The sequence below is a fragment of the Apium graveolens genome, chromosome 2 (genome assembly GCF_009905375.1).
Source record: "Apium graveolens cultivar Ventura chromosome 2, ASM990537v1, whole genome shotgun sequence".
Taxonomy (NCBI): Eukaryota; Viridiplantae; Streptophyta; class Magnoliopsida; order Apiales; family Apiaceae; genus Apium; species Apium graveolens.
In genome coordinates, this window is record NC_133648.1 from 23,013,678 (window position 1) to 23,085,766 (window position 72,089).

At 34.2% G+C, this 72,089-nt stretch overlaps 1 long non-coding RNA gene, 2 other non-coding genes and 2 pseudogenes across 3 annotated transcripts; 2 read left to right on the top strand and 3 right to left on the bottom strand.

The window, feature by feature from the left end:
• Window positions 1-13,166: 13,166 nt before the first annotated feature.
• Window positions 13,167-14,716, bottom strand: LOC141705863 (uncharacterized). The gene is made up of 3 exons (XR_012568513.1): window positions 14,633-14,716; window positions 14,022-14,148; window positions 13,167-13,495 (listed from the first exon to the last, which is right to left on the bottom strand). It is a non-coding gene; the product is annotated as an uncharacterized LOC141705863 (long non-coding RNA).
• TRNAQ-UUG (transfer RNA glutamine (anticodon UUG)) lies at window positions 14,362-14,433 on the bottom strand. Its single transcript has one exon. It is a non-coding gene; the product is annotated as a tRNA-Gln (tRNA).
• Window positions 14,717-32,297: 17,581 nt separating the features above from the next.
• Window positions 32,298-35,223, top strand: LOC141705864 (DNA-(apurinic or apyrimidinic site) endonuclease, chloroplastic-like; annotated as a pseudogene).
• Window positions 35,224-40,501: 5,278 nt separating this feature from the next.
• LOC141707115 (UDP-glycosyltransferase 85A8-like) lies at window positions 40,502-44,156 on the top strand (annotated as a pseudogene).
• Window positions 44,157-52,461: 8,305 nt separating this feature from the next.
• On the bottom strand, window positions 52,462-52,568 carry LOC141709995 (small nucleolar RNA R71). The gene has a single exon (XR_012570540.1). It is a non-coding gene; the product is annotated as a small nucleolar RNA R71 (small nucleolar RNA).
• Between the last annotated feature and the right edge of the window lie 19,521 nt (window positions 52,569-72,089).

Here is a 72,089-nt window from a genome sequence, read left to right on the forward strand (position 1 = left end):
CTCCACCGGTATCCACCAAGAAAACGATGTAATGAAGGAGGAGGAGATGGAGAGAATTAGGGTTTTGTAAATCTTTTTGGTTGAGGCAAAAATAGAGTTTATAATAGTATATTTATAGGCAAAATTTCCAGCTGAAAATTTTCCCATAAAATATTATTATTATTAACCCTTTATTATTCTCACTAATAATTAAAACACATTTTAATTATTAATCCTTTTTCTAAACTCTTTAGAAATAATTCTCTCACTAATTTAATTTCTAAAAATTAAATTCTTAATTAATAATATTAAGAACCTTTTCTTAATTAATTTATAATCAATTAAATCTCATTTAATCAATTATTAAATTTGCCAATTAATTATTTATTTCATAAATAAATAATGATCATCCATTATTAATTAATTCCTCCACCATTAAATCATTCTCTTTTATGGTGTGACCATGTAGGTTCAATATTAAGCCGGTAGTAGAAATAAATATAAATAAAACTATTTTATCATTATTTATATAAATTCTCTAATTCATTAAATATGATTAATTAATTAATCATATTTATTCTACATCGTGAGAGATACTTCTCAGCATATCGCGACTATCCGGATAATACGAATTCACTGCTTAGAATACCAAGAATCTATTCAGTGAGTAGTTACCGTACAATCAATTTCTTCTACCCTGCAATGTCACGATTAAATACAAGGCATGGAACTTGTGTCAAGCCTATCTTATTTAATCATTTGCTTTCCCATTCACTATGCTTAGTTCTATTTAATGTAAATTAGAAACTTCTTTCTAATTTCATTCACTCTGGCCAGAGATTCCTGAACTAGCATATGCTGAACATTTTCTTCCTTCACTGGAAGGGGTAGATCCTTTATTGATCATACATTATCTTCGTGTACAAATTCCTATACCCAGTAGAGCCCTTATAATTGTCCCTGTAGACTAAGAACTAAACCAAAGCATAGTTCAGTGTACACAGGATGACTATGATGACCTCAAGTCTAAGGATACTTGTACAACTATCACTATGTGAACAACTGCTGACACGTGAGTGAACTCCATCAGTTGTTCAGCTGTGTGAGTCATGTTCAGTGAACTTATTCTATAATAAGCACTTACATACTAGCTATAATGTCACCACACAAATGTCTATGAGAACAGACATCCTTCATAATGAAGCAAACATAGTATGTACTGATCTTTGCGGATTATTAATTACCAGTTAGTAATCCTACGACCAAGAACTATTTAAGTTTAGAGTTATAATCTTTTAGGTCTCATTATTATGATCTCATCATAATCCATAAAAAGCTTTACTCTAAACTGTGGTATATCTTATTTAAATACTTAAATAGATAAAGCCCGCAATAAAACCAAAACAAGTCTTTTATTAATATCAATGAAATCAAAACAGATTATATAAAATTTATTCCTAAATCATCATACATGATTGGACTTATGACACATCTCTTTTAATCTCCCAATTATACTAAAACCAATCACTCTAGTATCTATACCCATCTTGTCTTTATGATGATCAAACTGACTTTAAGAAAGTGGCTTTGTGAGTAGGTCTGCTACGTTGTTTTGTGTGTCAACTCTCTTGACGTCTCCTCTTTCAATACAATACAAGAAATATTACCGCGCCCCCATTAACCTTTTTGTAGACACATGGTTCATCTATATTTTTGATAAAACCAAGCTCTTTGATTGTCTCATCAAAATAGATGGAAAGAAAACCCTCTTACTGGGTCATATAAACTTCCTCTTCAAGTTTCCCATTGAGGACGGCCGTTTTCACGTCCATTTTCCAGATCTCATAGTCGTAGTAAGCAGCAATCACAAGCAAAATCCGAATTAATTTTAACAGGGCTACAGGAAAAAAAGTTTCATCAAAGTCAATCTCTTGCCTTTGCCTGAATCCTTTTGCCACGAGCCTGGCCTTATAGGTCTCCACCTGCCCATCTGCTCCAATCTTTATTTTGTATACCCACTTGCACCCAATAGGCTTAACACCTTCAGGCGCCTCAACCAGAGTCCATACTTGGTTGGTATACATAGATTCCATTTCGGATTTCATGGCACTATGCCATTTCTCTGAGTAAACACTACTCATAGCCTCATATAGGTCACAGGGTCGTCATCATCAATGATTGACAACTCATTGTCATTCTCAATGACAAGGCCATAATACCCCTCAAGTTGGCGAGACACTCTCCCTGTCCTACGAATGGGCTGTTCCATAGAAGGTTGTTCAGTCTGAACAGGTGTTTCCACTTAATCCGTAGTAGTTTGTGCTTCTTGAACTTCATCAAGTTCAATTTTGCTCCCACTATTTCCTTCAAGGATAAACTCCTTTTCCAAGAAGGTAGCATGTCTGGAGACAAACACCCGATGATCGGTGTAAAAGTAATACCCCAAAGTCTCTTTAGGATATCCCACAAAATTATATTTTACGGATCGAGATTTCAGCTTATCTGGGTCAACTTTCTTGACATAAGCTGGACATCCCCAAATCTTAACGTATTTAAGACTCGGTTTCCTTTCTTTCCATATCTCATATGGTGTTTGAGGAACAGATTTGGAAGGCACTTTATTCAGTAAATATGCTGAGGTTTCCAATGCATAACCCCATAGGAATACTGGAAGATTCGCATAGCTCATCATGGACCGAACCATGTCTAACAAAGTTCGATTTCTCCTTTCAGATACCCCATTTAACTGTGGAGTATATGGAGGAGTCCACTGGGAGACTATACCATTTTCTTTGAGATGATCTAGAAACTCTCCATTCAAGTATTCACCACCTCGATCTGATCGAAGAGTTATAATACTCTGTTTGGTTTGTTTCTCCACTTCATGTTTATATTCTTTGAACTTTTCAAAGGCTTCAGACTTGTGTTTCATCAAATACACATATCCGAATCTAGATCTATCATCTATGAAAGTAATGAAGTACGAAAATCCACCCATGGCTTGCGTAGACATTGGTCCACATACATCTGTGTGTACCAATCTTAGCAAATCTGCAGCCCTCTCTCCATGTCCACTAAATGGAGATTTGGTCATTTTACCCAATAGACAAGACTCGCATGTAGGATATGAATCAAAATCAAAGGGGTCAAGTAACCCTTCCTTGTGCAATATCCGCAGTCTATTTTCACTAATATGACCTAGCCTACAGTGCCATAAATAGGTCAGATTTTCATCATCTTGTTTTCTTTTATTAGTTTGTTCAATCTGAAGTAAATCATGCTCTACGTCACATACATACAGACCATTATTTAAAATGCCACGTCCAAAAGGAACATTATCTCTAAGGATAGAACATTCATTATTCTTAATAATAAATGAAAAACCATCCACATCCAACATAGGAATAGAAACAATATTCCTCACAATAGAGGGAATGTAATAACAATTATTCAAAATAATAGTCTTGCCCGTAGGCATTTGTAAACTAAATGATCCTACAGATATGGCCGCAACCCTTGCTCCATTACCCATACATAGAATCACCTCATCTTTTTCAAGAGTCCTACTTCCCTTTAGTCCTTGCAAAGAATTGCAAATATGAGAACCACAGACAGTATCTAATACCCAAGTAGAAATTTGACCTAGTGACATATTAACTTCGATCATGAACATGCCTGAATCAGAAGTGGTAGTCTCACTACCCTTCTTCTTCAATTCTGCAAGGTAAACCTTGCAGTTCCTCTTCCAGTGCCCCACCTTGTTACAGTGAAAGCAAACAGCTTTGCTCTTGGGGTCTTCAGCTTTTGGTGGAACCGGCTTTTTCTCACCTACTTTCTTCTTCTTGGAAGGGTTCTTCTTCATTTTCTTAGGAATGGAACCTTCACCAATTAGAAGAACAGAACTCTTCTTAGGGGGAAATTCGATTCCGCAGTCTTCACCTTGTTGTGGAGTTCAGGCAGGCTGACATCCAGCTTATTCATCTGAAAGTTCACAACAAACTGCGAGAACGAACTCGGAAGTGATTGCAAGACCAAGTCTTGGCTCAGCTCCCCATCCATGATAAAACTAAGTTGTCCAAGAAGTTCAATCAAATTGATCATCTTAAGTACATGGTCATTCACAGATGATTCCTCAGACATCCTACAACCGAACAGTTCCTTCGATATCTCATATCGAGCTGTCCTCCCTGCCACATCATACAACTCTTGTAGATGCATAAGGATAGTGTGAGCATCCATATGCTCATGTTGCTTTTGTAGATCAATGTTCATGGAAGCTATCATGATGCATTGAGCAACATTTGCATCATCTATTCACTTACGATACACAACATGTTCATCATTATGTGTATCGCTAGCAGGTTTAGTAGGCTTAGGCGAGTCAAGCACAGATTCCAGCTTCTCAACCCTGAGAACAATTCTCATGTTTCGAAGCCAGTCAGCAAAATTAGGACCAGTCAACTTGTGAGCATCTAGTATACTCCGGAGTGATAGTGCAGAAGACATAACGAATATAGTAAATCTGTAAATGATGAACACATAACAACACTTAGCAAATATTCAATTTCATTTCAAAACACTATATGAATCAGGTCTTAATTCATAAGTGTCTCCCACTAGTTTATCTAATTTATTCAACCCCCTAAGTGAAAATTAAGCATTCATAATGCTAGTGGGAATTGAGATCCTACATTCCATCACACAACCTCGGCTATGGCACGAAACGTCATGTGATGTTCAATAGGCAGACAATTCTTGTCAATTACATCTTATGTTATTCCCTAATATAACTTTAGCCTCTTGAATAATTGAGTCACGGCTGTGGCACGACAAACTCAATATTCTAAGTCAAGCCTAACCCAACATTTCGTACAATTGAATCAGTCTCCAACGGCCCACGGCTGTGGCACGTACCGACCTTTAGATTCTAATTCAATGTACACATCTCTATGTAATAGACAAGTATTTCTTATTTCGAAATCAAAGCCCTCGGTTGTAGCACGAAACGATAATGATTTAAAAATAAGAACCACTTTCTACCATGTTGGAAGGCTATGACCGACACAAGCCCGTTGTGTCATTGGCCAATTACTACTTGATATTATTTAATTTTAGAGGGATTATATTACGTTACAATCATAATTATATTATAAAGAGATTCTTCCTTTTAAATTAAATATTTCAAATTAATAATCAATAATCAGATGATTCCCAGATCAGGTGGAGCATTGTCAAGAGGCGTCACTTAATAACCCTTTCTTACAGATAGAAATCTGTTGTTGACAGAATCATCCTTTCTCTCAATATTGAAAATTCATATTCAATTACGTGTTTCATAAACACAAGAATCTCATGATCGTATTCATAATATTTATTGTTAAGGAAAGAAACGATTCCTATTCTAGATTTTCTAGAGCACGCCTTATATTGATTTAAGTTCACCTAAATCTATCATCGCATGGTAAACATAGGCATATATCTCATATATAAAATTAAATAAACAAGTAAATGTAAAGTGCAATAAAGTAAATGTGTTTGGTTATGGCCCCATCCTATGTGATCTTTATCAAGCTCATGATAAAGATCAAGGTCAATCTAATATGGTGATGGAAATAAATACAACTACTTATTACATAAGTCTTCTTCTTTGTTTAGACTTCTTGTATGCCTCATCTTCTTCTTTGTATCACCTCCATTGGATAGCCTTCTTGAGTCTTCAATTACATTACATGATTGAAAGTAAAATTAATCTAATGAACTTACAAGAATAACTCGAGTTACATTCGAGATTTATGATTATAAAGATTGACGACATGCAAGTCGTATTTAAAACCAAAACCAAAACCATTACACTAAGGTCGAAAGGCCATAACCATCCACCATGCTCATACAACACATAAAAGCATGTTAAAACACATAATCTGATCTTAACATATCATATTATCCATGATCTAATCATAAAAAGAAAATATGACAAAAATCAGAAAAATCAGAATCAAATCAGAAAAACAAGAATCACTGTTTTGTTTAGACGCTCGTTTACCTATGGAATAGGGTATTCGTTTGCGTAAATCGGACACCAGACCCAGATTTTAGCAAATCTGCAGCAGTCAATTCAGAATCCGTATCTAATATGATTCTCATAATTAGAACAAACATAAATCATATATATATCAGTATATATACAGATTACATAATCATCTTATGATTATACAACTCACATGAATATCATATATTCAAAACCATACATATATAAGCATATTATATCAACATCAAATCATGGCGAATCACGTACATGCTCATATATCAAAAACAGTTAAACACATAAATGAATTAAAAACTTTTCGCAAGTACCTCTGATGCCATTGAGGGGTTTTTAGCACATAAACGCAGCGAAAACGTAAATTTAAATCTAAAAAAAAACCGAAACCCTCCGCAGGATCCATGCAAAAAATAATATTTAATTCGTAGTTCAGTATGTTTACTTTATGAAGCTTTACGTTAATGGAAAGATGGAGGTCTTTAATAGCGATCCAAAAACGATGAACGGAGATCCTTAGCAGCTGCTCCTCAAGTGTGAAACACTCCACCGGTATCCACCAAGAAAACGATGTAATGAAGGAGGAGGAGATGGAAAGAATTAGGGTTTTGTAAATCTTTTTGGTTGAGGCAAAAATAGGGTTTATAATAGTATATTTATAGGCAAAATTTTCACCTGAAAATTTTTCCATAAAATATTATTATTATTAACCCTTTATTATTCTCACTAATAATTGAAACACCTTTTAATTATTAATCCTTTTTCTAAACTCTTTAGAAATAATTCTCTCACTAATTTAATTTTCAAAAATTAAATTTTTAATTAATAATATTAAGAACCTTTTCTTAATTAATTTATAATCAATTAAATCTCATTTAATCAATTATTAAATTGCCAATTAATTATTTATTTCATAAATAAATAATTATCAGCCATTATTAATTAATTCCTCCACCATTAAATCATTCTCTTTTATGGTGTGACCCTGTAGGTTCAATAGTAAGCCGGTAGTAGAAATAAATAATAAAACTATTTTATCATTATTTATATAAATTCTCTAATTCATTAAATATGATTAATTAATTAATCATATTTATTCTACATCGTGAGAGATACTTCTCAGCATATCGCGACTATCCGGATAATACGAATTCACTGCTTAGAATACCAAGAACCTATTCAGTGAGTAGTTACCGTACAATCAATTCCTTCTACCCTGCAATGTCACGATTAAATACAAGGCATGGAACTTGTGTCAAGCCTATCTTATTTAATCACTTGCTTTCCCATTCACTATGCTTAGTTATATTTAATGTAAATTAGAAACTCCTTTCTAATTTCATTCACTCTGGCCAGAGATTCCTGAACTAGCATAAGTGGATCAGCATTGAACATTCGCTTCCTTCACTGGAAGGAGTAGATCCTTTATTGATCATACACTATCTTCGTGTACAAATTCCTATACCCAGTAGAGCCCTTATAATTGTCCCTGGAGACTAAGAACTAAACCAAAGCATAGCCCTTATAATTGTCCCTGGAGACTAAGAACTAAACCAAAGCATAGTTCAGTGTACACAAGATGACTATGATGACCTCAAGTCTAAGGATACTTGTACAACTATCACTATGTGAACAACTGCTGACACGTGAGTTAACTCTATCAGTTGTTCAGCTGTGTGAGTCATGTTCAGTGAACTTATTCTATAATAAGCACTTACATGCTAGCTATAGTGTCACCACACAAATGTCTATGAGAACAGACATCCTTCATAATGAAGCAAGCATAGTATGTACCGATCTTTGCGGATTATTAATTAGCAGTTAGTAATCCTACGACCAGGAACTATTTAAGTTTAGAGTTATCATCTTTTAGGTCTCATTATTATGATCTCATCACAATCCATAAAAAGCTTTACTCTAAACTGTGGTATATCTTATTTAAACACTTAAATAGATAAAGCCTGCAATAAAACCAAAACAAGTCTTTTATTAATATCAATGAAATCAAAACAGATTACATAAAAGTTATTCCTAAATTATCATACATGATTGGACTTAGGACACATCTCTTTCAGTAGCTAGGGGTTATGTTCAACAACAAGGGATTGATTATAAGGAGGTCTTTGCTCCTATTACGAGAATGGAAATGATACGTTTAATTTTGGATTTGGCAGCGAAACATGGATGGGAAGTGCATCATATGGACATCAAATCAGCTTTCTTGAATGGAGAGATACAAGAAAAGGTATACGTGCTGCAACCTGAAGGGTATGAAAAGGAGAATCAGAAGCAAAAGTTTTATCGATTGCTAAAAGCTTTATATGGGCTCAAACAGGCGCCACGGGCCTGGTATGCACGTTTGAATAAGTATTTGGAGGGCTTGGACTTTGAAAAATGCCCATACGAGCATGCAATATATACTAAAAGGGAAGGTCACGAATTTCTGATAATTGGGGTATATGTAGATGACCTGTTAATCACAGGTTCAACTGTCAAAAACATTCTGAAGTTCCAGGATCAAATGTTGCTAGAGTTTGACATGAGTGATTTAGGAAAACTCTCATACTATCTTGGAATTGAAGTAAAACAGAGGCGGGGGATCATAGAGTTACGACAGACTGGATACGTAAAACGACTATTGGAAAAGGCTGGGATGCTGAGTTGCAATCCAACACGCCATCCAATGGAGGCTAAAGTTCAATTGAGCAGAGATACAACTGGGAAGGCTGTTGATTCAACGATGTTTAAAAGTCTGGTAGGAGGTCTCAGGTACTTGGTATACACGAGACCAGACATATCCTACGCAGTGGGAATGGTGAGTCGGTTCATGGAATGGCCAACAGTGCATCATTTAAATGCAGTTAAGCGAATTCTGCGATACATAAGTGGCACACTGGAGTTTGGTCTAACTTATGCAGAAAACTCAGGGAATCATTTGTTGTGTGGATACTCAGACAGCGATCTTGGAGGAAATATAGATGATCGGAAGAGTACGAGTGGCATGGGTTTTTACTTGAGTGAAAGTTTAATAACCTGGATGTCTCAGAAGCAACGATGCGTTGCACTCTCCTCATGCGAGGCGGAGTTTATGGCTGCCACGTCCGCAGCTTGTCAAGGAATATGGCTCAAAAATCTATTAAACAAGATCATGGATGTAAATGTTGGTCATGTGGTACTTCATATTGATAATCGATCAGCAATAGATCTAGCCAAAAATCCGGTGTTTCACGGAAGGAGTAAGCACATAGACTTGCGATTTCACTTTATCAGGGAATGTGTGGAGAATGAACTGATTGTCATTCGATATGTTGGAACCGGAGAGCAACGAGCAGATATTTTGACTAAAGCATTGACGACTGCGCGATTTGAGAAGATGAGGGAGCTGCTGGGAGTGAAAAAGTTAAAATAAATATGTTTAGATTAAGGGGGCATGTTGGAGTTTTTAATCTAAACATAGTTAGTATTTTTAATTAGCTACATTTTAGTCATTATCGTCAGTTTGTCCTGGTAATATGGCAGCAGAGTCATTTTAGGAGATTTGATTTGGTATCAAATGTGTGGAGTGAAATAAGGAGTCTGTTAGTTGTAGTGTGCGAGATTTTAGCATCCATTTGGGACTAAGACTCGCTTATATATTTTGCATTGCATCTTGTTTCTTTGTATCTCTTTATATGAAAGTTCTGCAGTTTTTCTCTATCATATAATTTGTTCATCTCTCAAGTATATCTTATTTGTATTAAAGGGCTGTTTTGCTGGTCAGATTCATCATGGGATATGTTAAAGCCGATGGAGGGAATCCAGGAAACTCTCAGAGATCACATATGGCAGGAACTCGGAGAGCATTTTCAGAGGATGAACTGGTTGTGCTTTTGAGGGGCCTAAATGTTCGAAAGGAAGAGCCTGATGTGCGTGACGATGACAAGACAGTATTCTTGACATTTTCAGGCGGAAGCGTCATAAACCACCTCCTAGATTATCCCAGTACCTCTGATCGACCACCAAGTCGCTGACCCTATTTGCTTTCCATATGAACAACCACAAATGTTTTCATGTATCATAAACAATCCCCTTTTTTCTACTCAAATTTTGAGGCATAAATAGTGTTCGGAATGATAGTAAGCATAGTGTTTGAGAGGAGGCTCAAAAAATTTAGCGATGAACTTGGTAGGAGGAGATTACAAACTTGCAGAAAAAATAAAAGCTATGAGTTTGACGGGGGACGGAGAGAAAAAGTGTGATATACATACACACACAGATATATATATATATATATATATATATAGAGAGAGAGAGAGAGAGAGAGAGAGAGAGAGAAAGAAAGAGAGGGAGGGAGGGAGGGAGAGAGAGAGGGAGGGAGGAGAGAGAGTTTAAGATATGAATTATAACTGAGAATAACAACATTAGTGATATATAGGAGTAATTTGTATAACGCTTCTTATTTATGACTAAAATAAACCAACGGCTAGGATCACGACCCTTTGATACTTTCACGCGGATCGTCAATATGGACCGCATGATATGCAATTTTAGCGAAAGAATCACATAAGATGCAAAAGCGATCCGCGCAAAATAATTAGACTAATAGAAGCCTACCACACGGATACCCAATTGGATCACACGATATAACTTTCAACCAATGACTTAGATAAGAGGTTAACACGATCCGTGCGAAATGATTTTGACCAATATAAACCGCATGATATGCACTTTAATTGAACCACTCATATATTATATGATGATTTTGACTAATATTTTTTATTCATAAGATTATTCTAGATATGTACTAAATCAATTCTGAACAAATAATGAGTATTGATATCTAATATGTCTAAGATTTATCTTGCAATGAATTATTTGGTGATATATTTAATTTTTAATTTTGTAATTTAAATAGTCTTGATAAATATGATACGAGTTATATAATGAATTATATTTCACACATTTAATGAACATAACATGACGAAAACCTATATTAAAAATGTAATAAAATATATAACACATTGATTTTTTATTTAATTATTTTTATTCGATATTCTGAATTAAATTCTATATGTCAAGTCTAATTGTTATTAAAAAAAATCGGTTTAATCTTAATTACATGTTTTTTATTTGAAAAAAGGAAGGATTTATAATAATGTTCTTTTATATTATATTATAGTAGTGTAATTGTTAAAGTTTGCCACCTTGTCTAGTCTATCTAGAAGCTTGTTGATTACTCGAAATAATTCGAAGAAATGTTTAAAAGTATACCGGGATATAATTATGCAATGCAATCGTAATTTGGCAAAATATTATTTTGATCTCAAAGCTAAAACTGTTAACATATATATAACAATTTACCGGAGACGAAGGAGAGTCTGCGTTTCTTTTATTATTGTTTAACATCACTTATATAAAATTGTTATTATATAATATAACTTACAACCCGATGCACGAGCTTTTTTAATTTATACTATAATTATTATAATATTATAACATTTTTATGTAATATTTTTTAATAGTAATTTTAGTAATGTTTTAATCATGTTAATTAGTTTTTATAGTAAAATTAATATTTATAATTTATATCGACTGATACTATATCTCTAAAAGATTATAATCTTAGTAATATAAAATTAATACTTATTAACAATAATAATAATTCTTTGATTAATTACATGTATTGATTAGAACAACCGATACAAATTCTAAATTCTAAATTTTAATATTGTTATTGTGACAATTCGAACCTTAGGCTTTTGGTAGACTAGCCTAAATAGAAAATATTTTTAATATTGTTGTTGAGATTATTCAATAATAACAATTCTAATACTTCTTTAATTGATTGCATGTATTTTTTAGAACTAACAATACATATTCTAAATTTTAATAGCATTTTGTGAGGATTGCTTGTTTTTTTTATAGAACAGATTAAAAAGAGAATATTCTTTATTATGGATCTAACTGCTCTTATATTGATATAACGGATATCTAACGGTTGACATTTTTTTGATGGTTTAACCAAACAAAGATCAATTATACCCTGTTTTGCTTATTATAGGTTCGTACATACAGTATATACTTATTATCGTTTAGTACAGATTAGCAGGCTTGTGCTTTTAGAAGTTGATTGTAATAGAATACTACTTGAATTCATGTTTTATCATGGTATCGGAATTTGTGTTGGGAAGGGATCTCGAGTTAGAATCCCCCAACTTCCATTTAAATAATTTATTTTTTTACTCATTGATTCAATCTACTTTATGCAATATTGTAAAAACCGATAATCAGACTTAATCGGTGGACGCGCTCTTTAGAGGTTACTCGGGTAATTAGGGATTGACTGGAATGATTAATTGGGTTATTGATTAAAACTAATTTAATATAATTTAAATATATAACTACATCATATATTTAACTATTTTATCATTTTTTATACATATAATTTATTATACATTTCACAAATATATCTAAAATATGAAGCATTATTAAAGTAAAAACAATTTTGAATTGGGGTCGATTTGAGAGCAAAAATTAAGAAAGTTCATGATTTAACCTGTCAAAATAATAATTATGTATATGAGATAACATTTTTCTTAATTTTTAATTCAATTTTGTACTTATTTAAAAAAATCTGCTATTTTTCTACATATTTTTCAATTTTTTACTAACTTAGGCCGATTGTTATTCGACTAATATGATATATGCCGATTCTTGACTGATATTTGTAAAAGAAGATTTTGATTCGATTATAGCATAATCGAGTCGATTAGGCATCGTCTAGAGATTAATTGACGATATACAACTGATTGCATGCCCTACAATCGTATAAGAGTGTTAAATAATATAATGTAAGATCCGTTTAAGACCTTCCTCTACCTCCCTATGGTAGCTTGAACAAATGAGTCACCAACAAGTTTTTTTTTATCCATTTACTATGGGCCTTGATCAAGGTACTTCAGAAACTGAAAATTAATTAAGAAGGTACTAGAATTTGCTTAAAAAATATCCTACAGAAATCTCTGCAAAAATCCAAAGGGGAATGTATCTCTCTTTTATCCTTCCAGAAGAATTTTTAACATCTAGTTCCACTTGTATATGTGGTCCTGTCTCTAAGCCCAGTATTTGCGAAATATGAAGTACCTCATATATATCAGTATGACTAGGCTCAACGCTCCATAGTCTTAATTTAGGGACCCCCATCAACATTCAAATTGACTTGTAAGAGTAACAGCCTGGGGACATACTAATTTGATAACATTTTCATTTTTCATCAAATAAGTGAGTAACAATGAAGCATTGTATAGCATATTTACTGTGGAAAGAAGTTGGAACACAGGAATGGTATCATGCTTACCGTTATCTTTCTTCTTTAGTTCTATAATGTTCAAAAATCAACACTCTGCCAACGGTAGACAGCTAAGAGGGAACTGTTACATAAACTTCTTTCCAATGCAGACTCCAAAGAAATAAAAAGAAGTCGGGAGAATGGGGGGTCTGCAAGACAAAAGATCCTACCTCAGTTAAAAGAAATTATGCTTTAATGGATTGGCACTGCGAAGATCACAAGGAGAAGTCCGATGTTGTATCTCTCATAAAAAAAAATCTCCAGATACAAACCGGTATTCATAATCTACACGGAAAAAGGGTTTAGCTATTATCAAACCCATCAATTCTTCATTGATCACAAACCTTAATACCAAATTTCTTCAGTTTCGATTTGTTTTCAGTTCAAATGTATGTACTGCTTTCTCAGCTTCTTCTTAACCACGTAAACAACACAACCGCGCAAATTTTAAGAATCTTTTAGCTCTATGGACGAATGAATTTGTTAATTTGTACGGTCACTGCATGTACAGCCACTGAATTACATAGATCCAACACGAAACTCCAAGAATCAATTATACATTACACTAACACAAATAGTTAGTATAACACTCTCTGACTAACTGGCCATACAAAGCACTCACTTCCAAAACTAAAAATTACCACATGTTCAATGGTATGATGGGTACAGTAGTACCTGGTAGGTAGACGCAAGCTGTAAACATTTCACAATGAATGTCAGACACCAACTTGCCTTCTACTTCATGATTATCAGATATGGAAACTCACCTCTCCCTCTATAAAAACCCCCTCTCCGTCACCACCTGAAAAGATCATGTTGTTCCATGAAATCACATTGATGCAAATCTATCTAATATTTTATCTAGATAAACCAAAACCATAAAAAAAACATTCCTAATGAGTGCAATTATATTATTTTAATAATATAATGAATAAAATTCGTAACATGAGGCTAGTTTCTGAACACTTAAAAAAAGGATAGTCTCTTTTAAAAAGATTAGCAAAAACAATGTAGAAGGTCCCACCGGGAGTCGAACCCAGGTCGCTGGATTCAAAGTCCAGAGTGCTAACCACTACACCATGGAACCATATGTGGTTACTTCTATATTTAGGACCACCTATATGCATATAGGTAGACCTAAGATGAATTCATCAATTTTGGAAGAACATGGAATAGAGAAAAGGCATCCCCAACCCCCAAAAACCAGTGTGATTACAAAAATTCTTTTGAAAAGAGACAACAAAAACCAGTAGTGTCAAACTAAAAGCTGCTTGATGAAAATTTACCTTACTGGGGATCACATGGGGAGTTTTAGATGGTCGTCCAACAAGGTCATTCCGCATTACATATGTTTCCAATGTGGCCCTGTGTATTTAGTTCAACAACATTCACAAATCAACTATTCAACTAAAACAGAAGATTTATACAAAAAAAACCCTAATTTCAGTTAAAAGTTTAATGCAGGCAGCCACAGAGGATAACAACAAAAATAATTAAAAACTGCGAAATTCGGGACCAAGATTAAATTAATTTTTATCAGAGGTACGTGCTTGTCACACATAACAAGCTAATACTATAAGCACGCACGGATATAATTTATATCGAGCTACGCCACCTAAAATGACATTCGTTAAGGAATGAACATTATGACCTACATGCAAAGGTTGAAGAAGAAGGCATGTTTCCACAAATACTAAATCTCTCCAAATGTATTGCTATTTATGCATATGCCAGCTGTCCTCACTTTCAGGCAACTCAATTTACAACCCAAGAAAAAAACAATTTTAAAGTCAGAAACTTGATCATGTTGTCAGTGCTTGCACCAATCATCCCCTTCCATGGTAATATAAACGTTCATTGGATGTTTATGTCAGACAAAATCGTAGAACTACATGAATTATGATCAAACTTAACCGTTTGATAAAAGAAACCAACCCTTAAAACTCCAAGGGGGTTTACAATATCTTCCAAAACTTGCCTAGTTTTTCCTAAAATTTTATATTTTTACATAAATTTCGAATGAGGCGTGCTTGGTATATGTTTGATTGGGTTTGTTGAAATTGTAAGGGGCAACTGAATTGAAGCAAGTATGTAATGTACATGAAGTAAATAAAAGTGTGAAAGATGAACATACATAACAAACACACACAAGAAAGACTGAGTGATGATTAAAAAGACTGAGTGAGCCTTTTAAAGTTTGTAGCTTTACAACGCCCATATCACTGTTTTTTGTGTTTTGATGATTTTATTTGGTTTTGGGTGAAAGCTTGTAAACACACTCAGTCACAAGATACGATTGATAGGGCTTTGCAAAAAAAAAGTGGTTCGGGCAGCCCGTTAGATTGAGATTATTTCTCTCCCCTCAAAATAATTACTCTTTCGGCACATTTTAAGACTATTTTAAAATATAATTATTTATATTTATTTTAATATTTTTTTAAAAAAAATAAAAATAAAAAATTCAAATTTTCATTAAAAAAATTGAAATTTAAAAAAATAAAATATAAAACTATACTTTATAATAGTCTTAAAATATATGTCAAGTATGAAAAAAATGTAAAAATATGAGTAAGGCGGATGGAGTAGTATTTATTTTTAATTTGCTTCCCTCAAATATTGGGTCAAATATATTAGTGAAATTATCTAAAATACTACTATTTTTTAAGTTTATTTTCTATTTCATAATATTTTGATTTGAAAAAATACGGTTTATAATAGAAATAAATCAAATATATATTTGTTTACGTTTTATGAAGAATTACCGAAACTCCTTGGTTTGTCTCATATAGGCAAGAATATGATATTTCAATTTTGGTTGCCTCTATGCTTCTTCAGCTTGGACATCTTCCCGTGGTGTCACATTATTCTCCCATATGCGTATGCGTGGTCTTGCTGTCAGCATTTTCTTTCCCCAGCTGATTTTTCAATGTCGTCAAGGTCCAAAAATATCAGGTTTCAAGCCTTTTATTTGCAGTGCATGAGATTTTTGTAAAGACTCTTGTCGTTGATTGCTCACAAGAGTCATGTTTGTGTTTGTAGAATGAGAAAAAAAAGTACTCAAAATTGTTGACTGATTTAAGAATTCATCCTTGTAATTTGTCAAAGGAGGTTTCGATCACCGACCGAGAACCGGGACTAGGGTAAGTCAGTTCTTGTTCTAATATCATTACTAGGCGGTTTACTGTTGTGTAAGACATACCTTAATATAATAAGGATAAGTTAAATTGACAATGCTAAAATTAAGTTGACTTGTAATTATTATGTAATATGTAATTGTATTCTTTGAATTTGTAAAAATGTTGAAGAATACTAAAATTTAATATTTTTCAGTAAATAACCAATAAGCTAAGAAATAAGTCTATAAAAGAAAATCAAGTCTGATCATGTCTCAGAATGAAGATACATAGCTTGGAGAAGAATAATATTGTAGATTGAAAAATGTTCCAAGCCAGATGTCGAGAAGTCACAGATTAAGAAATATCGAGAAGTATATCGGGAACTGCTTAAACTTATCGAGAAGCCAATTTGACTTGTAGAGAAGTCAGCTTGTCTATAGAGAAGTGGAGATATCGACAAGTCAAAATACATGTAGAGGGGTGGAGATATCGACAAGTCAAAATATATGTAGAGAAGTGGAGATATCGACAATTCAAATGCATGTAGAGATATGGAGATGTCGACAAGTCAAATGCAGGTAGAGATATGGAGATGTCGACAAGTCAAATACATGCAGAGAAATGGAGATTTCGACAAGTCAAATACATGCAGAGAAATGGAGATTTCAACAAGGCTTTTTGTACTTGCAAGATCTTGTTAACAACTTCGATTATAGGATGCATCTATCATGAAGATTTCAGATTATCAATCAACAAACCATTTTATCATTAAAATGGAAAGTCTACAAATGAAGCTTGAAAAGTGAAAAATCAAGGGCCAAGATGAACTAGACAAAGAAGTGTAGCAGACCTGGAAGATTATATGCAGATATGCAGCATTTGAAATATAAATAGACAAAAGGGATTTAAAAAATATGTTAGTCTATTTTAGTGCAAATCCTATAAACTGTGCATGTTGATTTATAAACATGTCACAGGTCATTTGTTCCTGTGGTAACTAAATAGTCTAGATTTTCTTGTATTCTATAAAATAGAAGCTAAGTTCTTTAATATAAAAAATTTAAATTTGTAGCACAACCCTATTAATTTTTAATAAAGATCAAGTGAGTTTTGATAATTGTTTTTTGTGTTATTTACAGTTAATAGATTATCACTACAAAATACTTTAGTTGTTGAGTTCAAGTTAGCCAAAACATTAAACTAAACTTGATTTATTGAAAATAATTCACAAAATTTTTAAGTGAAAAATCAAGAAACACACATTCAGTTAAAAGTTAAGGATCAGATGTACTATCAGATGTACTAGCACAAAATCGTCTCTTCTTACTCTCTCTCTCTCCATCTTCTCTCTTGGTGGCTAGGATTTTAGTAAAAATCTTCAGTTAAAAATCATTCACAAGAGATATTATTTTGAGAGTAAAAAAATAAATTATAGCTCTGAACTAATTATGAGTTATTATTAATTGAAAATTCATATTTGTATAATAATTAGGTAACACTTAATCATTTAACAACTGAATTTCCTAATTAATAATAGTAAATTCGAATACCATTATTTATCTAATTATTTTAGTCATTCTTAATTTATATTATAAATAATTCAAATTATTTTAGTTTAATTTCCAATTTAAAATAAATAATCCTTCAAACATTTTTGTGTGTGACCCTGTAAGTTATTATTACGTTGGCAGCGAATTTTAAGTCTTATTTAAAATCGTAAACAATGAGCGGCATCTAGTAACACAACATTGATACCTAAGTAATAATAATTGGATCGGTGATCGATTAAACTTTTCGAGAATAATGTACAATGTAATATAATCCCTTTAACCATATATTATAGATTAAACTAGAGACATGTAATGTGTCATCCTCATCATAGTTTAATCCAGATTTTCTTGATTAATGAATAGACTATCACATGAAATCAACATTTGAGCGCGACCACACATTTCATAGTCTATCTCACACAAGAGGCCAATAATATCACTTCTAAAATTTGGAGGGTTAAATCATTTCTAGATCATTCATATATCTGATACGATTCATAATATACCCTAAATACACTTTTATCATTATCCAGTCAAATATAACTTTTAATGTAATTAAAATACATTAATTCTCATATAAAAATATAATAATTTCAAGTCTAAGGATCATTACATCATTATCACAGTGAGAATTATTTATGACACAACAGACATGTAGAATCTCATATTGGGTATGTCCAGCACCATGTACATTTACATCTGCATGCATTTTTGACTTTAGTATCACTATACCTATGATCAATGAGATGTGATCATCAGTCAACAAACACACCAGTCTTAATGCATTATTATTGTCCCTTAATAATAATACTCGGCTAAGGACCTTTAGGAATACTGATACTATTCTTAGAATCTTATTTCTAAGTCACGTACTTAGAGATATAAATTTCATATCATATTCCAAGGATATTTATTAATCTAACATTTATATTGCAGTAATTAAAACATAATAAATTATAAAGGGAATAGTCGATAGAACATAAACATTACTAATCCAAATATCTTAAACTAAAACATTATAGTATTATCTCTAAGGAATAAACACTAACATTATGTTAGAAAAATTTAGGACTTACCCCAACCCTATGCCTAATATGAGAAGTCTTGCTAATACTAGTACAGCTATGGCTCATGATCCTGTAGAAGTACAAAAATAGGACAACCCACAGGGGCCTTCCACAGCTAAAACCACTTCTTCAAAATCTTTAGATGCTAGTAAGCCGACTGCTTTATTCTCTCAAAAGGGTGAAGTTAGTAAAAAGAAGAGAAAGCATGTAAAACTGAGTGTGATCAATGAGAGTGGGGAGAACACTAGTGAGGGTTACCTAGTCAAAAAAACCTCGAAAGAAGAAGATATAGTTGACCACTCATTTGGCCACTTTTATATCTTCTCAAAAGATGTAAATTTGAATAAGAGAAGAAAACAAACTTTGGTGGTACCTTCTCAATAATGTGTTACTATTGAACAAAGCATTCTCCCAAATTCACCCTGTACAGAGTCTGCACCCCTTCTTGAGCACTCTCAAGAAGATGAAAGAAGTCATGAGGTTAGCACACACTTAGAGAGCACATCACTTGAAACTTCCTCTTCTACTCAGGGGGATTTGCCAAAACTCACTACTGAGATCACTACTCTTATCTCTAAAAATTTCTTTTTCATGGCTTGAATCAACTTCTCAGGCCTTGCCAATATTAAATGACACAATTCTTGAAATTGTGATCACCACCCAGAACCCACATTTAGATGGTGAGAGGCTACATGCTGAGATAAGGCATTGATGACACCATCACAAGCATATGGGTTTCATCAGTTTTACTGAAAACCTTGTGCATGTTACTGCACCTTCATGTGCCAATGAGCCTTCACCGATCATAAGGTTTAAGGGTACTACTCCTGAGGGGGAGCTATTCAACACCTCTCCATTTCAACTGGAGGGTTCTCTAGGAGGATCAACTTGTTGCCCAGTGAAGATATAATTATTTAAGGGGGGTTGGATACAAGTGTATAAATGCTTCGAACAAGTAATAAAATATAACAGCTTTTTATATTTCTGATAAAAACTGTTACAAAATCCTCTCAAGAAATACTGATATTCTTGAGAGCTGCTAGGTCGAATGATACTCGAGATCGATACACTAAGTGATGACCTAAACTGTGTTTATATACTACACAGCTACAACAAATCAATCTAAGATATGCATGATCAAAAGCTAACTGAAACTGATACATATCTTCAACTGAATAGATAAAGTCCTATAACTCAGACGTAAAAGATATTTGCTCCACATTACAAGGAACATAACAAATCCTTTAAGCAGACTGTCTTCAAATCCTGATGACATTCAAATGTCGATGACATGCCAAATCCTAACGACACATCAGTTCCTGATGACACCCGAACAGCCAGATCCCGAGCTTCTTTTGATCATTGAGAATTCAATATGTAACACAACTCCCCTCAAAATCCTAGCTGAGATTGATTTCACAATTGAAGCTACAAGTATAATTGTCAATGATCCAATCACTGGGGAGGCAAGACATCAAACACCTTCAAGGGCTAGTTCTTTGCAAGAAGGACAAGGGTTTGAGGTCATGGTACATAAAAGTAACCTGGCAAACTCCCCTCCAATTCCAATGGAGTTTCACTCTCAGGGTGAACAACACACTATCACAACTACAGTTCTAACTGTGAGACAAATCGTGACTACAGTCACAAGTGTTACACACCCTATCACCCCAAACACTACATCTCCAAACACTAAACTACCCTCTACCTCCACACAACCACCTTTAAGTCTTTTAGCCAACTGGCTTCAAGATACCCAATCCCAGCCAACATCTGTAGATGACATGCTTGTGGACCAAATAGAAGGCCTAAACAATATTGCTCAATAAACTGCTCACATCAGGCATGTCCAATCAAGACTATCAGGCCATTCTCCTGGCTCAAAAAGAGGATGTTGAAGCCCAATATGAGAAGATAGCAGATGCAGCTGAAAAAGATGGCAATGTTGATGCCTGGTTATCAAAATCTTTCTCAATAGACATGGAGAAGGATCTGTCTAGATTTAGGGAGGAGTATGTCACCGTCTTAGGTATCAATGCCAATGTGCTTACTCTTCAGGAAGTGTATGATGCCATCACATAAGTCTGCAAGGCCCAACTCAAAGTATTTAACTATATTGGGAAAATATTGGCACGGACTCTAGACGGTCATCAAGAAAGCCTTAAAAAGATGGTGAGAGAAAAGATAGATGAGCTCTTACCCAAGAAGCTGGAAGTCAAACATCAACCAAGTACTTTTCTAAAAAATTGGCCACTCTTAATCTCTCAAGTGTAGAAGCAAGCATCAAGCAACCAAGAGAGTCATTTCTAGCTTTGTACACCATTCTGCAGAATCAAATTTTTCAGAATAATGGAACAAAGGTCAAGATAGATCAACTTCACAAAGCTAGGTATGAACCTTCTGCTCTGATGGCTAAATAAGAAGAGTGGTTCATGACAGCATTGGTAGTGAAGTATTCTCTAGTTAAACTTCAACATCTTCAATTCTTAAAATCCAAAATCTTCAAAATCAGATCAATTAACTTCACTCATCCAACACAAGCTTGATTTCTCAAGTCACTCATCTCACAACTCAAGTTCAAAGTCAACAAAATGACATCGGGTCATTGATAGACTCCCAGAATTACTTTCAAATGCAGACTATTGTCTCACTGGAAGCTATCATGAGGGCTTTGAAGATTCCTCCTTAGGAAATAATGCACAATGTCAGGCTCAAATCTCTACACACTCCATTTAACTTGCTAACAAGACTAAGGAGGAAATGGAAAGAGAGTACAAGCTAAAAACTATAAATCTAGAAGAGGTTGGTATGGAAGATAGACTTAAGATGACGGATGAAGGATCTTTCTTAGACAAGGAATTTGGTGATCTTCTCGAGTGCCTGAGAGTTTCAGTGAACCACAACTACCACACTTACAAAAAAGATATTGAAAGAAATGTGAACTTCCCGAGGGTTATGTTGGTCACCAATGGAATGATGATAGAAAAGAGGATAGTGTCCAACATCAAAGACGCCGGGGTTGATAGGTGTATGCATGTCTTTAGCAATCCAAGAACTCATAAATAGGCCTTATTCATTGGGATACTCTTAGTTTTTTTTTAATATTTTTAAGATCATGGAGAGCCTTAAAACTGGACATCTTAATCAACAAGGTCAATGTGATGATTTCAGAAGATACTTAATTGCTAAAAGAACTCAAATCAGGACAAGAGGGAGCCTTTCCTGAATCGTATCTTGAGCCTAGCAAAGGAGTGGCTTACATATGCCCAACCACTAGAAAATGCAAACACTTTCTTATTTCTAAACATTATGTGATGGCAAATACATGATTGATGATGATTTGGATTCAGAGCTGAAGCTGAAAAAGGAAAATTCATGGATGATGTTGAAGTCATTAAGATTCTGAGAAGATACATTGACAATGCTGAGAGCATGTTTCCTAAGACTATTATCCATACTCAGGATGAGGACAATGATAATGATGAGCAAAAGAAATATGAACATAAATTTTTTGGCTCAAATCCTATCACTCTAGCAAAAGCAGTGAGAGTCATAAGGATGAGAACAAAGGGAGTGTAAGGGTGATGACAAGAAAATGAGTGATAAGGATGGAGAAAAATAGAAACAACATGACAAAGATAAGGAAGATGTCAAGAAAACACCAAACATAAAAAAAAGCCTATAACTCAATACTATGTAAAGAGAAGGAAAAGCTCAGAAAACCAATAAGCAAATCCCTAACCAATCAAAAGTTTAACTGTTCAAACCTTCAAGCCTAAATACTTCTACAAACTCATAGCCAGCTCTTTACTAAAAACATATATCTTAGCCAATCAAACCACATTGAAGAAATTAGTTAAATATCCATTATTCAAGCCACCAGTCATTAATCATTTCAAGTTTGTTGGAAGAAAGTCAAAGAAAAACAAAGTTGAAATGGGAGCATTGTGGGCATGTTTTAATCAAAGTGATTTTCTACCAATCTCAGAAGAACTCTCAAAAGATGACTACAATAATAAACAAGATGAACTCATATGTAGAGTCTTTGTGGATGTTATGAGAGAAGTAAAGATCTACTTCAATGATGTCTCTTTCAGCATATTCAAGAAAGAAATAATAAAAAACTTCTCAACAGTGGAGTTTGAAAGGGTAATAAGTTTGATGACTGAGAATGACAAGTTTACAAGAATGAGGAAGGTACAATTGGTTGTGATGTTGGTAAATATAAATGAAAGAAGAGTAAGGGAAAATGTTGAAATGAAAGAGAGAGCTATTAAGAAGGATGAGGAGCTAGACAGAATGTAGAGAAAATCAAATGAACTCAAGGCTCAAGGATTATGCAGAATTTTTGAGGATGTTGGTTTTCAGCATATCAAAACTCACAGGTTATCAAGGTACAAACTTGAGCATCTTGGCAGTTACTCACTAGAAGAATGGCTGAAGCTTGTGAAAGCACTAAGAGGAACTGAGATCATTGAAGAAGTTGAGTGCCTTGTCGGACTGAAAGACTTGATTAAATCTCAGTCAGGATATGAAAACTTCAATTAATTCTGTAAACTCAATTCTCTATGTAACAACTAGTTGGCATATATGTATAAAAGAGTGTGCTTGTATATCTGATAGTTTCTCATTTTTAGCTTGTGATTAGTCTTGTTATCAGGTATGAATTTGTGACAAGTAATTTTCTCATAAATTGGGGAATATTGTTGTGCAAGACATGTCTTAATATAACAAGACTAAGTCACATTGATAATCTTAAGATTAAGTTGACTTGTAATTATTATGTTATATTCTTTGAGTATTATGTTATATTCTTCGAGTTTGTAAGTATGTTGAAGAAGACTAGAGTGAAATATTTTTCAGTAAACAGCCAACAAGCTAAGGAATAAGCCTCTGAAACAAGATCAAGCCTGGTCATGCCTCAGACTGAAAATACGCAGCTTGAAAAAGAATAATATTGAAGATTGAAAATTATTCTAAGTCAGATGTCGAGAAGTTACAGATCAAGGAACATTGAGAAGTATATCGAGAACTGGTCAAGCTTATCGAGAAGCCAATTTGACATGTAGAAAAGTCACTTTGTCTATAGAGAAGTGTAGATATCGGCAAGTCAAAATATATGTAGAGAACTGGAAATATCGATAAGTCAAATGCATATAGATATATGAAGATGTCGACAAGTCAAATGCATGTAGAGATATGGAGATGTCGATAAGTCAAATTCATGTAGAGAAATGGAGATATGAACAAGTCAAATACATGTAGAGATGTGGAGATATCGACAAAGCTTTTTATACTTAGAAGATCTCGATAACAGCGTCAAATACATAATGCATCTATCATGAAGATTTCAGATTAACAGTCAACAAATCATTTTATCATTAAAATGGAAAGTCTGTAAATGAAGTTTGAAGAGTGCAAGATCAAGGGCCAAGATGAACTCTGGACAAAGGAGTGTAGCAGATCTGGAAGATTATATGCAGATATGCAACACTTAAAAATGAAATAGACAAAATAGTTTTAGAAAATATGTTACTCTATTTTATGCAATATATGTAAACTGTGCATGCTGATCTATAAAGTATGTCACGGGTCTTTTGTTCATGTGATAACTAAACAGTCTAGACTTTCTTATATTCTCTCAAGTAGAAGTTAAAATCTTTAATATCAAGAATTTAGATTTATAGCACAACCCAATTGATTTTTAATAAGATTAAATGAGTTTTGATGATTACTTTTCTGTATTATTTATAGTTAATAGATTGTCACCGAAAAATATTTTAACTCATGAGTTCAAGTTAGCCAAAACACTAAATTTAATTTTTTGAAAATAATTTATAAAGTTTTTAAGTAAAAAATTAAGAAACATATATTGACCCCATATATGCATTTTATACGTGACATTTGCCTTGATCCTTTTGTACGTTAATCTGATTTGTGAGTTCGTTTCTATAAAGGACGTAAAACGTTATGTATGCAAAATATGTGCAAAATAAATAAATACTTCAATGCTAATTTTTCCTTTAACTCACTCGTGCAAGTATTGTACTTACAGAACAGAGAAGTAAGAGACCAGAACAGTTAAGTAATTAACAAAACCATTAAATTTATATGTGTTTTTATTTTTAGTCGTTCTTTTAAATATAATTGACATTTTCCATTAAAATAATATTTGGATATTTGAGGTCGCATGAGTCATGATAAACAAAAAAAATAATTATCACTGAAAATTAAAATGTCATTTAAATATATCATTATCATCATTTTTAAACTTACAAATAATTCAATAAAATTTTCAAACTACTTAAGTTCTCCCGATTTTGCATTAAACTTTTCAAAATTTTAAATATTTAAACTTTTAAATTAGTATCCATTTTACAGTTCAAAATTTTGAATATTATTCAAACAATAATTCAAATATCAGATCTTATATTTGTGCTTAGATTTGGTTTATAAAATTTTTAAGAACCAATAAATATTATACATTTATCTTTATATGGAAAATCGTAATGATTTTTAGAAAATATAAATTGATATTTTTTATGATAAGAAAATATGAAATTTCAATGCTCCTATATTTAAAAATGATAAATCTTAAACAACTACAGAACTATTGTTATTAGTAAGAATAATGTTCAAGTCAAAAATTAATTTAATTTTGAAAATAATAAGGTAATTTATGTAAAACATAATGGCAAAAATATATTTATAACTTTATATAATTATGAGTGACTATATTTTTAATAATTGTTTTAATTATATCAAATCAACCATCAATTTTAACATTAAATATCACGTCAACATTATTATTTTTAATCGTAGGTAAACCGCAGCCGTTATCCTTCAGGTGCGCACTGAGTATATCCTACGGGGTCACGCAATAACATGCAAATCACGTGAACCAAGATAAACTGCATTTAAGCGACAGACTCAAGAGGCATAATATAAATTTTCCTCTTGTGAAATTCGGACCCGTGACCAAAATGATAGTTATCTCTTTTTTTAAACAACTGAGACAAGACTTACAGGCACGTTAGCATTATTTTGCGACATATTTGAAAGAAATAACTAAAACCTTAAAAATAGAGTAATTGACAGTTTGTAACCCACTTTTATTTTCATTTTTGCGATTTGGGTCTACATTATTTTCTCTGTCAACTTACACCCCATAAAATTAATTTCGCTTCTATTTGCACCCCATTGACGACTTTCCATCCATGTTGACCGTTAACTTTAACGGAATCGGGGGCATTTCAGTAAATTACTAATTAAACCAGAAGAAAATAAGAGTATTTGGCACTTTGTAACCCATTTCTTTGGGCGTTTTTTCAATTCGGGTCTATATTATGTTTCCTTGCAAGTTGCACCTTTAACTTTGAATTTCGCTTTGTTTTGCACCCCGGACCGTTTTTAACTTTTATATCAGGGTTAAAATCAAAACTTTCTGGTTTCCAAGAATAAATCGCCGGATCCTTAGATTTCCCAGTCCAAACCAACAAATAAATACATGAATCAATTGTAAATAGGGCTGAGCAAACCGAACCGAAAAACCGAACCGAACCGTACTAATTCAGTTCGGTCCTGATTTTTCAGAAATTCGTTCTATTCGGTCCGGACCAAATAGACCGAAATAAAATTCGGTTTGGACCGATTCTTTTAAAAAATATTTCGGTCCGGACCGAATAGACCGAATAGACCAAATCATAAATACTATAATTTTATATTATATATTTACATATATCTAAAAATTATAATCATAGTTTTTAATTTGTAATTATACTCGTACACTCTTAGAACTCTACATATCACCTTACTTTAATTATATTTTAGATTTCATATTTTTTGGTTTGAAATTTTTAATAAAATTTTCTTTTTTTAAAAAAACTCGGTCCGTTTGATCCAAAACCGGGCCGAATCGAATTATTTGGGTTTGGTTGGTCCGGTCCGGTCCGGTCCATAATAAAATTTCAGTCTGGTTCGATCCAAGAAAAAAATAATAATTCAGTTTTTCGGTCTATTCGGTTCGGTGTGGTTTTGGACCAAACCGACCGAATGCTCAGCCCCATTTGCAAATAACAAGCAAAAGATATTTGTAATATCAAATTTCATGAAAAATGCCCGAAAATCAAACCCCCAATTCGAAATAAGAATCCTAGAATCGAGTTTAATTTTTTATTTAGCGAATATGGACCGGCCTATTAAATATTCGCTCCATTTATAATTAGATTTTTTTTATCAGATCGAATCCAGGATCGAATATTTAATATGCCGATTCATATCCGCTAAAATAAAAATTAAACTCGATAATAGGATTCATATTTCGAATTGGTGGTTTGATTTCCGGGCATTTTTCATAAAATTTGATATTACAGGTAGTTTTTACTTGTTATTTGTAATGGATTCATGTATTTATTTGTAGGTTTGGATTGAGAAATGAAAGGATCCGGCGATTTGTTCTTGTAGACCAAAAAATTCCGATTTACCCCTACTATAAAAATTAAAACAGTCCAGGGATGTAAAACAAAGCAAAATTCAAAGTTAAAGGTGCAACTTGTAAGGAAACATAATATAGACCCGAATTTAAAAAACTTCGAAAGAAATGGGTTACAAAGTGTCAATTACTCTTATTTTCGTCTATTTTAATTAGTAATTTACTGAAATGCCCCCGCTTCCGTTAAAGTTAACGGTTATCTTGGATGGAAAGTCATCATTGGGTGCAAATAGAAGCGAAATTAATTTTTATGGGGTGCATGTTGACAGAGAAAATAATGTAGACCCAAATCGCAAAAATGATAATAAAAGTGGGTTACAAACTGCCAATTACTCTTAAAAATATAACGTTAATGATTATAATTACTTTTTAAGGGTTTGGTGTTTACTTTCTAAAACATGATGATGGAAAAAATATGTTTATAAAGCGATCAACGTGATCGTCTAAGACATTATCTCCGGCAGATACATCAAAATTTTTCAAAAACATATATATTTATGTAGGTGCAATTTTTGGTAAAAATATTTAGTTTTTTTTCTATATACATATGTTAAAACAATATTTTTATTTAAAGAACAAAAAATAAAAATTTTACTTTTGGGTCAAGAAATCAAAGATTAAATAGCGAGAAAAAGCTAAAGTACTTAAAAAGGGTTCTCAAATCATGTTCAAAAGCTGATTTGTCATAATATAATACTCCATCCGTCCCTACCAAATGTTTACATTTGGGTTGGGCGCGGAGTTTAAGAAAAATGATAAAGTAATGAAGAAAAGTTGAAAAAATGAGTAAAATACTGGGACCGATTAATATTATATGTATAAAGTGGATATAGTGGAGGGAAGTAGTGGATGTAGTTATTTTAAAAATTATAAAAACTTTACTATTTTAGGAAAATTTTGAAATGTAAACAATTAGAAGAGACATCCAAAAAAAAGTGTAAATAAATGGGAGGGACGGAGGGAGTAAGTTGTTTTCAGTTTTCACATTACTGAAATGGCAACTTGTTTCTCGAATGAAATAATGCCACTTAATATTTGGGAACATTTTCAGGATAGAGGTTGTGTCAATTTCTTTTAAACAAAAAGAGCCAGGGGCCTTCCTGATTTCGAATTTGTGATTGGCCTCAAGGCAAGGTCTTGCATTGCGCCTATTATGAAAAACTAGCATAATAACCCGTGCGAGACACAGATCATAATCTAGATTTTTTTTATTCCTATACAATTTTATATTAACAATATTCTTGATTATTTTTTTATTAGTAAATATCCTATAACGTATAAGATATATCAAATATATGTTGAGTTTTTATCAATTTGTATGATTTTCATGTAAAACATTAACAACGTAAATAACATTTAGTCAAATTATATATTTTTTTTATTTGTGTCGTATAATTTATATATACTGAATGAATACAAATAGGGTAGTCTATTTGTACGTTTAAATGAAAATATTTTAAAGTTAATTCATAAAAAAATTCAGTATGTTCATAAAAATTAAACTAAAAATTAACATATATATTTAATGCAGAGTCGAATAAGTTTTTTGAGTTTTGATAAAATAAATCATGAGTAATATGTTTTCGCGACTCTACCATCCAGTAAATTATGTTAAGATATTTTATTAATAAAGTTAATCCTAATTTATAATTACCTTACTTAATTTAAAAAGATTAGTAATGTACAACTAAAGTCGTCAATATCTGCAATCGTATATTCAATAAAGTATAATTTAAACACTACCTTTAATATAAGTTGTTTTTTGATGGAAAATGTTTATTTTTTAGATTTAACGTATATGTTGATGTTATGTCATAACTAATGTATTAATTAATTAACTAAAGTTGACACAACCCAGTTTTAAATTTATTGTACAAAGTTAATTTAAAAGATGTCAGATTATTGTTAATGTCATAATTTATCCATTCAAAATTGGCATAATTCACCTAATTTTCAACACATTAAAAAAACTAATATTTAATTGATCATTCTCATTTTCACAACATAAAATACTTTTGTTACTCTCTTCTAGTATATCAATAAATCTGAATACAACATTAACATTGAATCTTCTAAAATTAGTAAAGATAAAGTATGTTCGTGTGTATATATGCGAAATATTGTTTGTTATATTTTTGAGTAGATTATGCTAGCCTCATTTATTTATATGGTAGATATTTTAGTTATATATATGTATAATAATAGCCAATAAATTACTCAAATAACATGCATTTTTAATTATTCAGAAATTATAATTATCTAATATGTAAATTGCAATTATTTATATATTATAATCATAGTAGCACTAATAATAAATTCATATTTAATTTTACTTAACAGAGCATCAGTCATTGATGTTAAAAGTAATTCATATATCATAAAAACTAACTACTGATATTCACATGCTTTTTTTTCAAGATTTCGAAGAGAAATTTGTACTAATTCATTACTGAAATTGTTTTCAAGTTTTTTTCGTATATGATTCTAAATTTTTTTATAATAACTTGATACCATTGTATATTATTGTTCTAAAATTATATATTTTTCAACTCCTGATTTTTTTTTAAAATATTAGTTGAACTCGTGCAAAAAAGAAAAAATATATTAGTTGAACTTTTTAATCCTTTTAAATTATCGACTAATATTTTTTAGATAGCATAACATGGATTAAATTAAATGATACAATACATTTTAGTTTTAACCTTTTTTCTAATAAAATATTAAAGCAATTCGAAATAGTTGTATGATATTTTTCAGCATTAAATATTATTTTCGTAAAATTATTATTGCCCGTCTGAAATATTTTTTTTCAAAATATTGGATTTTATAATTTTTTATGTTTCTTATATAAATATATGTGAGTTAAGTTCTATTTAATCCTTATTTTTGTTGAGTACGAGACTCCACATATGTTCTGCATTTAGGTAGTACATAAAATATTGTAAAACACATTATAATGCGAATCATGTTCTACAAACATCACTATTTTAATGAAAGTCTTTCAAATCTAATATATTTGACAAACTGAACATTGCAGAACATATGATTCTATATTGAACATGATTAGTTTGTAGAACATACATCTTCACGTTGTAGAACACGTACATGTTCCACTTGTTTAACATTAATGATACAACACCATAATACACGTTCATATCCTGGAGTTTATTATTTTAGTTTTTAAATTAATAAAAAAAATTAAAGATGAACCATTAGATTAGATTGTAATATTAATTTAGAATTTTGGATTCGAGATCTCTAAAAAAGAAAAAAAAGACTCCATAGACAAGATTACTTATAATAACCATATCAAATTTAACAATTTAAAGTTTATGATCTTTTTCACAAATATCTGAATACAAATATATTTTTAATTAAATAATTCAATAAATAATCTATATTTTTGATGAATAAATATCAAATATCTTATCATTTTTTAAATAACATGTTAATGGAAAATCTAATTTTTACTATTTAGTTGGGTAATTTTTTTTTAAAGATAATGAAAAAAGTAGGACTTTGGTAAACTTTTTCTAAATTCAACATACTTGAATAATTTCATATACATAATTCTTTTTTATGTAAAACGTTAAAAAATAATTAGATTTAGTATACGTTGTAATTTTAACGGATCTTTTGACATCTAATGTCAAATTCCGAATATAGTTAAATGTTAGGCAAAGTCGTAAAACAATAATGTACAACTGGTCAGTTAATAATTTTGAAACATATTATAAATTGAATTGATCGTATAAAAATCTCAAAAAATTAATTTTTATTTATATGACGATTTTAAAAATTAATCGTCATGTAGTCAAATTTCGAGTATTTTTTTGAAAAAAGGTAAAGTAATTTTGATACATATTATCAATTGATTTTATTCGATAAAAACCACAAAAATATTAATTTTTATTGACATAAGATATCACAAAATTTCCCCTTATTGGTAAGATTTTCTCGTCCAACTCGTAATTAAATTGAAATCTAGATAGTGACATTATATTTTCGACCGGTTCATGTAGTCGTAATGGGTGAAGTTTTGATTTTGATTTCGAAATAAACTGAAATACACTAATTAATTATGACCCCAACTTATCTAAATATGTGATATACATATATATTCTTTATATATAAGTGTATCTATTTTCAAAAAAAATTAAAAAAATAAATTATATGTACAATTTATTTATTTTATTAAAAAATATATATTAAAAATGCATGAGGCATATTTTTTAAACTAAAAAGTATTTAATAAATAAGATAATGATTCGTTTATATATTATTCTTAACTTTATATCTTAATTTCAATTCTTTAAAACTAACTCTACAAATATTTTAATAATTATATTTTTTAAACAAAACCTGTAATTATGTTTAAAGTTAAATAAATTATCATTATTTACGACACTCACATAATATGATTAAAAACACAAGTAACAATGTGGTGTAGTGGTAAGAAAATGTGTATGTGAATAGAAAGACTTATGTTTGATTCCCACAAATAACAATTTTTTATAAATACCAAGTGAAGGACAAAATCGTCATTTCACTGAGATTAAAAAGTTGACTAATTTTATAGGCATGTTGGGCTATTATATATAGAATAGATTAAATTCTTGTGCAGAATTTTTGCCGCCTTCAAAAATACCATCTATATTATTATTAATTACCAATTACCAAGGAATTTATCACACTATATATAACGTCATTTACATAAAGGAACAACCCTAAAACAACTAGAAGCGAGAGTCACGTGAAAACAAGCAGCGATCAGATCAATTTTAATCAGGTATTTTTCCTCATTATAATTGTACATAATCTTGTAAATTCCGTACGTTAACATGTTAATGTAATCTCAATCATGGTTTGTTTCTCTTTGTCTAATGATTCACAGTAAGGTCACGTACTATCTTTGTAGGGTTCTTGACGTTAAACATGCTGACATAATAGATCATAGTCTTTTTATGTTTACACAGACTGTGACACACTGTCTAGTAGGTTCCAACATGATCTTATACTATATTTTTAAGCTGACATTGTATGCTTGCATATACATTATTTTTTTGTATTCATATCTTTTATCTCAGATCTCAGTGGTTTACAATACTATTGCAGCATTAGGAAGATAATATTCGAGATTAAGCATGGCGTCTACTGCACAAGCTCCAGAGTTTGCTGTTGGCAAAGTAATTATTTAATTCAGCGTATTGTGTTTGTTAATATTCTTACTACCTACTATATCAATTATCATGATGATAACTTTTTGTAATTAAGTATGTTTTGTTTGATTAACTGTTGTGAGTATGTTCTCCAGGATAATGATGACTTAAAAGGTGGAAACGAAAGTGAGCTGTGGACTATTCTTGCAGCCAAGGATCCCAAAAAAGGGTGGACACAGTACAATCCTCGAACTATGAGGAAGCCTGCTCTTACTTCTGATACAAAGCATATTAAGATAATGTCTTATAATGTAAACGGTTTAAAACGTATACTGGAATCAGATGGAGATTCCCTAGTTCTACTTGCACAAAGGGAAGACTTTGATGTCTTGTGCTTGCAAGAAACCAAATTACAGGCATGTATGAATTTTAGTTTTGTTTTAGGAGATGAAATTCTATAGTTTGCATAGAACGATATCTGATAACAAATTTCTTTGTTCAAAACAGGAGAATGATGTAGAGGAAATCAAATCCTCTCTACTTAAAGGATATGAACATAGCTTTTATGCTTGTTGTGTCACCAAGGCTGGCTATTCTGGAACTGCAGTTATCTCAAGGGTACGACATTTTTAGAGAAGCTATACTATATGTATTTACTCTGTTTTGATTAATTAACTTGTAATAACAAGTCGTGTAATTTTCTTATCTGGATTAAAGCTAGTATATAGTGAAGCTTTTAGCGTTACTCTTTGTATTTATGTGTGTAATTGACGGTCAGCCATGATTTATATGGCAGATAAAACCACTTTCGGTGAGATATGGCCTTGGCGTACCAGAGCATGATGAAGAAGGACGTCTTGTGACACTAGAGTTTGATACTTTCTTTTTAGTAGGTGGATATATTCCAAATGCAAGTACTGATCTAAAAAGATTGGTAAGCGACTTGAAAATTTTATTTAATCATTTTACACGGGTTTTTTCCTTTCTATATTATCCAATTTGCAGCATATATAATTCACTTATTTTGATGTACTTGGTAGAAAAAAACTCATCTGTCTCTTCTTTTTTAATCTAGCTATACAGAGTTACAAAGTGGGATCCTTCATTAAGCAAGTACATGAAAGTAAGTCCTCGTGTGCCCGTTTTTATATGCTATAGAAAATATACTTTGCTGCATACGTCTCTCCATTCTTTTTTCTCATACCGGTGAAAGGGTTGTTATATAGTATAGAAAGTATGTACTGATTGATGTATTTTTTGTTGATGGCCTTCTCTACTTTGTTCAGGAGTTAGAGAAGGTGAAACCAGTCATTTTGACTGGAGATTTGAACTGTGCGTATGAAGATATTGATGTTCATTCCCCAAAGGTATGTTATATTACCTTCACCATTTGCATTGCTCTTAACATTTTTATTCATGTTAAGGTATACATCTGATAAAGGGATATGTCTAGAATGTACATAAGTTCGACTCTTGCAACTTCTTTTCTACCGAGCTTATGAAATTGTGAACTACTGTTTATCTGTTATGAATGTGATGTCAATTGCATGTCTATTATTCTAATAACCTTCCCAGCCCAACCCCAAATTTTGTCTACATCAGTTAACTCATAAACTTTTCCTATCCTGCTATGCAGTCATTGCTAAGAAAAGCAGGTTTCACATATGAAGAAAGGCAGTCATTTAAGCAGCAGTTCTTGAAAAAGGGGTTTGTTGACACATTTAGGAATCAGCATATCCCAACGTTATTGGCTATACTTTCTGGGGTTGGAATCACGGACGCGAGACAAATAAAGGTATTTTGAAATTTGTAAGGGCTTTTAAATCACTCACTGAGCATGTTCGTACACAGCATGATAGGTTAACTACAACTTAGCTAGCAATGCATCTCTTTCTCAATGCTTGACCAAAGCCCTTTGTTTGTTTCCATCAATAAATTCTGCCCTGTCCTTTGACTTTGAGTTTCTAAATCTCAAAAGATGTTCATTGATTATGGTTAAACTTTAAATGATAAGAGATAGTGCATCTTTCCCAAGTAGATCGACGCACTTGAAATCATCTGTATTATAAATATCAGTGAATCTGAAATTGGCGCAGCAGGTTTTTGACATATTAATGAAGGTTGCAACAAAAACCTAAATGAAGCTACATTCTGTAACTTTTCTATTTACTAATAATCTTTATATCTTGAATTATAAAACAGGATGGCGCTTGGATTACTTTCGCAGTCCATCTTGGCCAAAGTTTACGACTCATATATTCTCCCAGATGTTGATGGTAGCGATCACAGTCCGATTGGCCTCATTCTTACTCTCTAGGTTCAGTAGCCATAGCCTTTTGGCTTAATGGAGGAAATTCATATCATATCTGCAGCATGTCCTCGTTTAACAGTTTTCAAATTTTGTTTGATTTGATGTAGTGACTTGAATCAAGTTTTCGGGGTTTTCCCTACTGATAAGGTTATTTTATATTATTTTTGCTTAGTCTAAACATTGTTTCTTTCTTGCTTAGTGTTAATTTAGCTTCTCCACTTTCTTTGAAAAGTCTGCTTTAGTTTCCTCCACGATATCCTGGTTTTTCCCCTGAAGCCGGGGAGAACATATTGAGCATCAAGGACAAGTTTTTGAGGTGATGAGGCAACAAAAATTACCAAGCAGTGTAATTGTAGGTTATGCACGCACATGTCTGCCCTTAGGCAGTCACAGCCCAGCAGTCACACTTAAATTGCAACAGCAAAATAAATAAATATCACCAACTTGCTCAAGTGTAGGTTAAACCAATGTTGTAAGTTGTGTAACTTAAAGCTTCTCCTCGGCTTCCACTCCATCAGACCTTAAAATTGTTTCCTATTTTGACTTTTTGTACTATTTAAGATAAGTGATTTCTTTGTGGCAAAAAAAAAAGATAAGTGATTTCTAATCTATAAAATCAAATATAGTCATAAGTGATTTTGTTAAATTCGTATTTATAAGTATTTTAATACAATGAAGTTTTTATATTTAATATTAATACGAAATTAAAGATATTAACAATCAAAATTGTGCATCGGCAAATGTGTACAGCACAAAGAGGAAATGGTTTTAAGGGACGGAGGGAGTACGAGGTGTAAAAAATTTGTACATAATGACATGACATTTAATATGAGATGTTTCAATTGGTTTTATTGATATAAATATAAGGGTTCATTCCAATTAAAAAATACCACATGTCATTATATATCATTCTGTACACCAAGCATTTTCCTATTCATGTCGACAAACTTTCACCATTTTATGATTGTCAGAGTGTTGTACTATTAGCGTATACTAAACCCGTGCAAGGCAAGTTCACGTCCTCATATATTAGGTGTCAAGTATATTTTCTTTTGCTAAATATATTTTTTTAGTATTTGTAATTGACAAATATGAGATTATATTTAAAAAAAATAGCATAATAACATGTGCGAGTCACGTGTCATTTTTTAGAATTTTTTTATGTATAATGTTATTATAATGTTATTAGTTATCTTATTATTTGTAAATATTGTATAATGTGTAACGTATATCAAAGACAAGTTGATTATTTATCAATGTGTATTATTTTCATACAAGATATTATCAAATTACAAAACGTTTTTATTTATATATGTTATTCACATTATCACTGACAAATAATCCATATCTATTTTTTACGCAACCGAGTATAAATCATGGTTGTAACATAAAAATAAATTATATATTGTAAAGACTTGTTATCGATATTCATGATTTTTTTCAAGAATTTGAAGAAAAAATTGTAATTATATCATTATTTAAACCGTTTTAAGTTTCTTTCATTACGACTCTAATATTTTTTCATATAATATTTGATAATAGTGAATATTATTCTCCTAAAATTAAATATTTTTTAATTCAATAAAGTTTTATAAATATTAGTTGAACTGGTTAATTCCTTCAAATTATTGAACAATGTATATATATATATATATATTTTTTAAAATAATATAAAATATATTGAATCGAATGCTACAACATAATGGTCTCGTTTGTTTCGTCAATTACATGATTACATAGGAATTTTAATTTCCATGTAACCAAGTTACAATTTCAAGTTTCGAGTTAACGAAAAAATCAGTGTTTGGTTTATTACTATGCAACTATAAGTTACGTAGTTAAATTTGGTATGTTGCACAAGACATGAATGTGCTATAACAAGACTAAGTTAAATTGACAGCCCTAAATAAGTTGTATGATAACCTAAGTTTGCAATTTATATTGTATCATTTAAGTCTGTAAAAGTGTAAATGAATTAGACTGAAATATTTTTCTGTAAACAGTCTCGAGTCAAAGAATAAACTCTAGAAGAAAATTATGAAGATCATAACTCAGAGAAAGTGTGAAGAATTTTGGAGTTGAATAAATCTGTTTTAGGAAAAACATACTAAGTCAATAAATCTACAAGTCGCAGATTAAGTTTTATAGAGAAGTCATTCGAGAACTCCAGAATGACTTATCGAGAAGTTAAGGAAAGGTTATAGAGAAGTCTCAGAGATATCGACAAGACAAAATAAAAATATGAAGATTGGAGATATCGACAAGTCAAATTATCATTAGAGATCTTAGAGATATCGATAAGTCAAAATATCACTAGAGATCTCTGAGATATCGACAAGTCATTTCTGCACTAAAGATCTCAGAGATGTCGACAAGTCATTTCTGCACTAGAGATCTAAGAGATATCGACAAGTCAAAATGAAGACATGAAGATGAGAAACCTTGACAAGCCTAATTCTCTTATAGAGAACTCAAAATTTTCGATAAGTCAAAACAACTGTAGAGTAATAAGAGATCTCAATAAGTCATTATACTTATCGAGATGTCGAATTCTCTATATGAAAAACTGAAGATCTCGATATAAAACACAAAGTACAAAATGCAGATCAGTTAAATATCCACGCTTATCAATCAATAAACAAATCAACCACTGATTTGAAAAGTCTACAAAAAGCAGTTTGAAGAGTACAAGACCAAAGGCCAAAATTAACTGACAAAGTAAAGTCACAGACATGCACGACCAAAGATACACTAAGCCAGAAATCAAAAATGTTTTAGTTAACTTAAAGGAGGGTTCAGTACATGTTATTGCATGTTGTGGAACACCTGTGTTTACTGTTCTATAAAGTAAACACTGGATGCTTTATATTAGTCGTAACAAAATAGATCTAGAAAATTTTGTACTGTGTTTACTGTTCTATAAAATAAACACTGGATGCTTTATTTTAGTCATAACAAAATAGATCTAGAAAATTTTGTAACTCTCAAGAGAGAAGTTGAGTTCTTTATCAACAAAAATCAAGAAATTTGTAGCAAGACATACTTGATTTTAATATAGAATTAAGTGATTTTTGAAACATAGTGTTTTCATGTGCATAGTTTATTATTTTTGTTAAAGCATATTATCTCTACAAGACATATTACTTTGTTCACCATTTATAACAGTTAAAAAAGCTGAAAAATAACCTGAAACACATTCACCCCCTCTGTGTTGTATTTATTACCTAACATGGTAAGTAATTAATATTTTTATATTGGATATCTATGTAACTTGTGGTAACCACGGTGGATCCTGGTAACTAAGTTCTATTATTTTGTGGTAACCATAAAAATTTTGAAATATGGAGTTCCTTTACCTAATCTAAAATACAACAAACCAAACACCATAACTATTTTTGGTTTCAAAAAATTTCAAGTTACATACTTGGATTATATCGAAACAAACGAGGTCAGTATATATATAAATTTTATTTGAATAATTAAAATATTAAAATAATTAAAAATATTTGTACAATATTATCTTGATGAACGAATATTGTTTATCTAAAAGAATTCTTTTTAAAAAGTTAGTTTTTTTAAAGTGAAAAATGAAAAATAAATCGATTTAATATATCATCGTAGTTTTAACAAATCTCGTGAAATCTCATATCAAATTTCCAAAACCAATAATGCGCTACCAGTGAAGTTAGTAATTTTAATATAAATAATCAATTGACTTGATCATATAAAGACCTCAAACACATTAATTTATATTAACATAAGATATTAAAAAATTCACGTTATTGGTAAAATATTCTCGCAGAACTTGTAATTTAAATTTACTAAACGTAGAATGTGACAATATTTTTCGGCCGCGTCATTTAGTCAAATTTCAAGTATTTTTTAAACAATGAGTCAAGTTCTGATTTCAAATTCAAAATAAATTAAAATGTATTGAATCATTATAATTCGAACTTATAAAATATATAACACCAATATAGATTATTTATATATAAGTGATTTTATTTTCAATATTTTAAAAAAAAAATTATATATGTATATTTTAATTATATTTTATAATAAAAAATATATTAAAAATATATGAGACATATTTTTAAACCAAAAAATGATTAACAAATAAGATAATAATCCATTTATGTACTATGCCTAACTTTATATCTGTAATTCAATTTTTAAAATTAATTATACAAATATTCAAGTAACTATCTTTTTTTTCGGAATTCAAGTAACTATTTTTAAAATTAAATAAATATTTATTTATTATATTTACATATTAAATATATGATAAAAAATATATATATAATAATATAGTATAGTGATATATGATTGTATAGTTGAATTAAATATCTGAAATTCTATTTCACAAACCACATAAATATTATAGTCATGTTAATAGAGAAGATATATTGATTAGAATCTTTACAACTTGGAGATACGCTTACGAGTGGGCCCTATAATTCAACATTGTGTTAGAGTCTAGTTATGGTTCGGCTTTTTTCTGCCAGGATCCCCCAGTAAAACCAAAACCATGCACGTCAGTTATACAAGAGAACGTCATCATTTTGGTTTTATTCGTTTGCATAATGTAAAGGAAAATGCAGAATAATATCAACAAATATGTAAGGGTTAGCCCTGTAAATTCTCCTCCAAATTTTATGGACATATTAGTACTTTCAATATCATCAAGTTGAAGTTTGTTGGATTTTACGTACCTACTTGTGCGTCAGGTATGAATTATGATGTATAAAAACAAGTACAATGACGGTTTTTAAAAGATATGCACTTATTATGATATAACATTCAAGAAAAATTACTCATTTTAATTAAATGATAAATATATACGGTTAAAATAGTTAAGGGAAATTTTATTTCCGGAGAAGTTTTTTTATTTTCAGAACCAACATATAACAATAACCTTCTAATAGAAAAGTATACAGGATAATCGAGTGTTTTATCTTAAATTTGTCTCGAAAGTAAAATATTTGGTCTTGAAAATATTACTTCCCAACAGTTATATGTTATACTTGATGGTAAATATGTTATCATAATTATCGCAAAAAAATGAAAAAAAATGGATAACTGACAAATAAAGTAGCACTTACGAATATAATTGTGCATTTAAAAATTTTATAGTTGAAATAAAACTCAAATCATGTGCCAGAAACAAAATATCCAACATAATGCTTCTTAATCATTAGATTGCTGATAAACGACCACCATCTTATAAAATTGAAACACAAACCTCGGCAAAGAAAGTATACCTCGAAAATTTTCAGAAATCCGTGCATGTATCTTGGAATATTATAGGGATAATGTCCGAAATTAACAAATCGTGATCGTTCATTTAGCAATCCAACGACTAGGAAGCAGTCTATTGGATATTACATTCCTGACGTACAATTGCGAGAGACGACTCCCTTTAAAAAGAAGAAGTTGTTTTATACCAGAGTGAAGACCCTTGTGATGCAAATTGCATATCTTTTTGATGAAGTTGATTTAATATCTTAAAGATTGCGTTAATTTTGAGAGGATAAACCACCACCAATCAAGCAAGGTCCAAAACTCCAAACTCTGCTGTATACTAATTTAGTACACTTAAACAAAGAGAGAACAATTAAGAGATGGCTTCGCACAAGCCCCATGCTATGTGTATTCCTTTCATAACTCAAGGTCACATAACCCCGATGCTCAAGCTAGCCAAACTACTTCACCAGAAAGGCTTCCATATATCATTCGTTAACAATGAATTTAACCACAGGCGCTTGCTGAATTCCCGAGGTCCGGACGCCCTTGATGGCTTGCCAGACTTCCGTTACTATGCTATCCCTGATGGTATTCCACCTACAGATCCAAATGCTACTCAACCCCCAGCAATGATGTGTGCATACCCTCTTATACATTGCTTGCCACCGATTATAAGTCTTGTATCGCAGTTAAATGTGAAATTCGAAGGCTCAACAGAATTAGTTAAAGTGCAACTGTTCACAAATGAGACAGTCTCTTTTGTCTTAGCAAATGAGACAGATACTATATATTCAGCAGAATGTAAGTTGCAGAAATATAAACATGCAATGCTGGAAATATGTTAATGCAAGAACACCAAATCTTTTCACTTGGTTCGGCCCCTATACCTAGTCTATGGCCTACATCCAAGTCCCCATGCCAACTAGCATAGAGAAAGTATTATATCCACTTAAATAAAGTACTTACAAACTTTCCTTGATTACAATCTTGGCCCTGAATGAAAGAACCCTTTCCCTAGCACACAGCTACCTAGCACACAGCTACTTGGCCTTGATCTTGTAATCAATATTCCCACAACCCGGGACAAGTGATACAGTACACCTTCCTTTCAAATACAAAGATAATAATGTGAAAGATTACAACTCGACTATAAACTCTTAATTAACTGGATAATCAATGAATGTAATTAAGAGGATGTTTTTCTCAGAAAGATATAAGATGGAAAGTGCAGAGAGTTGTATTTCTGAAAAACATCAAGTCGGTTTATATAGAAAACGTGTAACGGATATAATGGATTTCAAACTCTTTTAAAGATAATAAAAGATAAGATTAGGTTTGAAATATTTGAATGTGTAAAACAAGTAATCCGTTAGAATTGTTTCTTGAAAGAGATAAACCAGAGAGAGATAAGGAATTTGAAATATGTTAGGTTTATCTAAGATAGAGTTTGTTTTGAAAAGATAAGTCAAAGGTTATCCAGTTAACTAAGTTAACATTAAACAAAACTCTAATACTTATCTAACTAACTAACAATCTGATTTGTTGTAGACTTCTTCAATGCATCATCAGAAATCACGGATTAACAAAATGATGAAGCGAATATGGACTCAGACGTGCCGCCAGTCACATGTATTGTTGCTGATGGTCTCATGAGCTTTGCGCTTAAGGCTGCCGACCAATTTGGTCTTCCTAAAGTGTTATTTTGGACAACAAGTGCATGTGGACTCCTCGGTTATAGTCAGTATGGCCAACTTGCTGAAAGAGGCTATACACCACTCAAAGGTATTTCAATTTAGAATCTTGATTATAGGACAATTTTTATCAAATGTATGAAATCTGTTGCTTCTTTTTACATTAGCTACTAGTTAATTTGCGGAATTGTTTATAGAACACTGATAAAGTTATTAGGTTTGTTTAGTCGATTGATAAAGATCCAGGACTCTTTAGTGTAATCTAAATCCATAAATGAATCAAATTTGGATTGAATTTACGTATCGTGCCATTTGGCCAAGCATTTCCTGAATTATGTTTCAGCTATTTCGTAACATTACAAGAAAAACGAGTCTTTCCTATCACATAATTTCTACTGATGTATTTAGTATCGGTCATTTCCTGTGTTCAAGTTAAAGGACTATTTCCTACCGCACACAATAGTCAGTTGGACCCCCCCCCAATTTCCTACCGAGTGTGGTAGGAAATGAAAAATCGGGACTCACTTGACCGCGTCAATATTGTCAGCGCATCTGAAATCAACGAAACTACCTCTATTTTCATCGGAGATCAGTTAGTTTATTTCGTGTCCGATTCATATTTTTGCCGAATATCTCTTGTTTTAGTGAACTTATTTACAGGATTAGATCAGGCATTTCAATAAATTGTATTGGGTTGATAATTCCAACTTGGTGAATATTTAGAAGATTGATATGGTTATCGGAAGTTTTAAATATAAGAAAATTGCCTGTTTGCATTTATATTTGCTAAACTAGTCACTATTGCTCATGTTGGAGTATAGAACATAGCAGAACGCTATATTAATTGAATCTGTAACAAGAAAAATAAAAGGTTCATAGCAGTATATATCACATTATTTATTGTGATAAAAGTTTACTGGCTAATGCCATTTAGGTATGTTTATAACTAGTGATGTAGGTAATTATTTTTTTCCTCCTCATGAGAGTTTGATTCAATTTTTAGATGAGAGCTATGTTACAAATGGATATTTGGATACAATAGTGGATGGGATTCCAGGAATGAAGGATATGAAATTGAGAGATTTTCCAAGTTTTCTTAGAACAACAGACATCGATGATATAGTGTTTAACTACCTTAAAAGAGAAGCTGAAGCCATTTCTAAGTGTGATGCACTCATTATTCACACTTTTGATGCCCTCGAAAAAGATTCCTTGGAAGCTCTTTTGGCCATTCAGCCTCACATATACACAATTGGTCCATTGCTTGATGTAATGCTAGACGAGAAACTCAAATTCATGGGCTCAAATTTATGGAAAGAAGAAGTTAGCTGCATTGATTGGCTCGATCATAGAGAAGCTAACTCAGTTCTGTATGTAAACTTTGGTAGTATAACTGTTATGTCAGCCAAACATTTATCTGAATTTGCATGGGGACTAGCAAATAGCAAGAAACACTTTCTTTGGATAGTTAGGCCTGATGTAGTATCCGGTGACTCGGCCATGCTTCCATCAGAGTTTCTGGCCGAGACAGAGAACAGGGGAATGATCGCAAGTTGGTGTCCACAAGAACAAGTATTGAACCATGCAGCAATTGCTGGATTTCTGACTCATAATGGTTGGAATTCAACTATTGAGAGCATTGCTGCTGGAGTACCAGTGATCTCTTGGCCATTTTTTGCTGAACAACCAACAAATTGTCGATATTGTTGCGTAGAATGGGGGATTGGAATGGAGATTGACAATGACGTGAAAAGAGATGAAGTAAAGGGGCTTGTTAGGGAATTGATGGATGGCGAAAAGGGTAAAGAAATGAAGAAGAATGTACTGGAGTTCAAAAGGAAAGCACAAGAGGCCTTGGGGCCTAATGGATTGTCTGTAAAGAACTTCAACAAATTAATAAATGAGGTTCTGTTATCCCATTAAGATAGTGCTGGAGTAAGTACTTGAAGTAACATTTCATGGAACGCAATAAATTTGACATGGGTAAAAACCATATCATTTACTGATAATTGTAATTAGGCCGTCGCAGATTGGCAGTTATGTAGGTTGGTGGAATTGGATTAGAGTGTGGCACTCTTTGTGTGACTTGGGATATATAGATCTCAGGTTTATGTGTAACAGAAGGATGTGCTGTTTTATGAATAAATCAGTACTTCTTGCCTTTACTCAGTTTCTTATTTCTCATCTTTTTTTCTCCATATTTGTTACATGAACGGTGAAAGTTCACATCAATGGTATCAGAGCATTAATCCAATTGTTACTTCATTCTCATTTCCGAATATATACTCAATTCCTCATTTTACACATTTACAATTAAATGTAATGTAAATAATAATATACTGTATAAATACAGTAAGGGCTTGGTTTGTAGAAACAATTACAATTGATTGTTATTAATTCTAGGGCTTATAGATCAGTCCTTGCTCTTACAACCTGGAAAACGACAACTACGGAGGGACAGATGAAAAATTGCTAATTTGATAAGTATGATGAATGCTATAGAGGAAGATAGTTGTACGGATAGAGATATGAACCAGAGTTCACAAGGAAATTCAAGCATGGGGACTTGTAGTGCAGCTAATAATTTCACTAAAACTACTCTTGAATATGCACCTAAACTTGAATTTTCAAAGTTCGACGTCGGAACAAATCCTCCATTGTGGATTAAAAAAATATGTTTAGTACTTTAGTTTATGCAAAACTTCTGAAGATCAGAAGGTGGATCTGGCATCTCTTAATATGATAGATCAGGATGAGCATTGGATTTCTAGCTATTTATATATAAGAAACAATGTGGATTGGAGTGATTTTGATAAATTTAAATTCTAGTTTCAAAGATAGCGCTGCAAGCAATGTAGTTGAGCAGTTTAATAAGTTGAAGCAGGGCGTGTCACTAGAAAGTTATATGATGAATTTGAACACCTTATGTCCATCATGATTAAAAACAATTTTACACTACCAGATTCATATGTACTAGAGAGCTACTAAAACCTGCCGTTAAGCCTTTTGCGAGAGCCTTTAAACCTGGTTCTACGGCAGAGGCTGTGGATTATGAATTCTCTGATTTTTCTTGGAATAAAAGGGATCATTTGAGTTTTTTTATCGCACCAATAAGTATTGGATTATCTATATTCTTATGGTACAACTTTGATTTGTTAAGTTTGTTACACTGAAAATAAAATTTAGGGCAGCATGCAGCATACTTATTTGTACAGAAAACTCCGATTATCTTTTTTTAGTATAAGAAAAGTCAGAGCGTTCATAAGGAGTTCGTAGCTATTTTTGTGAAACTACCTTTATAACCCGTCTAATACTCTACATTGTGTCAATTCAAACCGTTTTTGTTGTAATTATTGTAGAAAGATTTATATTATTACCTAATGGATGAATAATTTATTTGTTTATTCATATGAACACGAGTGACTGAGGTATGTTTGCAATGGTCCATCCGCATGAAGTAATAAATTACGTTAGTATACATATTTTGCCACTTCATAATAAAATGGTATTTGTAATATCTTAATAATACTTAGTGTTATGCCCAAAATCCGGCATGGGCAATATTCGGGTCACAAACGGGTCAATTGAGTAAAATCAGGATATTTGTACCCAAAATTAAGGAAAGGTAGATATGCCCTTTCTGCTGCAAATGATAGGACGCACCATGTTCCCCATGATAGAATGCGCCATGTCCCCTTGAGGGCGCGCTATGTAATTGATGTAGGAAAAGTCCTCAAACTGATAAAAGTGGAAGAAGCCTGGAGCTTCAAAGCGCGTCCTTGGCTAAATAAAGAAGGCGCGCCACCCTAGATCAAATGTGAAAGGGGGTTTTTTGTGGATTCCTTGAGGTGGCACCAACACACAAAGATGTTAGGGCACGCCCTTTAGGAAGAAGATGACCTGGATGTGATTGTACTATGTCAATTGGAAGAAGATTTTGGATGCTTTAAGGAGGAAGAAGATTATTATTACTAATGTATTTTCTGCAGGTACTCTATTAAGGAACTCATTCCTGAATGAAACCACGGGAAGGCGGTGTCCATGGTCAGAGACCTCCAGGGGTATTCCTGGACGGAGGCCTCCATTTGTAGTCAATGAGTGTGGGGATGTGGGGTAAACTCTGGTGTGTGTTTTGGTAGCTCTGTCTCTGTAGTCAGCGGGTGTCCTCGTTGGGAGACTTTGGAGTATCCTGCACTTTGCACCCAAAAGTTTGGAATCACTTGTCTTGCAATCTGGTAGGGGCTGTTTATCCGGGGGACAAGGATGCTTCCAACATTTGGGGTGAACCACAATTATACCTGTGTTTAACACTGTTCATAAAATCCGATGATTACTGTTTACGTTTTTCGACGAAGAACCACCATCACGGATCTTGTTTCATGCTAGGAACCTCAAACTTTGTTTCTACCAAATTCCTCCGTCAACAAATTGGCGCTAGAAGGAGGGGCTAATCAAGATCTGCATCTAGGAGGAAAGATGTCCTAATATCGTGATGGAAGTTTTAATGATGGAAGTTTTGAAGAAGAGTCTGATCATGCCTATGGCCGCCAAGAACCTTATGTTCCTGTTAGGTAATGAATAAAACACGGGGGGGGGGGGGGGGTGAATGTGTTTTGGACAATTTTAATAGCTTTTTGATTATCTTAAAATAGGTGAACAAAGCAGATAAGAAATGTAACAATATTATGTTAACTGAACTAAAGACAGTGCACTTAATTTTATATAAAACCAAGCTAGTGTTTTGCTACAAATTTTTGGGTTCTTGGTATGTTAAGAACTCAGCAATACCATGTACTAAACCCTACTTTAAGTTAACTAAAACTTTCTATTTCCGGATTAGTGTATCTTTGCTAATCGTGCATGTCTGTGCTTTTACTTTGTTAGTTAATCTTGGCCTTTGATCTTGTACTCTTCAAGCTACTTTTTGTAGACTTTTCAAATCAGTGATTGATTTGTTGATTGATAATCTTGGATATTTAACTGATCTGTATTCTGTACTTGAGTTTTACATCGAGATCTGCAGTTTGTTATATAGAGAACTCGACATCTCGATAAGTGTAATGGCTTATCGAGATCTCTTATTACTCTATAATTTTTTTGACTTATCGAAGTTTCTGAGTTCTCAATAAGAGAATTTGGCTTGTCGAGGTCTCTAATCTTCATGTCTTCATTTTGGATTATTGATATCTCCGAGTTCTCTAGTGAAGAAATGACTTGTTGATATCTCAGAGATCTCTAATGATAATTTGACTTATCGATATCTCAGAGTTCTCTAGTGAAGAAATGACTTGTCGATATCTCAGTTCTCTCTAGTGATAATTTGACTTATCGATATCTCAAAGATCTCTAGTGATATTTTGACTTATCGATATCTCCAATCTTCATGTCTTCATTTTGGCTTGCCGATATCTCTGAGACTCCTCTAAAAGCTTTTCTTGACTTCTTGATAAGTCATTCTAGAGTTCTCGAATGAATTCTCTATAAGACTTAATCTATGACTTGTAGATTTCTTGACTTAAAATGTTTTTCCCAAAACAAATTTATTCAACTCCAAGATTCGTCACATTGTCTCTGAGACATGATCTTCATGATCAGAATCCAGAGTTTATTCTTAGGCTTGATATTGTTTACAGAAAAATACTCCAGTCTAATCTATTTACAATACGCTCCATTAGTTATAGCTTTGGCCAATATCAAGCAAAGGGAGAATGAAAGTCTAACATCTTACTTCAAGAGATTCAATGCCGAGTCTACCGGTGTTAGGGGAGCCTCAGACGAAGCTTTGAAAAGTTTCTTAATAGCAGGATTGAGGGTTGGCTCAGACTTCTGGAAACACTTGCAAGGAAAAGATTCGGCCACTATGGCAGATGTTTTATCCTTGGCGGAATGATTTAAAGCCATGGAGCAATCTATGGCAGAGGTCCAACCGACTTCGCAAATAAGCCGGAGGGGTAGGGCAAGAAAGAGAGACAAGTCTCCTAGCCCAAGGTATTGAAGAAGTTGTCGAAGCCCGAATTGAGTGAACGCCACAACAGTGCGGAGGGAATGGAGCCCTCCCTCAAGTTATGACAACAGGCCCAGCGGATACACGCCCTTTGGCCGCATCAATTGAGCACATCTTTGAAGTAAACAAGACCATGGGACTTTTCAGGAAGCTTGAAGCTTTTTCATCTTGCCAAAGCAAGGACAGAAAGAAATATTGCGAGTTTCATGAATCATCCGGACATAACACCCATTAATGCTGACAGTTGAAAGATGAGATCAAGGCTCTGATCAAAGAAGGGTACCTTGGCGAATGGGTGATAAAGGGAGTAAGGAAACACAAAAACAGTTCTGAAAAAGTAAAGGAGGATGGCGGAAGTACTCCTCACGTCTCTAACAACGAGACCTTGGAGGAAAATAAATTTGTCAGGGACGGTAGTATCCGAGCAATATCCGGAGGAGATCCTGGGATGGAATGCAGTAATCGAGCCTTGGCAAGATACGCAAGGGAAGCCCGGTTTTGACCATTGTCTGACATCCACAGGGTAAAAACTCGGCCACCCAAAGTTTTCAAGGGAGAATCAATGGATATAACCTTCATAGAAGCGGATGCTAGGTGAGTACACCACCCTCATAATGACACTCTAGTCATTTCTCTCCGGATCGAAACTAAAAACGTCTATATAGCCTTCATGGATAATGGAAGCTCGACAAATATCTTGTACTAAAGTACCTACAAGAAGATGGGTTTTCCTGATCGAGATATGTCAGGAGAGGATTCTTGGGTCTATGGTTTTTCTGGCGAAGGAGTGAGAGACATGGGATCAATTCGATTACCATGCACCCTGGGGAAAAGTCCTCTTTTTGTAACAAAGATGCTCGAGTTTAAGGTCCTGAATCAAGAATCGTCCCACAATATGTTGGTGGGACGACCTTTTCTTAGGGAAATAAGGGTCATCACTTCAATCCACCATCTGAAAAATAAATTCCCAACCCTGAATGGGGTTGGCAGCATAAAGAGCTCTCAATATGACTCCCAGGAATGTTACCGACAGGCTATGAGGGGTTTTAGGAGAAAGGGTATCCAAGTCGGAGATGCCTCAGATGATGAACTAGAAGGAAATATCAAACAACCAATCAAGGAGATTTGTGTCCATTATTATGTTGAACAAGAAAATGAATACTTTGTCGAGTTGCCTTCAGTAATGCTGTTCTTAGAAGACACTCTCAGGATTGAAGTGTTAAAAGAAGAGCCCCCAAATAACATAATCCAAGGAAATTTCAATGGGGAAGGGCTCGAGGGGAGAATTGATGTTTTGTAAATCCTTGAGCAAGCTGTGTATAAGGTGGATGCCCCTCTTCCTGAAGACGCGCCCTTATCCCAAAAGTTTTAGAAGAAGTTGATGCCCCTGTACCTCAGGGCGCGCTTTCTTCCAGAAAAGAAGTAGATGCTCCTCCTCTAGAGGATGCGCCTTCTAAAGAAAGTGATGAGGATTACAATCAGCTCGATTTGGATCCACGAATTCCGATGCCCGCAGAGAAAATGGGGTCGGCTGAGGATACGATTGAAATTTGAATCGACGAGAAGGATCCAAGCAAAGTTCTGAGGATTGGATCTCAGTTAAATTTGAGGCTGAAGGAAGCACTTTCAATATTTCTCTTGGCAAATCTTGATGTATTTACGTGGAGCCACTCAAATATGGTTGGAATTGATCCGAAAGTCATGTGCCACCGATTGAATATCGATCCCAAATATAAAGGGATTCGACAAAAGTGCAGGGCTATAAGTGGAGAAAGGGCTGCAGCCTTGGCGGAGGAAGTGGATAGACTCTTGGATGTCAGACTAATTAGAGAATATTTTTACCCGGAATGGTTGGCAAATCCAGTGTTAGTGAAAAAAACCCAATGGGAAGTGGAGAACTTGTGTGGACTTCACAGATCTAAACAAAGCTTTCCCAAATGATAGCTTCCCTTTTTCAAGAATAGATCACTTGGTTGATGCTACGGCAGGACATGCTTTGCTGAGTTTCATGGACGGTTACTCTGGCTATAATCAAATTCCCATGTATGAACCTGACCAAGAGCACACATCCTTCATCACAGATAGATGTCTCTATTGATATATTAGGATGCCATTTGGTCTAATAAATACCGGGGCAACTTATCAAAGGCTGGTAAACAGGATGTTTAAGTGGCAGATTGGGAAAACAATGGAAGTCTATGTGGACCATATGTTGGTGAAATCCAAGAAGGCGGAGGATCATATAGCGGATTTGGCCGAAATGTTCCATATTTTGAGAAAGTATAGAATGAAATTGAATCCTCATAAATGTGTATTTGGTGTGGAGTCAGGGAAGTTCTTAGGGTTCATGGTAAACCACCGAGGAATCGAGGCAAATTCCGCAAAAATCAAAGCTCTACTAGACATGAAATCTCCCACCAACGTCTGATAAGTGGATTTTATATCCACTTGGAAAGCTTCGTTACAAGCTTAAATTGGTGTTTTGGACTCAAGTTGTTGGTATTTTGATGTGTTTCTGTGTTATTGCATTTCAGGTATCAATTATATGAAGAAATGAGCTTTTAAAGGAAATATGATAAAAAGTGATCAGATTTGGAAGCCAAGGCTATTGCCAAGTTGTAGATAATCTCATTAGCTTCGTGTGGACATTTGAATCGCCTAATTCTGACGAGTAGAACTCAAGTTGGGCAAAATAAGATTCAACAGAATTTTACAGAAAGGCTGCAGGCGCCCGCCTGCTGGTATCAGGCGCCCGCCTGCTAGGAGGCGCCCGCCTATTGGTGCCGCACGGCCGCTGATGCGCGGCTGACTTCGCTGATTTCGCTGAAAAAGCCTTTTTTAGTATCATTTGACGATTTTAAGGGTCCAGGTCCAATCTGGGCTTATATATACTTAAAAAAGGTTTTCATCATCCGAGAAGATTGGGATACCAAGGAGAAGACCTAGAAGCACAAAACAACTCCGAAAAAGAAGATCTTGTTTTCAACTTGTGATTCTTTGAATTAGTTGTAACTTTGGATGCTCGTTTTCGTTCTTGTTGAACCTAGATCTCGTTTATTCGTACTTTGATTATTATTCGGTTTATTAAGACCTTGTTTTATACCATGCTTTCATTGGAACCCATGATGGCGATGAGTTCAATTATGGGCTAATCGTTATCATGGGATTCTAGCGGATTTACTTATGGATTTCAATAGTTAATTATTTTGATATCTTGGTGTGTGGCGATTGATTGATATCCTAGTATTGGTTGTGCTTATTCGTCTTATGTGCGTAGCTAACATATAAGATAGTTTGTTAATCTCTTTTGAAGCGATAGTGATTCTTGAGATTTAGAACTTGCCATGCTAGCATAGGTTCATGTATTTGTTATGCATGATTCATAGGTAATTTTAACCATCTTACTTGCCCTATATAATCACGATAGATAACTTGTGCATTAAACCGTTATGTTTTCAATTCTTATAGACATATAAGGACTAAGCATAATTGGTGTCTATTCAACTTCTATCTCTTTTGTAGATGCTTGGTAGTAGGGTATTCGTACAACGAAATTGGCGTTTACTAGTTTCGTGTTATCTGATTAGTGTCATCACCATTACATGCTAAGGTTAAGAACAATAAGGCTATTGAATGAAGTATTTAATGAAGTTAGAATCCCATGTATGTCATATATAGTAATTTAACCTCAATTCTCTTAGTTTGAATTGTTATTTTAATCTCTTAGTTTAATCAAAACCCAACTTGTTATTTATCTTAGCATTGAGCGATAACCATACATTGTTGCATAGGTGCATAAATTGAACTTAACCTAAACCAGTCTCTGTGGGAACGAATCTGATTTATATCTTATACTACTTGCGAGCGCGTATACTTGCATATATTTTAGCGCGTGTTTTCGCCCTAACAAGTTTTTGGCGCCGCTGCAGGGGATCGAACCCGGGTCACCCGCGTGAAAGTTTTTGGCGCCGCTGCCGGGGACTCGTTGTTAATTTTTAGTTTATGTGCTTATCATCAGTGGTCGTTAAAGTTCAGTGACTCAGATTCTTTTACTGTCACGGTTTACTTGTTGTGTTTCAGGTACTCATTATAATGGGAGATCCAGCAACACGAACGAAAGCCTTGATGGATTTTTCTCAACCCAAGATCAATGACATTCAATCTAGCATTGTCAGGCCAGCTATCACAACTAATACCTTTGAGATCAAGCCTAGCATAATTCAATGGGTGCAGAATTCAGTCCAGTTTGGGGGTTCTCCAACGGAAGATCCCAATACGCACATTAGGGATTTCATAGAGATCTGCGACACCTTCAGGTTCAATGGTGTTTCTAAAGATGCTACTAAGCTGAGATTTTTCCCATTCTCTTTGAGGGACAAGGCTAAGAGCTGGTTACACTCTCTACCAGGTGGTTCGATTGCTACTTGGGAAGATCTTGCTCAAAAGTTTCTCACTAAATTCTTCCCTATGGCGAAGACAGCTGCATTCAGAAACGCTATTACTCAAATTGCACAGCAAATGGGAGAATCTTTTTGTGAAGCTTGAGAGCGCTACAAGGGGATGCTTAGGAAGTGTCCTCATCATGGAATGCCTGATTGGATGATCATCAATTGTTTTTACAATGGGTTGGGAACACAGTCTAAACCCATGCTCTATGCAGCATCAGGCGGAGCATTATGGGCAAAGAGCTATGAGGAAGCTTTTGATCTAATTAAACTGATGGCTGGTAATGAATATCAGGATCCAACCCAGAGATGTCCACAGGGAAAGGTAGCAGGAGTTCTTGAAGTGGATACAGCTACGGCTATCACTACTCAACTAAAGGCGTTGTCTATGAAGATCGATTCTCTGGCTAACTATGGTGTGAATCAGATAACCGGTGTTTGTGAGCTGTGTGCAGGTTCACATGAGACGGAGAAATATGCTATATCTTATAAATCAGCTCAGTTTGTGTGCAACTTTCAGAGATTGCAGCAACCAGTTCCAGATACTTATCATCCTGATAACTGGAATCATCCTAACTTCAGCTGGAGCAACAATCAGAATGCGATACAACAGCCGTTCCGGCAGTTTGAAAATAAGGAATTCAATCCTTCTGGTTTTCAGCAAAAACTCGCACGAAGACAACAACTCCAACTTCAAACTCATGAAGGTGCAGGTCAATATTTGAATGAAAAATCTGAATTTGAGGAGTTGAGGCTTATTTGCAAAACTCAAGCTCTTATATGCGAAAGCCAGGCTGTTTTTATCAAGACTCTGGAGAACCAAATAGGGCAAATTGCTAATGCCTTATTGAATCGACCACCAGGAACGCTTCCTAGTAATACAGAAGCCAATCCAGGCAAGAGGGAAGTTGAAGAACAGGTGAACGCCATCACCTTGAGGTCTGGAAAGGTCGCAAGTCCCAACATTCAGTAAGACGAAGGGCCTGAAAAATCTCAAGTTTCAGAAAATGAAGTTGTGGCTGAAGAAGAAGTGCAAAAGGATGCCGAGGTGGAATCAAGGAAGAAAACTGTGGAACACACTCCTCTTGAGGGTAATACAGGGGAGAAAAAGATCTATCCTCCACCTCCTTTTCCTAAGAGGCTGCAGAAGGAAAAGCTGGATAAGCAGTTTGAGAAGTTTTTGGAGGTGTTCAAGAAACTTCATATCAACATACCTTTCACTGAAGCTCTTGAACAGATGCCTAGCTATGCGAGGTTTATGAAAGGTATTCTCTCTCGGAAAGTGAAGCTCGATGACTTAGAGACCGTTGCTCTAATGGAGGAATGCAGTGTTGTGCTGCAACATAAGTTGCCTTCGAAGCTTAAAGATCGTGGAAGCTTCACTATTCCTTGCACCATCGGAAACTTGTCGTTCAACAAGTGTTTATGTGATTTAGGATCTAGCATCAATCTGATGCCCTTGTCTATCTTCAAGAAGCTTGATCTGCCTGATCTGAAACCAACATACATGTCATTGCAACTAGTTGACCGTTCCATCGCTTATCCACGAGGTATAGTAGAGGATGTCTTGGTCAAGGTGGATAAACTCATCTTCCCTGCTGACTTTGTAATTCTTAATTTCGAGAAAGATAAAAATATTCCCATCATCTTTGGAAGACCATTCTTGGCTACAGGCCGAACTATGATTGATGTACAAAAAGGAGAGCTTATGATGAAGGTTCATGATCAGAAGGTCATTTTTAATGTGTTCAAGGCAATAAAGTTACCCACGGCTAAATAGGAGTGCTTTAAAGTAGAGTGGGTAGACTCTGTCATGAATTCGGAACTTGAGCAATTGCCAAAGTCAGAGACCTTAGAGAGATCCTTAATGGGAAAATCAGTTATTGATGACAAGGAAGGAGCCGAGCAATTGCAGGTTCTGAATGCACTTCCGTGGAAGAGGAAGTTGGATATGTCATTCGATTCGCTTGGATTGGCAGAGCTGAAAATTTCTCAGGAGCGTCTCGAGCCGTCTATTGAAGATGTTTCCACACTTGAGCTCAACGAATGCCAGATCACTTGAGTTATCCATTCTTAGGTTCACCCCATGATAAGGGGTTGGGATATATTTTTGATGATGTAGAGAGTGGCTGGACGGATATTCCCGTGCCTACAGAGGGTTCTTCTCATGTGCAGCAGGTAGTTGATAGTACTGGTGTTGATGATGAGCAGTACAGGCGAGTAATTAGGCGTATGAAGGCCATGCACGACATTCACCGTCGTTTTGCTGCAGATTTGACACAGGCTTTGGGCACTATTTTCCGAGCCACTGGTGTCGAGGTTGATTGGCCACCTGATCCTCCACCCGAGGAGGGTGATCTTTCCAATGACTAGGTATGCCTGAAATCCTTATTATTACCCCGCAATGAGGACATTGAAAATTTTAAGTTTGGGGGTGATAATGTAAGAATTAGTAGTGTGTGTCCATATAGATTCATATAGATTAATCTTGCATGTTTAGTTGTAGTTCATTCATATTTTTGCATGATTTTTTCATTTAGGACATATTTGTTTGTTTTTATGTGATTTCATATAGTTGCATTTGCATGCATATTTAGCATGATCTCTTAAGATGAACTATGATATTTGATAAGTTGATGTTGATTTGAGTGTGGTGATAACGAATAGAGGGATGTTTAAGTCCTAATGAATTGATCTGCATGTTAGAAACAAATATTTTCATAAAGTCTTATAGGGTTGCTTTTGATCTAGATCATGATCATACTTGTTTGTTGTTGAGATTTAATCACTTGGTTATATTTAGAATTTGTGATATTCTCGTAATGACGTAAAAACACTGATTTTTTTATCTGGGAAAAAAATTGGATTTCATTGCTAGTTGTTGTAAGGCTAGACGTCAAATGGCTAGTAGCCGGCTCGTATTTTTATAAGTAGTCTAGGGTTGAATGAGATGGAGTGAAACACACTCATTCAGAAATTATTGAAAAAAAAGAAAAAAGAGAGAAAAAAAAAGAAAAAGGTATGTGTTTATGCATAATTGATCAAGAGTGAGCTCTTTAATACTCGAGTTATTAAGTTCTAGGGGACTTTGTGCCTAGTGACCTAAGGCTTTAATAGTCTGGGATCCGCTAACCTAACGCTCGCTACATGGGTATTATTGCATAAGTCTTTTGGGACCTCATTCATTGCACGGTCAAATAAGCATCTTTGTTATGTGTTCAATAATAGTGTGAATCCTTGTATAACTCTAGCAGATAGGAAGTGTTGTGAGTCATAATACGTTTATTGTCTATGTTGTTTATAAACTTTTGATTGTTTCAATGATAGATAAGTTATGATTATTGATCTAGTATCGAGAGATATCTGTTAAGCATTCCACGCACGCACGTTTCTGGTTTGTGAGTTGATTTGTGGGATTTATTCGAACTTTTTTTAATTTATTGCATTCTTAGAGGCATTGGCTTATTCATTTGGTTATGGTTATTCTGAGGGGATCGATTGCATTATTTTTTAGTTGCATTCACATAGTTGCATTCATGCATTAGGTTTGTTTTATAGTTTTGAGTCTGTTTATGCTTGAGGACAAGCATCGATTCAAGTTTGGGGGTGTGATAAGTGGATTTTATATCCACTTGGAACGCTTCATTACAAGATTAAATTGGTGTTTTAGACTCAAGTTGTTGGTATTTTGATGTGTTTTTATGTTATTGCATTTGAAGTATCAGTTATATGAAGAAATGAGCTTTTAAAGGAAATATGATAAAAAGTGATCAGATTTGGAAGCCAAGGCCATTGTCAAGTTGTAGATAATCTCGTTAGCTTCGCGTGGGCAGTTGAATCGCCTAATTTTGACGAGTAGAACTCAAGTTATGGGTAAAATAAGATTCATCAGAATTTTCCAGAAAGGCTGCAGGCGCCCGCCTCCTGGTGTCAGGCGCCCGCCTGCTAGGAGGCGCCCGCGTGCTGGTGCCGCGCGGCCGCGTGCTGGTGCCGCGCGGCCACGTGCTGATGCGCGGTTGACTTCGCTGATTTCGCTGAAAAGGCCTTTTTGAGTGGAATTTGACAATTTTAAGGGTCCAGGTCCAATATGGGCTTATATATACTTAAAAAAAGGGTTTTCATCATCCGGGAAGATTGGGATACCAAGGAGAATACCTAGAAGCACAAAACAACTCCGAAAAAGAAGATCTTGTTTTCAACTTGTGATTCTTTGAATTAGTTAAAACTTTGGATGCTCGTTTTCGTTCTTGTTGAACCTAGATCTCGTTTATTCGTACTTTGATTATTATTCAGTTTATTAAGACCTTGTTTTATACCATGCTTTCATTGGAACCCATGATGACAATGAGTTCAATTATGAGCTAATCGTTATCATGGGATTCTACCGGATTTACTTATGGATTTTAATAGTTAATTATTTTGATATCTTGGTGTGTGGTGATTGATTGATATCCTAGTATTGGTTGTGCTTATTCGTCTTATGTGCGTAGCTAACATATAAGATAGTTTGTTAATCTCTTTTGAAGCGACATTGAATCTTGAGATTTAGAACTTGCTATGCTAGCATAGGTTCATGTATTTGTTATGCATGATTCATAGGTAATTTTAATCATCTTACTTGTCCTATGTAATCACGATAGATAGATTGCGCATTAAACCGTTATGTTTTCAATTCTTATAGACATATAAGGACTAAGCATAATTGGTGTCTATTGAACTTCTATCTCTTTTGTGGATGCTTGGTGGTAGGGTATTTGTACAACGAAAGTTGGCATTTACTAGTTTTGTGTTATCTGATTAGTGTCATCACCATTACATGCTAAGGTTATGAACAATAAGGCTATTGAATGAAGTATTTAATGAAGTTGGAATCAATGTTTGTCATATATAGTAATTCAACCTCAATTCTCTTAGTTATAATTGTTAGTTTAATCTCTTAGTTTAATCAAAACCCAATTTGTTATTTGTCTTAACATTGAGCGATAACCATACATTGTTGTATAGGTGCATAAATTGAACTTAACCTAAACCAGTCTCTGTGGGAACGAATCTGATTTATATCTTATACTACTTGCGAATGTGTATACTTGCATGAATATTAGCGCGTGTTTTCTCCCTAACAAGTTATTGGCCCCGCAGCACAAGAATAATATCTTTCATGTGGTCTACTATGCTAGTAAGATGCTAAATAAAGCTCAAATGAACTACACCACTACTGAGAAGGAGCTCTTGGCTATAGTTTTTGGTTTCGAAAAATTTCGATCTTATCTACTTGGGACAAAGGTGACAGTATTCACTGATCACGCTGCCATTCTCTATCTGGTCTCAAAGAAGGATTCGAAGCATAGACTTATTCGTTGGGTGCTCTTGCTACATGAATTTGAATTAGAGATCAAGGATTGAAAAGGTACTGAAAATTAAGTAGCTGACCATCTCTCTAGATTGGAGAATCCCGATTCTACTTCACATGATAAGACATTGATCAACGAATCTTTTCCGGATGAGCAGTTTTTCGCAATTCAAGAGAAAGAGCCATGGTTCGCAGACATTGTGAACTATCTTGTCAGCAATATAATGCCTCCTAATATGAATGTGGCTCAAAAGAAGAAGTTTCTGCATGAGGTGAAGTGGTACATGTGGGATAAACCATATTTGTTTAGACAAGAAGCTGACCAGATCATCAGGAGATGTATCCCATTCTGTGAGATGGAGCGTCAAGCAAGTACAGAGTTTAACGGGAAGAATTGCAGCATTAAATTGTTTTATTTCAAAATCTTTAGACAGATGTAAAGAACTCTTTAAGGAGATTAAAGGCATGTGAAAAGACTTTATATGGACCTCAGACTGTGAGGAAGCCTTTCATAAAATCAAAGAACAGTTAGGGAGTCATCCTATATTGGCAACACCAGAGGAGGGGAAAACGTTGATTCTCTACTTTGCGGTCTCAGAATATTCCATTAGTGCAGCGCTGGTGAAAGAGGAAGAGGGCCTCCAGTCACCGGTGTATTATGTGAGTAACAGATTGTTGGATGCAGAGACTAGATACACCATCATGGAAAAGTTAGTATATGCCCTTGTCCTTGCGGCACGAAAGCTAAGGCCATACTTCCAAGCTCGTCGGATAGAGGTCATCACCGCTTATCCTCTAAGGCACATCTTACATAAGCCAGAGTCATCAGGAAGAATGCTGAAGTGGGAAGTTGAGTTGGGACAATTTGATCTGGAATATTTTCCTCGCACAGAAATTAAGGGACATGCGTTGGCTGACTTCATTACTTGAGTTCGATTCTGAGGTAGATGAGAAGGCCATAGTGTTGACAGAACCTTCCTCCCAGGAGAATGCCCCTGAAAAAGTAAGAGAAGAGTTCCCATACCCTTGGTGGGTTCTACATATCGATGAGGCTATGAATAATAGCAGAGCAAGAGCTGGGATTATTTTAATTACCCCGAAGGGACATCATTTGATGAGTGCCATTCACTTCAAGTTTTATGTCACCAACAATGACGCTAAATATGAAGCCCTGATCAATGGTCTGAAGATAGCTTTGGAAGTAGAAGTTGTGAACTTGATAGCTCGGAGTGACTCGGAGTTGGTAGTAAATTAAGTCAATGGAGGGTTCCAGGCCCGAGGCCCTCGAACGAGTTATACATGAGATGTGTGCAGCGTTTACTCCAAAGATTTGGTAGCACCAAGCTGGAAGGCATGCTAAGAGAAGAAAACAGTAATGCGGATGCCTTGGAAAAAATGGGCTCGTAGATGGACAGCGTTTTGCTAGGACAGATATCCTTGGGGATTCAGGAAATTCCAAGTATTCCAGAAATAAGTGTATTTCAGATGAAAGAGGTCCCGTAGGAGACTTAGATGACCCTGATTCACAGCTATATCCGCACGGGAACTTTTCCGGAAGACAAGCTACATGCTCGACACCTCCGTTATCAGGCTGTGAAGTATGTTGAATATAATGGGGTGCTGTATAAAAGAGGATTTAACCAGCCACTTCTGCGATGTATAGATCTTGAAGAGGGACATTATATTCTTAGGGAAGTGCATGAAGGTATTTTTGGCAACCACTCGGGGGTGGTTCGTTGGCATTAAAAGTCCTTAGACAGGGATATTATTGGGCAACAATGAAAGAAGATGCTTTCAAGTTTGTTAGGGCATGTGATCGTTGCCAACGATTTGCTAATTATTATAATGCCCCAGAAGCATCCATAACTTCGTTGTCAAGTCCTTGGCCTTTCGCTATATGGGGAATTGACCTCATTGGAGAACTTCCTAAGGCCAATGGAGGTGTAAAGGTCCTCTTTTGGATAGGGGCTGGCTACGGTATTGGGATAGGAGTTGGAGTGACGTTTGTGTCTTTGAAGCATCTTTCTTTTGAACCCCTATTTTAGGCTTTTCGCTAGGTCGTGCCCCAAAGGACTTGGGAAATGTAGGAGGAGCCATTTCTGCATAAAATATATTGAAAGTATTAGTAAAAAGCAGTATAAGGCATGCCTAGAGTGCAGGGCACGCCTATGCAGGGTAAAATGACAGATGAATGCAAATACAAGGCAAATAAAGTGCAACGTACGATAAATGAATGTTAGATATATTTGATAATGTCATGGCTAATATGATTTATGTTTAGTTTTCAGATCTTACTTAACAGGACAAATCAGTACTTAACTGGGAATCAGTACTTATACTGGAAGTCAGGACTTAAGGATATCAGTACTTATATTATCAGGAGATAATCATCAGAAGTTGGATATCAGAACTTAAGTGCTGAAGGACGATTAGATAAGGAAAGTAGCTGATTAAAGGATAGAAGATCGAGATAAACATAAGAAGAGATATGCATGAAGAAGGAGTTTCGTGAAGAATGAAATACTTGGAAGAAAAGATATTTGATTGATATATTTTAGGAAGCAGAATTATATTCCATATCAATTAGCGATTATCTTGTAACTATGTAGTATATAAACACAGACATAGGGTTTACACTACAAGTGTTATCATATTCGAGAAGATTATTCATTGTAACCCTAGCAGCTCTCGTGATATTTGTTCATCACTGAGAGGTAACAGTTCCATACTGTAACAGAGTTTATTATTTCAATAAAGTTTGTTTTCTGTTACTCAAGATATTAAAGTTCGATTTGATTGTATTATACACTGTATTCACCCCCTCTACAGTGTGTGTGACCTAACAAGTGGTATCAGAGCTTATCTGTTAACACACATACAGTTAAAAATCCAAACACAATCATGTCTGACACAGAAACTCCAACTAAGCCTACCAAAACTGAAGAACCTCCAAAGACACAAATTCAAAGTTGGTATGAAACCATCAGAGTTCCCATACTGAGACCATCTGAATATGCCTTATGGAAGGTGAGGATGACCATATTTCTAGAAGCTACAGATCCAGAATATCTTGATAGAATCAAGGAAGGGCCTCACAAACCAACCAAGCTCGCTGTTGCAGTTGCAGGTGAAGCAGCAAAAACCATACCAAAGGAAAAGAGTGATTATACTGCTGAAGATATCACATCAATTGCTAAGGATGCTAAGGTACGACACTTACTGCATAGTGCCATTGATAATGTAATGTCAAACAGGGTAATTAACTGCAAGACTGCTAAAGAGATATGGGATGCTCTGGAAACAAGGTGTCAGGGAACTGATACGATTAAAAAGAACAGGAAGACAATACTCACTCAAGAGTATGAACACTTTGATTCAAAGGCTAATGAATCATTGACTGATTTATATGATAGATTTGTCAAACTCTTGAATGATCTGTCACTGGTTAATAAGGAGTATGATCTTGAAGATTCAAACCTTAAATTCCTGTTAGCTCTTCCTGAATGTTAGGATTTGAAGGCAACAACAATAAGAGACAATTACAATCTTGATGAAACAACTCTTGATGAAATTTATGGAATGCTCAAGACTCATGAACTTGAGATGGAACAAAGAAGCAAGAGAAAAGGAGGAAAGTCAAGAACAGTTGCTCTTAAGGCTGAAGAAGAATCCCCCAAGGCAGCTACCTCAAGAAAAGACAAGGGTAAAGCTCTTTTAACAAAGTCTGATACTGAGTCATCAAGTTCTGAAAGTGATGATGACTCAGATTCTGAAAGCTTGCCTGAGACTGATGCTGATGAGGAGATGATGAAGCTGTGTGCTCGTATGGTGAAAGGGATCACAAAGATTGCATACAGGAAGTTCAGGAAGGGAAAGAAGTTTTCCAGGAAAGGCATAAGTTCTGATAAGAAGAATTTCAGAAGATCTGAAGGCAGAGGAGGAAAGTCTGATAGAGGAGATTATACCAATGTCAAATGCTATAACTGTGGTGAGAAAGGCCACATATCTCCTGACTGCAAGAAGGTAAAGGGTGACAAAGGCAAGGCTCTTGTCACAAAGCAGAAAAACTAGACAGACACCTCAGACTCTGAAACTGAGGAGAACTATGCATTGATGGCAAATGCTGATAAAGAAAGTGCTGAGAGCAGCTCTGAAACTGCTGAAACAAAGGTACCTCAGACTACTTATGCTTTTCATACTGATGATATTAATGAGTTGAGAAGATATCTTAAAACCATGTTTGTTAGTTATAGAGATCAAACTTTAACATGTGAAAGATTAACTTCTGAAAATCTTGCTTTTAAGAAAAGAAATGATTTCTTAGAAAAAGAGTTAGTTATATTCCATCAAACTCTGAAGGATAGAGATGATGCTCTTTATGTTAGGGATGAAGTGCTAAAAATGAATGAATCTCTAAAAACTAAGTTAGAAAAGGAAAGAGAAATAATCAGGACTTGGACTAGCTCCGGCAGAACAACTCAAAATTTGCTAAGTAGTGAAAATTGGAAAGAGGGCTTAGGTTATGGAGAGGATAAGAATGATAAAGGGACTGTAGAAATTAAGTCTGTTGTTAAGCAAAAGCCAAAGTTAAAACCTGTTAAGTTTGTAACTGAAAAGTCTGATAATGATAAATCAGAAGTTAGAGAGGGATTAACTTCTGACAAACTAAAACAGGAAAAGACAGCTGAAGTAAACATAGGCTTAATGACTAAGAAGCAGCTTAAGCATAAGCTGAAAGATGTTAAGAATGCAAACAAGGTAAAATCACCTAGGAAAAATAGGAATGGAAAGGAAGGTGTGAATAAAAGCAATGATTATAAACCTGTTCCTGATGCTTCTAGGAAAATATGTCATAACTGTGGAAGTTCTAACCATCTGGCTTCTTTTTGCAGGAAGAATAAGAACATTAACTTCTTACCTTCAAAATCAGGAGTTAAGAGTCAGTCTGTTAGATATAAACCACAAAATCCTTGTTTTCATTGTGGTAGTTTATGGCATTCCATTTATACTTGTAAGGAATATCATAGTTTGTACTATGATTATTATCAATTAAAACCTTCTTTAAAGAAAGTTTCCATTGTTCCTTCTAGTGTAAATTCTGATTCAAAGTCTGATAGTGTAAGTTCTGATAAGAAAAATGTTAACATAAACTCTGATGCTAAATCCACTGCAAATGTTAACAAACTTAATAAGGCCAAAGGATCCAAGCAAGTCTGGGTCCTTAAAACTAATAATTAGTGGTCTTTGTGATTGCAGGGTAACAGGAAAAATATTCTAGTTCTGGACAGTGGATGTTTAGGACATATGACTGGAAATAAGGCCCTGCTATCAGACTTTGTGGAGAAAGCTGGCCCAAGTGTTTCTTATGGAGATGGCAACATTGGAAAAACATTGGGATATGGCAATATCAATCTTGGGAATGTCATCATTAAAGAAGTAGCTCTGGTCTCAGGACTTAAACACAATCTACTGAGTATAAGTCAAATCTGTGACAGAGGTTATCATGTTGATTTCTTTGAAGAACACTGTGAAGTTGTGAGTAAATCTAAAGGCAAAGTTGTTCTGAAAGGATACAAGCGTGGTAACATTTATGAAGCTAAGCTTTCAACAAGTACTGATGGTTCTGCAATCTGTCTGATGAGTAGAGCATCAATTGAAGAAAGCTGGAATTGGCATAAGAAACTCTCTCATTTAAATTTCAACAATATAAATGAACTGGTCAAGAAAGATCTTGTGAGAGGACTGCCAAAGTCAGTATTTGCTCCTGATGGCCTTTGTGATTCTTGTCAGAAGGCCAAACAAAGAAAATCTTCATTCAAGAGCAAGACTGAATCATCAATTCTTGAGCCTTATCATCTACTACATGTTGATCTATTTGGTCCAGTAAATGTCATGTATATTGTAAAGAAGAAATATGCATTGGTCATAGTGGATGAGTTCACTAGATACACATGGGTGTATTTCTTGCACACAAAAAGTGAAACTGCATCTATCTTGATTGATCATGTCAAACATCTGGATAAATTGGTCAAAGATTCTGTGAAAATCTTAAAGAGTGATAATGGCACTGAGTTCAAGAATTTGATAATGGAAGAGTTCTGCAAAACCCATGGAATAAAGCAGGAATTTTCTGCTCCTGGAACTCCACAGCAAAATGGAGTTGTTGAAAGGAAGAATAGAACTCTCATTGAAGCTGCACGTACAATGCTTGAAGAAGCAAAGCTTCCAACTTATTTTTGGGCTGAAGCTGTGCAGACTACTTGTTTTACTCAAAATGCAACACTCATTAACAAGCAAGGAAAAATACCATATGAGATGGTGAAGAAAAAGAAGCCAAATCTGAAGTACTTTCATGTATTTAGATGCAAGTGTTTTGTTCTCAAGACTCATCCTGAACAGCTATCAAAGTTTGATCTAAAAGCTGATGAAGGAATCTTTGTTGGATATCTCCACAAAAGCCTTCAGAGTCTATAATTTGAGAACAAAAGTGGTCATGGAATCTATCAATGTCTCCTTTGATGACAAGAAGATTACTGGTCTTGAAGACTTTATTGACCATGATCAGCTGAGATTTGAAAATGAAGACTCAAATTCTGATGCTGAAAATCCTAACAGTCTAAGTCCTAATACTGTAAATTCTGATGGATTAAACTCTGATGTTATTGAAACTGTGGTGACTACGCTAAAGGAAGATGCACCTGTGCAGGGGGAGTATACTCAAGATCTTACCACATCTCAAGAAACTTCAGAGCATACGTCTGGATCTTCAAGTTCTGATTCATCATGTAATAACCCCAATTTTTGGGAAATTTTTGAAACCCTTATGAATAGTGTTTTTGCTGAATGAGAAAACTTTTCATGCCATACTATGTAGGGGTTCTGATATGGATATTCTGAGATTTTATTAGTACTTTATATGGGATATAAGTGTATGTAAAGATCGTCAGAATCCAAATCCGAACACTTTGATTTTTCCCGGAAATCCACTAGATACGGAGAGAATTGAGTATAAGGTAACAGGATAAAAAGGATTTAAATTAAAGGATTATAGGAGAGGATCATAAAAGGAATATAATATATTGAGAAAGGTTAAGGGAACCTAAGTAATAAGATCCCGGGTATGATCCCTCAAACGATAAACGAAAACGAAAGTTAAGCGAACCGTATAACAGATCAGCGGTCATTAGGCAAACAATTAGGAAGTTAAGCAAAGGGATTAGAGGAAGTGATGTCACCCAACCAATGAGAAGAGGACAAGGAAGGGAGGATGACATAGCAATGTGATGTAAGCATGACATAGGGAAGGAGGAGGTGTGGTTGGTTTATAACCACACAAATATAAGGTTATTAAGGTAATTAACCAAAAACAAAACAAAAAACAACCAAGCTAAGCCAAACAAATCAAAAAACACAAAATCATTTCATTCTCATCATCTTGCTCTCGGCTTTTCATCTTTTTCAAGGGCAAGAATTTCAAAAATCAAGTTCCAAGCATTGTTAAATCACAAGGTAATTATCTAAGCTTCCTTGTACATAGATATGGATATGCTATAAGTTTAAGCTCCTAATTCCTTCACAATCTCTTCCAATAAATCAAGGAAGAAGATGGTGAATAGTAACCTTCAAGAAATAACTTTAGTTTTCTTGAAATTTTATGAAAGATTAAGGTTATACAAGCAAGGATCAAGGTTCTTTTAGGCATTCAAAGCTCTTGGGTTGTGTTAGGAAGCTTCAAGGAGGTATAAACAACTTTCACCTTTAACTTATAGTTTGAACTTTGAGTTTTGATGAGTTTATGGATGGATTAATGTATATATAGAAATATCCATGTATGTATAGCAAGATCCATGTATGTTAGATAGTTTGGTTGGATTTGTGGTGATTTTGGATATGAATCTTGGTTAATGGTTAATGAATCTTAAGTTATGGTTAGTAGATCATGTTTGCGGTTGAATAAGTTGGAAAACCTTGAGATTATGGACTGACTTTGCCTTGATATAAGTTGTGTTTGATGTATTGATGATGGTTGGGTGGTTTGTAGTGAATTGGTAAAGAATTGGAGTGGTATAAATATTGGTAATCGCGTAAACATAGCCGTCGTAACGTCCGATTTTCTTTGGACTGTTTTTGTGCATAGCATTAGGACCCGAGAACCCCCTGCTAGATTATGACCACTGCCATGTTTAGATAGCTCATGTTACGAGCTTCATTTTGATATGTAGTTCGTTCGATTCCGATGCACGGTTTAGGAGAAACGACCGTTTCAAGTAACGGCGTTTCGCGAACGAAACTTTTCCCCTCGCCTTACTTTGAAACATAGATTAAAGACCAAAAAGGGTTAATTAATGTATGAAACATTTATGGTAAGTGTGTTAGGCAGTTGGTAAGACACTCGCGAAGGAATCGCTTTAAAACTCATAAAGGTTAAATTATTAAAAATGGTGGAGCCGAGGGTACCCGAGTGGCTTAAGCGAATCAGTGAGCGCAAAACAAGCGTTAGAGTCTAAGTTAGTTAAAGTATAGATTTACAAGTGACTTTGGTTTAATTCCAACTTACTTGTTGTTTATAGGTTACCAGACTCGTCCCGAGCCATTCGTAACCCCAGTCGCTCAGGCAAGTTTTCTACCCGTTATACTGTTGTTGTGATGTAAATATATGTATATGCATTATCTTGTGATATTGCATGATTGTTATTAGCAAATTTTGCGATATATTGGAGTATGCTAATATGGTATATATGCATGTCTGTTTCGTAATCTGGTTATCTATCTGTTGATTTCAATGCTTATAGTTGCATAATACCTATGCTAGAAATAAGCAAGTAGTTGCGTATACCCTTAGTATAGGGGATAAAAGGTGAACATATTTCTAAAACCGGGAGTCGATGTTCCCGAGTATATATATATATATATATATATATATATATATATATATATATATATATATATATATATATATATATTTATTTATTTATATACATATATATGGATATAGTTTTTAAAACTATTAATCGAATAAGGTTTATTCGATAACTTTAACTTTATTTTATTATTGAATATTATTTCAAATATTATTCGAAGGCGTATGACTCCTTTACATTATTTATTGAATATTATTTGAATATTCATTTGAGGATGTATGACTCCTTTATTTTATTTAATGAATATTATTTATAATATTCATTCGAGGTATTATGACTCAGCTTATTTTATTTATTGAATATTATTTGAATATTCATTTGAGGATCTATGACTCCGATTATTTGCTGAGATATATTCTTTATTTTATTAAAGAATAAGGTGTCGATAATCAAACTTATTTTTGATTATTCAAATAAAGATATTACTTTCGTATAAGTATATCTTTGATTATTTGCTATTCATTTCAAGTATAAGTTTTAATACTTCTACTTCAATTATTTTATAAAGATTATCTTTTATGGGAATATTATTTAAATAATAATATTCAGACATTTTCTAAATATTCTGGGGACTGATTTACTTCATTAAATCAGTTTTACTCCAAACACTCTTTAAAGTGTTTTCGAGTCTTTAAAATGATTTTCAAAAGTTAGAGCGGATCCCAAAACTATTTTTATATTTAAGATCTTCCTTTTAAAAAGGGGATTTAAATACTCGCTCAAAACCTGGGGGATCCGGCTCGGTGGTGTGTTTTATATTCGCAACAAGGTTGCTGTCTTGGTAAAAGAGTTTTTGATTACTTACCCAATATTCGGGAAGTAAAATTCTTGGAACAAGTTAATCCATTAACAGGCATCGCCTGGGAAATATCGGTGAGTTTTCCTTTCCAACTAGGTACGACTTCTTGGTGGAGCCGTATCAACAAGTTTCTACTTGGGGAAAGGGGGAAACGAGCTTTACGTTTCAGAGTCATGGATTTCATCTGAACTAGGAGTGGCGTAAGTGGTCGAGTAGCGCCGGCCCAGCCTTATTATATTGGCCCAAATGGCCTGGAAGTTCCGCTAAGGCGGTCCATTCCTTAGGAGTTCAGTGTTCGGTTGACAAGTAAATCCGACAGGTTCTCCTCTACATGTAGAAAATGGTGGGGTTGTACTACTACGACTGATCATCGTAAGTGGTCTTCCTGGCGCGGCAAACTCCCGTAATGAGTTCATCATCCAATTGGATAATTTTTGCAACACTACCCAGAGCACTTCGATGGAAAGGCTACGGTTGGGCGATTGTTGAGTGTTGGCAGGGTCAAGTTTTCAAAATGATGTTTACATCAAATGAAGTATCTCGTAACTTCATTTTATTTTGATAATATTTTAAAGATTTAATCTATTCAAATCTTGTCTTATAGTCTCATCTATGTGATGAACTTTTGAAGCTAATTTATAACTTGAACGGTGGTAGTTCAAGTAGTATTTGGGAAAGATATAAGTATATTGGGGTATCTTGTAACTTCATCTTTTAAACTTATATCTAATTAATAATTGTCTTATGAATGACAAAGATTTTCAGAAAAACGTTGAGACAAGGTTAGATATATGAGATCACCTTGCAACGATATTTTTTTTTATACAGTTATACACTGGGACTTTGTGTATATTATGCATGGAAGAGGACTTCCAATATTTTGAAAAGTATATATGTATATATACTGAATATTTTGCGACTTCATCGCATTAAGATATCAAACTTGGTTCATTTCTTTTGACCAAGACTTTCATGAGTATTATGAGTAGGCTCATATATTGTAAATCATTATACATATTATTTTGGTGGGCTTGCTGCTCACCCTTGCTTTATTTCTTCATCACACAACAACAGTTAGGAAAGATGGCCAGACTCCAGCAGACCCAGCGCAAGCGCGTGGGAAGCGTCCTGTGTCTTCCCGTTGATGTTGTAGCTGCTATAGCTGCAGAGGTAGATCTATTGTAGATCAGACCATCTACTTTTGAGAATCAAATATGTATAATTATAACTTGTGGCAGATAATGGCAATTAACTGTAAATTTATCAAGTAATCATTTTGGGTTGTAATAACTTTTAAATTGTGGATTCAAAGACTTGTACTTATTTAAATTTCATCTCTGAGACTATAACGGGTTGTGGTGTGTGTTAGTGTGGGGTCACAGCATAAGGTTATTTATTAATTAAGTGAAGTGATATTGTGGAAAGAAAGACCGTGACGACCCGGATCCCCGACCCCGGATCTGGGGGTGTTATAGAAATGGTATCAGAGCCAAGCGTTATAAACCTCAGAGATGATGGGACGTTAAGATAATAAGTTCACTAAGATAATAAGAACTCTTGCCAAGTTCATAGTCGGACTACCTAACGTAGTACTGACAGTTAAAACCCTTATAGGAACCCTTATAAATGTAGCGATAGAAGCGTAGTTCGTTATCGTATATGGTAGCGGGACTCCGAACCCTGAAGTTGAGGAACATCAACGCGATGATGTTTTATTACTAATTGGAGATCAGATTGTGGATCCAATAGAGCTTCCTAACGCAGGACCGGATGATATTGATATTGAGGATGTAGCGGTTGAGGATGTTGTCCTAGAAGGGTTAGTTGCTGAGGAGGATCCCATGGAGGATTCTGACGAGATTGGATAAAGGACCACTGATGAATTGATGACCCTGGTTGGGTCGACTACCAGAGGTAGGATTGGCCGGTCACTACCAGAGGTTTGTTCAAGTTTGTAAAGATAGTAGCCCCTTTAGCGTGGCTTACTCATAAGACTGAGAAGTTCGAATAGACAGAGAAATGCGAGAACAGCTTTTAAGAACTGAAGCAAAGGTTGGTGACAGCCCCTATGTTGGCGCCAGATGGAAAAAGGAGATTTTGTGATTTGTAAGTGACGCTTCGCATAAGGAATTAGGGTGCTTCTTAGCACAGCAAGATAATCGCGTCTGCGTCAAGACAATTAAGGTAATATGAAATTCGATATCCCCGCCCATGAGCTTAGACTCGTGGCAATAGTTTTACCCTAAATATTGGAGGCACTACTTATATGGAGAGAAGTGCGAGAATTACCTAAGCCATAAGTGCTCTAGTACATTTTCACGTAGAAAGAGCTCAACATATGCCAGAGGAGGCAGTTAGAGCTAATCAAGAATAATGATTGGGAGATTCTTTATCATTCGGGGAAAGCCAATGTGGTGGCTGATGCCCTTAGTAAAAAGGAGAGACCCAAGATGATAATGTCTTTGGGATAGTTTATAAGAGATTTTGAGAAAATGGAAATAGAAGTGAAGGTAACCGGAGCCGGTACCGAAAAGCTGTTTGAGATAGCAATACAGCCCGAATTATTGGAAAAGAACATATTGTGCCAGTAAAAGTGATGAATGAAGGCAGAGAGCCAACAAATAGATAAGAGGTTAATATCGAGAAAGATGATAAGGGAATAATGAGGTATTCCTATAGAATTTGGGTTCCGAAAGTTCAAGAGCGTAAGGATGAGATCTTAGATGAAAGCTAGTTTGAGGAATAAGATTTAGAGCAAACCCTGAACGTGATAGTCAGGGAGGTCGCCATCAAGATAGAAGGAACCCATGACATAATGGAGTGGAAAATGAGGATTTTAAATTAAAAGATGACCCCAATTATGGGGAGTAGGATGAAACATTTCATACTAAGGAAATAGAAAGTCGAGTAAGGAAAGGAGACCCGAGACGGTACTCCTATACGGCAATTCATGGACCTGTCTAAAAAGAACTTAGACTATTATCCCCAACCACCACCCTGAGGAGACAGTGCGGTGGGAAATTCTTTCATGACCTTTAAGTCGCTAAGCTCTCAGAGTTCCAAGGAACAAGCTGACCCAGTCGAGGCAAGAGCCTGGCTAAAGGAAATAGATGAATCATTTGAGATTCTAAATGATTGACGAACCACAAAAGACTGTTTTGTCACTTACCCTCCTAAGAGAGAGACCACCCGCTGGTGAAAGGCCAAGGAAGGCACGGAGCAAGAGATTATAATAAACTGATTTAAGTTCAGTCAATTGTTTTCAGGAAAGTACTTCCCAAGGTTATGGAGATAGTGTAAAAGCTTAAGAGCCAGAACAAAGGCAGACGAGTATGATGAATTATGAATCTAAGTTGTAAAAGTTATCAAGATTCGTTCTGAAGACACGAATCCAGAATGACGGGATGTTTGAAATCAATGCTTATGTTGTGTTGGTTCATGAAATAACGATAAGAGAAAGGAATATAAAGGCAAGAGAGTTTGAGGAATGATAAGGGAGTTGGGTATGAGGAAACCCTAAAGACTCGTAGTAATAGAAATAGAAAAGTAAGTAATCGTCAGGATGAGGGTGATTCACCATGAGTTAAAATTGATGGTTGAGGGCATAAGAGATACATATATATTATCCCCTGTAAGTTGGGAGGATTCGAAGAAACCTTGAGATAGTTCGAAGGATAAATAATGAGACGCGGATAGACTGAGGAGACAAGAAAGTAAGAAATTAAGAAAATTGGATGAAGGAAGTGACCTTCAAGAATGTGAAGTGTAAGACCGGTGGCTTGATACCCAGGAAGGGGGACGCCAGGTATGAAAGATATCCCAACATCGAGATGACTGTTGAGATAAACAACAAAAGTAAATAAGGATTTATTAAGAAGAAGTTCACGTTGAACGCGACCAATATCTTCCAGATCATCCATGTGATCATTACCAAATCAGGAAAGAAAAGCGGATAACCATTTTTATCTTTTGGAGGCCATGTGGATTGACCTTAACTTGAATAAGGATGCTATTGTGAAATTCGGTATAGACTATCGAGGTGGAAATGATTGAATAAGATACCCTTATCAGGGATATATGACTTTATTTATCCATGGAAGGATGCTTGTACTTTTTTAAAGGTGGAATTAAGGATAGAACATCGGTAACTTAAAACGAATCCTAGGGGACTGCATAAAGGTTGGCATGTCACCCTTAATAGGGACAGTATGAGTTTTGACAGTATGATTGGGAAAGGGTTAAGGTAACAACAACCTTTAAGAATCAGTGGAGAAATTTTTCAGAAGAATATAGACAATGGTTCTAGTATTAGTAAATGCTATTGTGATATGCCCTGCATCTAGGGAATACAGGAGGAACGATTGAAGGATAACCTTAGAGGTTTTACAAGGAAAAAGGTAATATTCAGAATTCTCAAGAATAGAAATGTTGATAAAGGAAATATGACGTAATTATAATGTTGCCAAGTGAGGCACGTGCTAAACCACGAGAAAGTATGGATCGAACCAGTAATGGTCGAAATTGTTCAGGGCAATTAGGACTTAAGATAAAAGATGTTCTAATTATGATTGAGCGTCAGTCATGACAGTGATTAA